This window comes from Accipiter gentilis, chromosome 8 (assembly GCF_929443795.1).
Source record: "Accipiter gentilis chromosome 8, bAccGen1.1, whole genome shotgun sequence".
Classification (NCBI taxonomy): Eukaryota; Metazoa; Chordata; class Aves; order Accipitriformes; family Accipitridae; genus Astur; species Astur gentilis.
In genome coordinates, this window is record NC_064887.1 from 21,710,631 (window position 1) to 21,782,719 (window position 72,089).

Here is a 72,089-nt window from a genome sequence, read left to right on the forward strand (position 1 = left end):
GAACTCCTAAGTACATAAAAACATATTTATATGCATATGCACATATAGGGTAGGTTCTTATGCCTCAGTTTTAATAACTAACAGTGAAAATGAGTATTTAATGGTGGGGGACAGGCGTTATCTTCAGTCCTGAGGTCACCTAATTTGTGCCCTTGACAACCAACGGCACTATGATTATCAACTTCCAAAGTAATTGATGTTCTCATAAGAAAGTTAATGTTGGACTTCAATATTGCAAAAATAAAATATTTTTGTCTCTTGTGAATTTGGAACATCTAAGAACACTCAGAAAAATACATATTTTAGTATTTTAGACATTTTTCCTGCCACATCCAATGAATAAGTCACCATCTTGTGCTTTTACCATTCACTTGCTAAATTTCCTTCTCAAAGCCATGCACGTAGTTTGTCTTGTTCACAGAATTTGAAGCATACATTTTTCATTAAAATGTATTAAATAATATTGTGTTTAGGCATATTACTTTAAGAAAAAAAATTTTGAGAAGGAGGTTATTTAAGTCAGAAAAACATGACATCAGAGTCTTGGAAATGGCAAAACTAAGCTCAGATGCAAATATGTGCAGTGGTTAGAAAGGGACAGATTAATATCAACAGGCTATTGTAGCAGTACTCCTCAAAATGTCAGATGTGTACATCAGCCCTTTTCTGACATGGTATTTCACACAGACTGCAGGGCAAACAGGATTTCTGCTGGGATGTTTTTATAAAATACAAACAGGACTGTCCTGCATTTCCATTCAGACAAATGGGTACTACTGTTAATTATATGATTGCAGTTTCTCACTTGACCTCTGCCTCAGCTCATGCACCAAATGGCTTATGTTTAATTAGCTGCTGATAACTAATTTGCCCAGATTCAAGTAAAATCTCTGTGACAGGTCACCGCATAAAAATCCAGATTTGTCCCTTACTGATATATACAGAAAGTTGCTTTAAAGAGCCATTGATATCCCAGAAACAGTCTGGGATTTTCACATTCTGACATTTTCATGCCTTCATGCCTGTAACTAAGATCTTAAATCCAGATGTATGCAGGTAACCAAGAATATGCCATTATCAGCATCAAAATAAAAGCACAGTGGGCATAAGACATAACAAACATAAACTCCTTTTCCCATATTCCACATCAGCCAGCCACAAGGCAGCTTCACTAAAAGCCACAAAACCACTCAGCCCAGTGCTATGTCTGACTTAAGGGGAAACATTCATACAAACCACAGTCCAGCACTATGCTTCTGCAGCCACATAACTTGCAACCCCAAACTCACCTAAGGCCAGGCATGTATGTCTGCAAAATACTATGTAGATGTGTTCATAGGTAGTACTTAAAGCCACAGATTCAGAAGAATGATTCAAGCATGTCTCATGCAAAACATGCAAAATTCCTTTTCTAGACCAAATGGTGCAGTGTAAAAGGCAGCAGAAAAGCCAGGAATCAGAGTCATCTGCTACTTTAAAGCTGTGACCTACATCTAGTAGCCAAGGAAAAGACATTAGAAGACAGAGCTTTACAACAACAGGAGATTATTAGGCATAGTGAAGAAACAATTGCTTCATGCAATTACAACTTTAAAGCTGAATTTAACTCTCCCATCTCCACTGTGGGTCTCTTTTGTATGTTTTGATCTTGTTCCACTATGAATCTCCCAGTGCTATCACATGCCATCTATCCAAGAGCACTATGTGCTGCTCACATGGGAGTTACAGATGGGTCAAGAGGAAAATTTTGCCCTGACATGAATAAGTAAGGAAAAAATAAACTTGCACTTGTGAAAAGCTAATGCAAGTGTTAATAATTAAGGGGATGCCCTTGATATCATTCAGCTATCCAATTTTGCTGTATCCTATCATTTTTTCCCTTTCATCACATTTACCAGGTTTATATGTAGGGCACCTTGTCAGGATGCTAGAAAAGATGTCGCCTTGTTGTCTGACATGGACTTTGTCCTGGGAGTGACCATTTTCTTTTCTCCAGTAACAGATTATATTAAAGTAGTTGCACTGAAGATTAGAAAGCCTGTTCATGAAATATTTGTAAAAATTTATCTGTGTTATGACCACAACAATCTTTTAAATGGATGACTGTAAAACAAGCAATGTTCTCTCACTTGCTCAGGGCAGATTTATTTATGGAATAACATGGGAATTCAATATACACAGCAAATACCCCCAAACAGACATTTTCCTGAGGGACTAGTGGGGGAGAAAGAAGAATATATATATATATACATATATATATATATATGCACACACACACACTGCTGCATTTCTGAATTCTGATATGGCAAGCAAAGCAGAACAAAAATCATCTGTCAGTTCCACACAGCAGAGCCCAGCTCCCATATGCCACTCTTTTTCCAGAAGAGGATTACTGTTTTAATATGCTGAGTTCACATCATCTATTCCACGCTCAGTGGGCAAATCAAAACCAAAAAATCCATCTATATAATATCAAAGAGTTAACCCTGATCCATACACACAGTCTCAGAAATGGCCTTTATGCAGGGAAATTGTGTGGTGACCAGGGGAAAGCAGGTTTTCTTAGGCTACTAAGCAACAGTAACTGCAACTGCAGCTGCTGCTGCATGCAGCCTCTGGCCAAACTTCTGCTTGCTAGGAACCCCCCAGTGCCATTGTGTGACCAGTAGATCTGCACAGCCACAGACCCACCAGCTCTCAGCCAATTCTAATTCTTTCCCAAATTATTTCATACTGCTTTTACAAGGGGTTTTATTCAGTGATATAGCACAGGTCCCTGATTACGCAGTGTGCTTTCTGTTCCCATGGAAGCAGTGAAACCACAGCCATTGCCTGTGTCCAGCACTTACCAAAGCCTGGGAATAAAGGCAGACTTTGCTGCAGAGGGAAGAGAGCTACTGGATAAAGAGATGATGACCTGCAGTCACATTTTATACAGTGCAGCTTTACCAGCACACTAGACTATGCTGGAAAATAATTTCAAATCGTGTTTCTAATAAATATGGTGGCTGCTATCTGCCTGACAAGTGCAAAGAAAGTTGTTTTCTTCACCTAAAGAAGCTCCACCAATAATAATTCCTCAGTGGGGGCAATGTTTTGTGTCAAGCTGATCTCTTAAAAATTAGCTTGCACTCATCAGGGGCACCCACTGATGGCCAAGTTTTCTTTTTGTTGAAGGAAGAATAAACATCTCTTTGTAAAATTTTATTCCAGATGAGTCAGAAGAGGCCTATACTCCAGGTCTATGAATTTTATCTTTTAGTTCCCCAAGTTCTTAAAATTTTTCCATTACCTTGATTGGTTTTGCTGAAGCAAAGCATAAACAAACAGTTTTATACTTTATGTTAATATGTTTCCATGACACTTTCCTGTTACAGAGATTGCTTGAAGGTGGGTAAAAAAAGCTGTCAGCATTAGTGCAGATCCTGTACACATGACTAGCCTGCACATAGATAATAGGCATTCATAAGTCATGCATCACCACACTTCCTTGTAAGATTATCTTGATTGAAATGGACAGGAGGTGTTTTCTGAATTTTTTACCACCAACAAATTTTCCTTTAGGAGATTGTATAGATGAGATACTCATTGTGGTGAGTTGACCCAGGCTGGATGCCAGGTGCCCACCAAAGCCATTCAATCACTCCCCTCCTCAACTGGACAGGGGAGAGAAAATACAACAAAAGGCTCATGGGTCGAGATAAGGACAGTGAGAGATCACTCAGCAAATACAGTCATGGGCAAAACAGACTCGACTTGGGAAATTAGTTTAATTTATACCAATCAAAGCAGAGTAGGATAACGAAAAATAAAACCAAATCTTAAAACACCTTCCCCCCATCCCTCCCTTCTTCCCAGGCTTAACTTTACTCCTCAATTCTCTACCTCCTCCCCCCCACAGCGGCACAGGGAGATGGGGAATGGGGGTTGCAGTCAGTATATCACACACTGTCTCTGCCACTCCTTCCTCCTCAGGGGGAGGACTACTCACACTCCTCCCCTACTCCAGTGTGGGGTCCCTCCCATGGCAGACAATTCTCCATGAACTTCTCCAACATGAGCCCTTCCCATGGGCTGCAGTTCTTCATGAACTGCTCCAGCATGGGTCCCTTCCACGGCGCGCAGTCCTTCAGGCACAGACTGCTCCAGTGCAGGTCCTCCCAGCAAACCTGCTCCAGTGTGGGCTCCTCTCTGCACAGGTTCACAGGTCCTGCCAGAAGCCTCCTCCAGCACAGGCTTCCCACAGGGTCACAGCCTCCTTCAGGCATTCACCTGCTCCAGCGTGGAGTCCTCCACAGGCTGCAGGTGGATATCTGCTCCACCATGGTCTTCCCCATGGGCTGCAGGGGGATAGCCTGACTCACCATGGTCTTCCCCATGGGCTGCAGGGGAATCTCTGCTCCAGCACCTAGAGCACCTCCTCCCCCTCCTTCTTCACTGACCTTCGTGCCTGTAGAGTTCTTTCTCTCACATATTCTCACTCCTCTCTCCAGCTGCAATTGCTGCTGTGCAGCAACTTTTTCCCCTTCTTAAGTATGTTATCCCAGAGGCACTACCACCATTGCTGATGGGCTCAGCCTCGGCCAGCCATGGGTCTGTCTTGGAGCCAGCTGGCACTGGCTCTATTGAACACAGGGGAAGCTTCTAGCAGCTTCTCACAGAAGCCACCCCTGTAGTCCCTCTGCTACCAAAACCTTGCCACGCAAACCCAATACAGTCATTTATACAAAAGACATTTCACACTGTTCTATCAATGTTTTTATGTAAATGGGAATCAATCGCATAATTTCTAAAAACTAACTGTCAAAAGAGCTGAATGCAACTGCAATGGGGGGGGAGTTCTGTGTTTCCAGACGTTAATATATAGATGAATCCCTTAGTCCAAAAGCCATACTATTACACTCAGCAAGGGATTCTTCCCTTTTTCCATCAATATTCATGTGCTTGAAAGAGGACACATAGTAACCTAAATGTCACTGTTGAGAAGTGGAGAAGAAATATTCTTACTCCATTATGTTAGTTCAGGACATAAGGTCCAAATGACTGCAGCCCCCTCTGGATACTGCAAGATGAAGAGAGATACAGAGCCTCTGCATAGAGTCGGTCAGGTGCTACCCTCTGAGGCTCGGGCAGGTAAGGCAGAAGCTAGGAATGCATTGCTGGCAGCACAGCAAGGGTGAAATGATGAAGTGGCACTTTAGCTGTACCTTGGTTACTTACTCTTAAGAAAGTGGTTGCTATAGCTGAGTCTCAACAGAGAACAAGTGAAAGCCCAGAGAGAAGGGTGGGAAATGCACCCTAGCCATGTCCATACTTGTCCATCAGTACCACCGTTAAGACTAGTGCAAGGCAGACCTGCCATACTCTGGGACCCAGGCATTGTTGATCATTTTCCTCTATTTGACTAGATTAAGGACAGGAGTTCTTGTCAAGGCCTGTCACTGACAAAAAAGTAATTGCTTCACTCCTCTCCTAACTCCCTCTATGAGTGCATTCACCAAATAGTGAGAAACAAAACCAGAGAATTAGCACACCTCTTCCTGCCCTTACAGCAGTCACACAGCTTCCATTGCATCCTTCCCACCAGACATTGTCCTGATTTCAGCTGGGTTAAACCACGACAGACATTTATAGTAAGAATTTGTAGAATAGGGACAAGTTACTACTCTGTTTTACTGTACCTAACTATCACTGCTGCACTCTTAATTGGCCTTTAGGCAGTAAAATAATAAAATATAATTAACAGTCGTGTTTTTGCCAGTTTCTGAAGTTACATCACGATGTGAGTTCCTTGGTTCATTTTACCACAGAAGCACCCTAAGCCCTCTACTCTTCCAGAATGAAGCAATCATGTGTGAAATGGAGGCAGACAAAGCACTCCTGAGTAATTTTTAATGGTGTGTGCTAATGATTTTCAAGCCAGATTCAAGATTTCAGAACAAGCGAGGCTGATAAAGTAAATGCAACTCTAAGTGGCCATCGCTCATTAACCACTCTCCCCAATAATATTTACATATTTGGCAGCAGCAAAGTCTGGCTACGGCTCCTCAACTCTTACTGTTTTGCTTAGAATAACCCTGCAGCAAGGCTAACAACAGGGGACTTTTTTTACTTATAGGCTAGACCACTGATGGGTAGGAACAACTACCAGACACTCCCACACCGCCCAAAATAATTTTCTGGAATTTGGTGCTGATAGTCAGTCACAAACCTCCTCTGCTCACAGCTCCTCTACTCCCAGAAGCCCTTCTGGCCTCCTCTGCTGCCTGGAGCCCCCCCACCTCCCTTTCACAGGGGCACCAATGAGTCCCCTGTACCCCTGAGTCAGCAGAAACCCTGGGAATCGTTCCTAACAGGGTTAGGACAAGACTATGTATTGGCATGGCAACACTTGCAACCTGTTGCAGCTCCGAAAAGTCTTTTTCAATGATTTGGAGTCCGACTACAGAGTTGCCTTCCATACCTGCCTGCAGGCATGGAGTACATTTTTGCTTTTACCCTCTTATGAAACTTTTTTGCCTGTCTGCTCAGTGCAGAGCATGGATTGGCATATCCTCTGTGGGTAAATGAAAGGAGAACAGCTAGAAAAGAAAAGGGGCTGGTAAGAATCTTCACCTCCACTGCCATAGCACACTGGCTACAGCAGCCTAAATACTAGCAAACATCTGAACAAAAGCAGCAGATTATTTCCCATGTCCCTCCCAAAAAGGAGAGACAGGAAATAAATGATGAGTGTTTGAGTCACACTTCTCTCCCTGAACATTAAAGCTACGCACCACAATGCAAGAATAAGCTTACAGGCACAAGACAACCTTTGCAGACGTTATTAATGTGGTACAAAGAATGAAAATGCTATCCCATACAGGGAACTCCTGCAGGCCTCATCCGTGGTACCTCTCACGGACATCAACAGGAGCTTGCCTGAGAAAAGGCTGCAAACTTTGATCCATAAATAGAATCTCGAAATAACACATTTCACCATGGAAACAATTGTTCAGGTTATTTCTGTTCTATTTAAGATTGTAGCAGGAACTGCACCAGATGCTTCACAGACTACAGAAACCACATGCCTCAGTATCGCACACGGGGTTGAAGTGCTCGGTTTTGCTCAGTCCCAGTCGCACCACTCCCCCCCCTGCCTGGCGCTGAGGCTGCGGTGAGCTGTCATTAGCATTTCGATCTCAAAAAGCGTACATCTGCAAGAGAACACTGGCCATGCGAGAACGGTATTCCCAGGGCTGTTCCACTACTGTTTCAGAGAAAGATTTCCCAGAAACAAGATAAAAGCCCCAAACTCCCTCTGTTGCGCCCCGTACACCCTCACGCCTGCAGGGATCCTGTTCGGGCGTCTCAGGCCTGTACGTGCACAGCCGCAAATCACTTGCTGCAGCCAAAGCTCCCCCAGCTCTGAGCGCGCCGCCCTGGTGCGTCCCCTTCGCCCCCGGTTGCTCTGACGCTCCGCGGAGCGCCGGCGCGAAGGAGTTAAAGCGGTCGAGACCCCCGCCGCCCGCCCGCCGCCGGGGCCGGGCCCCTTCCCCCCGCCGCCGAGCAGCCTCCTGACGTCAGCCCCGCGCACGGCGCAGGGGACGCGCTAGCGGGCGGCTCGGCGCGGCGGCGGCGGCGGCGGCGGGCGGAGGAGACCCGCGGCGGGCGGCTGCGAGCAGCCGGGGGAGCGTGCTGCCGCGGGGCCGCCGCCCGCAGCCGCCGCCAGCATGTCCGCGAAGGAGCGGCAAAAGGGCAAGGTGACCAAGGACAGCGTCACCCTCCTGCCCTGCTTCTACTTCGTGGAGGTGAGTGGCCGCCCCGGCCGAGCGGGCCCCTCGGGAGGAGCCGCGGGGGCGGCGGGGCCGGCGGCGGGTGCGGGGGGCTGGCGGCGGACGCGGGGAGCGGCGCGCCTCGGAGCCTTTCCGCGGGGAATGCCGCTTTCCCCGCGGCGAGGGAGCTCGCCTCGGCACTGGTTCCGCACCGTCTGATGCAAAATCCCTACGTGATGCTTCGCCTCACCGAAATCGGCATCGAAGCCCCCCCATAAGGAGCAGGCATAAATGAATCTCTTCTTTGCAGTCTTTTCAAGTGCGAATTATTTCTAGGAATTACTCAGCAAATGAAAGGGTTGCTCAACTAAATCATGCTATGTGCACAGGAACCTCTCGGGAGGAAGACATGTTTCAAGAAGGGCTGGCTTCTAGGCAAACGTCGCTCGCATTGCTTCAGTAGAATAAAAATCAATTCTGTAAGGGAATGCTTAGGGAAACAGAAATGTTCTCAAAATGATAATCAGTGGCATCAGTTTCTACCAACCTCTGGATTACGTGCTTCCTCTAACAGAGCTGAAAATGTCTGGTTTGAAGATGGGGTTCTCGGCACATCTTAAAGAGCAAAACATGCTATGGCTGCTCAGCTGGTAGCAGGTGGAGTTGCAGAGGCACTAGCTGCTTGGTGTGTCACTCTGAGGCATTTAGCCCCCCTGGAAAGTACAGTCACTTATGTACTTCTCTAAGATATGAGTAGACACAGTTTAAGCTTAAAGAAATTGGCATAATGTTAATTTGTTTAATCGCATAGCAGTAAGAAGGAGGTAAGAATGTTTTATGGATTGAGCAAAGTGTTTCAGGTGACCCCACTCACAGGGAAGTGACTGAGACACTTTGAGGCACCATGTAACTTACCTCAGAGAGAGATTGTGAAAATAATGTGAACAATTTAGTGGTAAAATATGGTGTAAGTTAACCATAACTGGTGTGCTGAATAAAAACATAAAAAATACATACAACACTTAATATACAAAACTCTAAAATATAAACATCGGCTGAAATGTAAAACAAAAATTATTTTTTTTCAGGTGCACTTGAAGGGCTTGGGAGATTCTCTAGGAGGTAGAAGGGATCAGGTTGAGAAGTTTTAGATAACAGTGGAGTGTCTCTGTCCCCTGTGCTCCCCAAGCACCTGGACATGGTCAGGAGCTAACCCAAAGTAAGCTGCACCAACTGGAAAGCTTTGCAGAAGCTGGTTATATGGAAGTATCCAACACATCCTATCAATGCAATTAGGCCTGCTCAAGAAAAGCCTTTTGATGGAAGGCACTTGCTGTGCCATGTATCTTATACTAGCTTTGCATAGGAGGGAGAGGTCAAGCTTGGAGAAGCCCCTAAAAAAATGTAGGGGCTTCCTCAATCTCTGTGTCATCTTTGTTGCTTTGGGAATCCAAACAGGACAAGAGATTGCTGGACTTCAGCTTGGGCATAACTCTAATGCAGGGGACAATGTAGAGATCCTGCAAGACACAACAGAACTGTGCTGTTTGGGGGGCTTGGCTTTGGCCTGCAGCAAGATGGGATGAAATAGAGCAGCAGCACAAAATGTGTGCCTGCTGCTCAAAAGAGTTGCCTTACATAATATTAATTGCATACTTGTAGTTCCCCTAGAAGCTCCCTGTAGCTGTTACAAGGAATAAGGCAAAGGATTCTGTGAGCAATGAAGAACTTAGACTGAGCTCTGTGTACAGTTCCCACATGAAGGAGGCGAGTTCTCCACTCTGGTGTGGACTTCTAACACCTTCAGCAAGTCATTTACAGCTAGATCTAAAGTGGTGATCTCTTCAATACCCACCTGCTCTGAGAGGGAGTCGGAGTTCTCCCTTAAAAGAATGGTGTCCTAATGAACTTCTAGGACTTACATGTTATTTAGTTGCAGAAGCAGAGTCCAGAGCCTGTGCGAGCCCTTCTCCCCCAGGAGCAAGTTCTAATTATTGAACTGATGAACATGTAGGTATTCAGTACAAGTAAAAGCAACATCAAGAGAAAAAACTGATGCAATACACCTGAGCTTAAACATCCATTAGGAAACTCTTTGGTGAGTTGTCAGCCCTCTCCCATTACACTGCAGGAGGATTTGAAACCATTTCCCACATTTTAGTTGAGTAGCCGTATCACTTGAGTGAAAAGGTGACAACAGTTTTTATGATATTTAGAAAGATATACTTGGCATGTGTTACGTACAACCACCCTGCATTTACCTGCATGTGCACTAATAAGATTAATGAGAGTGCCTTTCTAGAGCTTTGTAGCACAGGCAGATGCCAGCACTTCAACAGAATCAGAAAAAAGGACATGATGGCTTAGATTCTTCCATTGTGATTGGCTCAAGGAGAACCAAAGATTGAATTGCACCTCATAAAGAGATATTTCATCAAAGATAATTTAATTGCAATGAGAAGTTCAGAAGTGTAAGGGATAGAGGAATCACCCAGTGTGGTTGACTGGCATTACTATCTAATATGGATTTCCTTTGTAAGCAGGAGGTAAGCTCCTAATGTGATCCAACTACTTAAAACCAAAACTTACCCAATTTAATTATGGCTCTCTGAATTTTAAAGCTTTTACTTTCATGAATAGTGGTTGAATGGATGATGGGAAACAGGCTTCCAACCTCTCTCCTCTGAATGCTGTCAATTCTTTTATTTTTTTCCGTATTTTTCCATTTTTCAATTCTTTTTTTTTCTTCTGCCACTCACTAACTTTAATCTTCCATGTCCCATTCATAGCAGACAGTCCCTCCCCACCCTGAACTGCAATTTAATAAACAGAGCTCATTAAGTTTGCACCTTCAAACAAGAAAATTAGAGTTTGCTGTCATCCACTTTGTATCAAGACCTAGGATGTCTAGGCCAAAAGAAAAGCAGATTGTTTAGAAAATACATTACAAAAAAGTGCTGTTTTTTCTTTCAAACACTAGACAAAAGGAAAGACATGGGAAAAAGGATGTTGGGTCAAGGAGGAAGTCAAAATTCCAAAGCGGTAGGAAAGGGATGTGTTCATGTGTATACAAATTAAATATATAGCTAGAGAGTGGAAAAATTACCTGTAATAACTAATATAAATCAGGCATGCAGAACAAGTAAAGACAGATTCTGTGCTTCAGAAGGACGAAATACCAGCAAATACAGTTCTGACACTGAGGGTTTTCTGCTATTAAGATCCTTAAGAATGCGTTATAAATGAGACTAACTCCTGTAAACAAACGTGTTTGGTGGCAGCAACTTTCAGGATTGGATAAAATGTAATTACATAGAATGTTTGCAAGTCAATGGATGGTTACCTTCAAAAGAAATACTCTAGGCCTAATTTTGGTTTCAATCTAATTTAAGAATAATTCAAACTAGCAGATTTTATCAACAGAGTTAAAACATAAACCCAATTTGCCCCTCTTGAGATCATTATTATCACTAGAGCTAGTCTTCATTTACACAGCAAAAGCAAAAGGAGAATCAGGCTAGAGCTTTGGAAGACATAGAAATGAAAAAGAAATGAAATGAAGAGATGGAGCTTCTGAAAAATGTGGATGGGTCATTCTCTAAAAACATCAGAGGCAAACAAATGAGCATTATGAAATAAATCTTAACACATTTTCAATTACATATTTTGAAGTTTCATGATTCATAAAATAAAATAACTTGTATCGTAAGAATGTTTTAGAGGTTATTTTAAAACACTGGTAATACTTCTGCTTAGCAGAGCCTGTGATCAGCACACACTCCTGACAGCTCAATAGTTTTAGATTGCCTTGTGCATCGTGCTTACCTGAAGCACATGGTGATCAGCACTGCCAGGCAGTTTGGCCTTTTTTATTCCTAATTATGCTTGTGGCATTTTAGGGTTCTGTAGACTGTTTGGATTATCTAAGCTTCATTTGCATAGCTGAGAAAGACAAAACTTGCCATGAAAACTCACAGTCCCTCTGGTCTAGCAGGAATTCATTTTCATGGTAAAAAGTCTACATGCCTCTGGGAGATACTGCAAATGAGTATTCCTGGAATAAATTTTGCTTTTTGTTAACTGACTTTCTTTTCAGCATATTCAGAGTATATCATAAGTATATTCACTTACAGATGAAATACAGATGTCTCGCATTTTAATATGAATCTGGAAAACTTCCAGGGTTATGTAGTTTCTGTTCCTGGCAGAATGGTCATACTTTAGAGGCAGGACAGACACATACATTTCTTCTTGGTGGAGGAAAAAGACTGTCTTCACCCATGCTATTCCACATTAAAAACTGCTGGTTTAAATCCTGGCTTCACAGAAGTCACTATGAATTTTGCCTTCGACTTCTGTGGCACTATTGCTTCATCTGGTGCCCCAGATGTGGGAAGGCAAAAGGCCAAGGTGTTGTCAATCTGAGTGACTTGATGCACTTATTCTCCACCTAAATTGTGTTCCGGTGCCACAGCCTTCATCTGTTGGTTGCTTAACTTCCAGGGACTAAAATGGGAGACATTTCAATGTCCCTTGTACAGTTAAGTTTTTTCTTTACATTATCTTCTAGACTCTTGTGTATGATGCATGCGTACAGATATAGGTAGCTTCATTTTTCTAGGTTTTCCAGAGTGCAGCCAGGAGTTAATAACATCAGGATTGTTTTAAAACGCTTCTTTCAGACTGGAAGACCACTTAGTTTTCTCATTCCCCAAAGGAGCTGGATTCTCACCAGCAAAAAGCACAAAAATCAGTTATCATTGTAGGACTCCAGGCTGCAAAATGCAGGAGGTCATCAGCTTCCATTGAAATAAGTGCATGTAGAGACTGTTCACTGTGTCTCAGCACCAGATGCTTTATTTCCTTTTGTTTCTAACATACACTGACAGAGCTAGGTTTGAAATGTCAAATGTTTGTACACATCACTTGGTAGCTCAGTGCCACTTCTCAGTCACATCTGGCATTTTTTTCAGCTGTTCAGCCATGCATAACCCACCACATTTATGCACTTTGTCACCTGCAAGTCATGTATAGGTGTGACTGCAAGAGACACAAAAAGCCAAGGGAGTGCACTGATTAGAATAAGAGCAGAGGGAGAGTAGGCTATAGGGCCAAATCTTTCTTCCTAAATACAGGATGTTCGGATTCAGTGTAAGAGTTAAACTATACCGCTGTGTCTTGGAGGCATAGTATAGTCACATTTCTCTCTAGATAGGTTTTCTGTTATGCTTAAATTAGCCTGGGGGGGGGGGGGGGGGGGGAAATAACCAACAAAAAACCTGAACTGCAGAAGATGAAATTATCCCCATACTGAGGAAGTAGCATAATACTTTCCAAATACATTGCTTTTTCTCTCAAAGGAGTCAACCATGTGTGAGGGGAGGGGAAAAGGAAAAAAACACTTTCACAGTCTGCTCATTGAGCTGACATGGTCAAGTGGCTGACTTACAGAGGATACATGTGCATTAGAGACCAGCATCCCCAAAATATTAAGGGGTTATCTGAGGCCTGAGGAGGCTGCTATGCATTCAAAGCAGCTATATAGTTCATTGGCCAAGTCATCAACGTTACATCCTCCACATCACTTCCATGCTTTTACAGAAGAGCCATACAGCCTGCATCCCATCAGCTTTTAGCAGATGATGAACAGAAAAAGGGAACAAAAAGGGAGGTGTCAGGCCTGTGCCAAGGCTGTCCTGGGAGAAAAAAATGCAAATACCACATGTCAGATCTCCCTCTGTGTTTGGCTACTTGCTTGGCCAGTGTAGAGTTTGAGTTGTTCATAGTGAAAGAAGGCTCTGCTCCCTTTTCAGTCCTGCACCATCCTCCTGACCTAATACCCCAGTGGTAAAAGGAGGCCTGATTATGTTAGAAATTAAAGGATATTAAATTTGTCAAATTATTACCTCTTCCAAAAATTTATACCCCTCTCTGTGATTTTCTTCTATAATTGTTAAAAATCTATTACTCTGCAGCCAAAATTAATAAAGAACAGCCTATTGTGGAACCTTGCATACAGGGGAGCTGAGCTGTTATAAACATTGTATCTTGACTGACGATTTTGTCCCTTAAAAGTCCAGTTTGTAGGAAGGGCGTTCAGAAGTGGCAAAACATCATGGGAGTAGGCTGCTGGAGAAGGGTTGGCACCCACGGAATTTTTTTTTTTTTTAATGTATGTATGGAAACCAGTGTGTTTTAGAGAGTAGAATAAATTGTAGTGTTGTATAGGGACTGGCAGCTTTTTTCCATAGAGATGGGGTTTTTGAGGAAACTTCTAGCTGAAGTTTGGTAACACTCTGACCCGAAAACAACCACCTTTTTTTGATATGTTGCTGTTCTTGATTTACCTTGCAGCAGGAGCATAAAAGAAATTTCATAATCAACAGTATGTGCAATATCCTAAATCTCATTGTTTGTAGTTATTCATTGATTATAACTAATCATTGATTTAATTAATCAATAATCATAATTGTAATAATAATTAATGAATCATCAATTAAGTTTGAAGTCACACTGAAAAGAAATGCATTAATGGTATTTTTTGTGTTGTAAAATTTCTGCCTAAGGATCTGCTTTCTGTTTAAGTACATATACTTAATTAAAAAGAAATATTTTAGAAGTATTTTTAGATCATTCCTGCCTGAGAATATTTTTGTTCAACAATTTTTATTCTGTTGGTCTCTCCCTGTGTAATTGCTGCTTCACGTATATTTATTTAAAAAAAAAAAAAAAAAAAAAAGGAAATAAGCACTTTTAGGATTACCATGTGTTCAGCATGACTTTTGAGATTTCTGAAATAAATAGGAATTTTATCAGTGATGTATCAGTTCTGTTTCTGGTCTTACACATACTGAGAGGTTTTCTATTAAGAATACTTAAGATCAAGATCAAGAGGTTTGAGGAGCTGCACAAAGGTATCTTTGTATTTCTAAAGCTAGACTCTAATTGGCAGTCACCAAACAATTTAATTAAACTCTAAAATCAATGCTGGAAATAAGGATAACTTAATTTTCCAAAATTGTAATGATAATAGCTTTCAGTGACACCTGGGATTTGAAATTAAACTGTGAGCTGAAATTAAGTCCATTAGTGTTAAATCTAGGAGAAGGAAGACCATCATATCATGTCTCTGCAATTAGTTTCCACAAAACTTAGACAATGGTGAGGTAAAAATCCTTCAGAGAAAAGACCAGTTCCTACGGCTTTGGCCAGATGAAACCTTCATCCAAAAAAGGGACAAGAAACAGCAGAAACTCATGTTCAGAGAGAAAAGCAAAACGCCTTTATACAGATGCAAAACTTACGACTTCTGAAAAGCCTGAATGCCTTCTCTTATAAGCCTGAGGCATTTAAGAATTAAGTTTGGAACATAAAAAAATCTACAAATCTGACTTTCAGGTCAAGCAAGTTCCCTGCTCTACAGCCATCCTGTGCTTAGTACTATCTCTCAAAAGTCCTCATGACAGCCCAGTTTACAATGCATTTGAGCTTGAACTTCGTTATAATCCCCGTCCTGCACAGCAGTCTCACCGAGGGTTAAGGTACAGCACTGGTGTAGCTAAGCAGGAGCCATGTGTTCTCAAAAACAAGAGAAAATGGCAGAATTTGGGCTGATACCATTTCTTCTTCCTGACCTATTTCTGGAAGGTATTCAGTCATAGTCATGACCTCCGTATTAATTCCTGCCAGCATAAAAGAGACCTGTCCTCCTTCCAGTCTCTCCTCTTGTCTTTTGTGAATCTCACAGCAAAGTACAACAGGACACAGCCAGGGCGGTTGAAAGCTGCAATCACTGTTAGTAGTTGGCTACGGATAGGAATACCTTGTCTCCTCCAACCCACCACAGCCCTCTTTTTTCTTTCATCCATTTGTTGGGCCTTGCCATTTAGACCATGAATTATTTGGCACAAGGACTGGCATTTATGATACATTTTAATAGAATCTTCCACAATGCCACAGCCTTGCAGTGCGAACACAACATAGCTATTAAATAGGGCATCGTTCTCCCAAGTACCTGGCTGGTATTTTTATCAAAGGAGAAAGCGATAGCATTCACTAGCTATCTCTTTGAGGCAATCCTGTTTATTTACTTGATAGCTTACAAAGATTCCCTGATTCCCAGAAAACAAGAAAAATGCCAGGAGGCAGCTCCCATGCTCAGGAGCTCCTTGACTGCTGTGGAAGGGTTGCAGAATGACCTAAGGATCTAAGAATTTCCAGGCCATCCAAGTCTAAAAATTATTTACAAAATATAAAAGATCCAAATAGTGTATCAGGCATCCCTTAACCCTTTTTGACAGGTGGACTAGTCATACTATCTTTATTCTGGATGTGGCTAATCATGTCTTGATTTCCTCTGAAAGCTACATATATACTGATTCTCTCTTTTCTGCCTATCTTTTATACAGACAGGTAAAACTAATCAATTCCACAGCCTTTGTATTTGCATCCAGTCTCAAGGAAGATCACTCAAGTCATTGCAGCCAGCACATTAACCGGTGACTTCAATATTCAACTATAATTACAAGAGAGGCTTTTCATTTTTCCCCCTACTTAGCCTGACTGAAACATAGCCCAGGCTAATCAATTTGTATCCCATATTTAAAGAGTGTCTGCTGGTAGCCACCAACACAGCCCAATACAACACCACAACAGGATCTGGTTGTGAGTTCATGATAAGAGGTAACACCTGTAGTGCATTTTAGCAAAGCAAAGAGAGGTCGCATAACTGCAACCTACAGAACAGGTTCAGACATTTGAGTATGTGACACTTCATGGTTGCACTCTCACAAAGCCCATGGATTTTAAGATGTTATTTTCCTAAAGATAAATATGGACTCTTTGCTTAGTTTAGTGCTGGCAAATATGAGAGTTAGATATGTAACTACCAGTGTACAGTTTTAGAGAAAGGGAATTTATAGAAGCTACTGATTCCCAGAGAGTTCTGAATTATGTATGTATCCAGTTGCATATTCTTTCAAGGTAAGAGAGAAACTGGGGGGTGGGGTGTGTGCTTATTTGTTGCCTTTCTTTTGGTTTGAGCCTCACTGTCTCCAGTGTCATTTAAGAAACCATCAATATCTGATTGCTACTGACTTGCCTGTAATGCTTGCAGAGAGAATGTGGTTTTAGTGAAGTTCATTATTTGGAAATTCTCCAGGGACCACCATGAATTTAAGGCTCTGCAGAGAGCCTGTGGAATAGTAAAGTTAAAGGTCCTACATTTTAACTCAAGAGCAAGCAGTTCAGTGTTTCCTTCATAACAACAGGTTGTATGCCTGGTGGAAGGCCGGAGACAAAAGTCAGTGCTCGAGATGCTGAGCTATCCAAAGGACAACCTTGTGCTATTTAGGGTTTCATACACTCCAGTAAGTTTTTCCGATAAGGCTTGGCCTTCCACTGCCCCATTTGCAAGACCTCTGCTGTCATACCAGACCTGTGTTCCTGCATTACAGAGGGTGCAATGTGGAGGAGTTACAGGTGTAGGATAAGAGATAGGGCATATGCTGGTACGGGAGACTTCAAGGCTATAAACAACTCACCCAATGGTCAGAGAAGGAAATGCAGAACTGCAGCTGGCAAAACTGGTTTTGGGGTAACAAAGAGTAACAAAGAACAAGCATCCAACATACATAAACCATGCAGCATATAGTAAATTGGGGTGTAATGTGCAGACAGACCAAAAGAGAAAGAGCAAGGTATGAAAGGACATTAGCAAACATAAAAATGAACCCATGTGGTTCCTAGAGTGAGGAAGAATCGCCATCAATATCATACTGCTCCTGACAAAGGATTTGAGATGCACTACACTGGAGTCATAAATAGCTCATTTTATACAGAATAACTACTTGTTACTACTAGATATAGATACAAAAATCATGCAGAGTTGTGCCATACAAAGAAAGGTGAAAGTAAAACAAATCAGGCAGAACCTAATTTCTAAGATCATTAGAAAAACTGCTGTTGCAATTGAGCCAAACAAAAACAAAGCTCCAGGCAGGTCAAGACAAGTACAGACAAAGCATGTTTGATAAGCCCCAGTCCCAAGTCCTTGCAAACTCTGTACAAAATCTGCAGCTTGTTAGTAGCAATGACAATTCTGTATTTAGTGGGCTACAGCTCTACAGGTTCCTCTTTTTGTGCATTTGAAGCCACAGAAAACTAATCGTAGGGAAGTTTAACAGAAGCATTTCCATCTACCTGGGCATATCCTAGCAAGTTTGGGCCTGGTGGTTAAGAGGTAGCCAACTTGTGGGTTTGGGGCAGGACCAGCATGGCTTCCATGTGTAGGCTATATTTTATGACCAATAACAAATTGTGCTGGCAGTGTGGGTAATCTTAATCCTCACAAGTAAACCAGGAGCACCCCAAAATAGCCCTAGGAGCAATCACAGCATGTCCTACAGAAGAGCGATAGGCAACCTGAAGAACTGTTATCTTCCAGCTCTGAAGTCTCACAGCCATGTCTTCTTTCAGTTCTCTGCAATATGTGATATATGTCTTGTGGCTCTTGGCCAGAAGGAAGATTTGTTACATATCTCATCAGTTTAGAGAAGTTATTGTGATACTGACTGCTCTTCTGGTTTGTCCTGCACTACGTAAGACAGAGGAGCTTGTCACCTTTCATTTTTCTCCTTATAAGATCTCGGTATTTACATTCTTGTTGAGCTCTTGGGAATAGAGATCGTCTTTTCTCAGGCTTGCCAATTCCTAGCTCAATACAGCAAAATCTTTTTAAATACTAATAACATTAATTATTATTAATAGCAAAGTCCTATAGCTTAATAAAGGCTCTTAACGTACAGTTTAAGAAAATAACAGGAAAAAGAAAAAAAAAAATCTTTTTTAGAAGAATAAATAAACCCCAGATCAAACCTTTTCAGGAGCTATGCTGATTGTGGTACTGACTTTAAGACTCTAAGCCAAACAGAGTTTGACCACTTGGGTCAAACTCTACACTTACGGGTCTAAATTACAAGCTAAACAGGGCTCTTTCACCATTAGCCAACCAAGGAGGTAAGAGTGGAAGGACTTATTAGTCAAGATATGTGAACTGAGGCTGGGAGTTTTATTATTCTAATTCGGAACAGGAAAATTCCTATTCCATTTTGTAATTAAAACAATACACATTCCACCATCTAATTATATTTGACATTTTCAAGGTGTTGGGACCTGAAGTCTGTAATTACAGAACTACTGCTGCCTTAAGCAGAACACTGCATAAATATTCATATATTAAATAGCCAGTTATACCGTTCAGAAGATTTTAGAAACATTTGCTTTTTTTTTAGAAACATTAGACTTTTAGAAGACACATCTTATATTTGTGTTTTTAAAAAGATAGGAAGAAAAACGTCCTGTGGGATCTGACATACTGTATATAGCAAATTGATTATAAACACATTCATTAGTATTGTAAGCAGTTATGTTGGAGATTCATAGTCCTTTAGAATTATTTCTTTTCTTTTAGCAGAATGGGTAATTACAGTCAGAAATAATATAGGAGTCCTGTAGTGAAGTCATAAGACAGTAAAATGCAATTCTTACAATTCCTTGATTTTGTAATTAACAATAAAATTATAGCTTGCATACAGTAGTTTAAAAAAGTTATCCACATCTTTTATTTTAGTGTCTCACAATAAAATATCACTTCATACATCACCTATTTTTGGTAGTTCAATATTGCCACTTAAAACAGTTGCTTGCCTAAGAATACCATAATCCAAGTAGAGGTGGACTTGTGGGTAATGCAGAGCCTGTTGTTCAAGGACAGGCTTTCCTTTTATTGACATTAGAGAAATGGAAAAATACACAATGAAGATGAAACTCTGCGTGCAAAGTGTTCCATAAGTCTGCCTGCTCTGTGTTTCCATTCTAGGAAATGAACCTTTGGGGATATCTAGATAAAAGGGCATAATTTCTGAAAAGAAGGGCAATAGGTACTTTGCCTGGAATAGGCTTGTGTCCTCTTTTAAGATGCTTTGCCCCATGGGACCTGGACCCTGGCTAAGTCATTACGTATGACTTTTAAACAGTTAATAATAAAAGACATTGCAAATGTTTCAAGAGTTAAATGCTGTGCAGAATTTCAGTGTCCCAGCAAGAGCAGCAGAGACTCACTCAGTGCAAGCTCCCTGGACACCCGGGCAGCATGCACTGTGCCAGCCTTCTGGTCAGGAGGCCAGTTAGCCCAAACAGCTCCACAGTGCCTGTGCAGGCAGGTGTGGAGAGAAGGGCACCCAGTTCCACAACAATCTTAATTATTCCCAGAGTACGAAGACTTGAGGGAAGTCCTCTTTCATCCCTGCACATCTGTATAATGACTACAAACAGTCTAGCCCATGTTGACAAATCATGCATGCTTGCACTATAGTAAATCAAGGACTGCATCCAGCAGGAAGTGAGAATTAGTATTATCTAATGCATCCAGCTAAAGAACTGGACTTCTTCCTGTGATGGGCACGAAGCAGGACTCAATTCAGTTACATTTTATATAATTATTCCATACATAGTATATGTCAGATTATATAGTAGTTATGTATTCACATAATATGTATTACATATTGTATATGTTATATGCTATACATAATGTATGTGTATAATATAGTATGTAAGTGCAAATATACATATATGTTTCGGGTTTATATATGTGTATACACACACACTACTTACTGAAGCAAACTTACAGATGCCTGGTGTTATTTTTGTAATGCTCATAGCACTTAGGGATGCCAATACACGTTCCCTCCCTTTCTATACAATCACAGCCCCTATACCATACAACATTACAATGCAATCAACTTCAACACAGATAACAAGACAGGCAGAATTCTTCCATTCTCCACCTTCTACAGATTTTGCTTAGAATGCTTTGAAGATACAACTTACCTTCTTCAACTCTGTCCTTCAGCACATCAAAGATAAGCTGTTCTTTTCCAACAAAAATTGTCATATTAAAAAGTGTTTCAGTGAAATTTAGCTAGAACCCTCCTTCTTTAACCACCCAGAATCACATTTTATGCACAAAAAGTCTGCAATTTAAAAGCCCAGTGTTTAAAAATCTGAAAATGGCCAGTTAATGCAAGAAACCATTGTCCCTCTGCCATATATAGCACATTTTATTCATCATTTTCCCAATATACATATTTATTCAGTTTTACCTCTACTTTTTTATTCCATTGTAGAATGGGATGAATTACATTGATTTTAATCAATCAATTATTTTTGTAAATGTGTACTGAACATTGCAAGAATAATATAATCTAAGTATGCCCCAAATTATGTTAGGACAATCCCTATTTCTCATAATGTGAGGTACTTGATGTAAAGGAGGGTTTTTTTCTCAAGAGATGTGATACACCCTTATCAAATTTTTATGATTTTATCTGTCTAAGTGAATCTATTTAGTAGTTGCAAGCTTTTACTTTTCAGCTGCACCTGAAAGTGAGGAAAAGTTAATGTGATAACCATCTTAAAAAGAAAAAAAGAAAAGGAAGCAGATAAGCAGTTCACATATTATCCATAGGTACCTTCATTGCAGTAGAGACACAGAGAAAGAGTCGTTGCATGTCAGTGGAGGAGCAGGCAGTTGTTCTAATGTTGCCTTGTTTAGTGAGGACTCTGGGAAATAGCAAACACAAAACATTTCTGAGCATTTACTAAGAGGACACAGAGAATAATCATATGCTGCTGGTCACCTCTGAATGCCCCAATGCCCACCCTGGGGGAAAGGCTGCCCCCTCTGTTCACTTATAAACCAATGGCTTCAAAATGCCTTTTTGCTATTCTCTTGAACGACTTCCTTCCACAGAGGCTTACTGGTTGAATCTGTGCTTTCAGGAGCTGGTGGCAAGCTGGGGTGATTTTATCCCCAGAGGGGCCAACTTTGCTCTTAATGAATTACTGGAAGTAATTGCAAAGGGTAAAATCACTAAATAGCTAGAGGATAACAGAATTGTAAGCCATAGTCATCATGGTTCTAAACAGACTGAGTCTTGACAAAGTTAATTGTTTTTTTGATAGAATTACAAAATGAATGTGCAAAGGCAGAACACTGTATTTAGATTCTAGGGCAGCACTGGTTACTGTTTTTCATTAACTGTTACTTTTGAATCTTAATGCAAACTGGCTTTAATATAAACAGTGTCATATACATGACACAGAGTTGCTAAAGGACCAAAAAGGGTCCTAATGAACAACATAATGCTAAGGTCCCACATGGGAGACTGCAGTCCTGCTACATCCTTTAAAAAAAAAAAGTAAATCAAAGTTTGTCTACTAATGATTCATAGATGAAAAGGCTAAATTATGTGGGCTGAAGATTGGATTGAGTGTTTTGACTAGCTTGGTAGACAACAGGGTTATTTGGTATCAACTGAATAGTATCCTGTCTTTAGAGAATTAATTATTTAAAGATGCTAAATTGGATATGACAAGGAGCAGTGAGATGTAAATTGTGAACGTCACAGAGCTTTATTAACAGACTATGTTGTCTTTGCAAAAGCATTGCTATTCCATTTCCAAACAGTAATTTGTTACTTTCTTCTCTTCTAGTTGCCCATATTGGCATCTTCTGTGGTTAGCCTCTATTTTCTTGAACTTACTGATGTCTTCAAGCCAGTTCACTCTGGATTTAATTGCTATGACAAGAGTCTGAGTATGCCATACATTGAACCTACACAAGAGTCTGTTCCCTTCTTGATGTTGCTTAGTCTGGTTTTTGCTGGACCGTCAATTACGGTAAGTTTGAGGTGCCACTGTGACTTATTAAAGATTTTGAACAAAGTTTCAGTTGGCATAAAGAAAATAGCTCCTTTGGTTTCACTTAGGCTGCAGAGTGTCATCCAGGCTAATTACTTTAGGATTTTAAACTCATCTTTTATTCTTCTATAACAGAAGGAGACACACTCTTTAAAACATTCCCTGTAGCACTTCATCTACTCTCACTATGCTGATTGTGAGCATTAATGTTAAGAAACAGCATCTATTGTTGGGTAAGAATAGCCTGAATCATTCTGTTATGCTGTACAAATATTTGAACTTTTACAGACAGGACCATCTCCACACTCTGAGATACACCAAAAAGTCAAGATTTTGATGGAGATGGAAGCCTTTCATTTAGAGCACTGAACATGCAACTTTTATTAGAACTAGCTTCATTCAGTGAGAAGGTGTATCAACCATGTCAGTGAAATCAATTACACTTTCCCAAATAGCCCTGGGACTCCTCTAAATGGTGAGTTAGTCATTAAGAGCAGGCAAAAGGAAGCTGGTTTAATCATTCACCCAAAGGGAGGAGATGATTTCAGCAGAAAAGAAATGTCCTGTCAGAACATGAGCAGTTTGGCCACTATTTTGCAGAAAAAAATATATATAAATAGTCTGATACAGGTGAGTATTGTCACTGCTGGAATTGCTGTGTCCCAGTAAAATGAAACTAAAGACTTTACCTTTATATATATATACTAAAGGGAATTAATTGTGTCTGGTTTTAGGCAGCTCAGACAGGAGCCTTATTCTCATACTACTCCTCTTGGGCAAATGGAGAGAGAAATTCACCTTGAGAGGGTGATTCCATGCACCTAAAAAGCTGAATCAACCTTCTGAAAGGGTCTCTTCTCTTCCCTGACAGCAATGACTGCCCATCTCGGTTAGGCACTTCTTTAAGGCCAGCTGCAAATGTATCTCTGCTGCCAGCTCCTCTGAATTCCCTTAAACTCAACCAGTCTGTTCCTTTGTAATACTAGCCAATTTAATGAAACTTGTTTGTATTGCAGTTTGGCTGGGTTTCTTAAGTCTAGACAGTGTTTCTGATAACAACAAAGTGGACTTCCCTGAAACAACCATAGAAGGAATCTATATAGGCTCACTTGGGCCACAGTAGAGGGTAAAAGCTGATTTTTTACTTCAGAGAGTCTATGTCAAGCCTAGGTAATATCAAACACCTTCAACTGAGATGAAAGATGCCCATTTCATTACAGAGTGTTTATTAAGGGCTTTGATTACAGCTAATTTATTTCTGCATTGCATGAAATTTTGTAATAGAACTCCTACCAGCAGTACAGACAACTAGCCAAAACCATGCCATGTGAGGAACTCAAACCCACACTTGAGCATGCCTATCAAATATAAGATTGGTAAAGAAAGTAAATCCTGAAGCTTCAAACCACAACTGCTTAAAAGCTGCAAGCCTTAGGAAGGTGTTGTTCTTTTGTATTAGTGTGAGCATGAATGGGATGCTTGTATTAGCTGGATAATGGGCTCTGATAGTGTGAAATACACAACCTCCTTTAATAAAAGGCACTGAAGATGGTGTAGAGCATCAGCTGTTCATTATTCAATACCACTTCTGAAGTAAAAAAACTAGGGGGGTTTATTTGTCCAATTCTTCCCTTTTTCTTTGGAAAAATAGGCCAATGAAGCTCAATGCAAAAAGATGACAATTGTGTCATTGTCATCTTGTAGAGTTTAGCATTTTATAATTTAGTTTTCATTAACATTTCAATGAATTACACACTTTATAAAACATGTAAAATATAGAAGAGAAAGCATGAGCTATGTGAGGAACTGAAGATCTCCAGTAGCATAGCATATGCTAGCCTCTGCAGTTCACCTACTGCAGTATGAGGCAGGTCATCAAGACTCTACAGGTGTAATTAAGCCACATTTTAAATATTACCAAAGACTGTAAATAAGAAAAAATAAAAAAAGGGGGGGGGGGGGGAGGTGAAGTCAACAAGCAAATTCCAGTCTCAATCCCTCCTTAAAGACTCATTTAAATATTAGAATACGACTTAATTTTTGTTCCTGTGTTATTTTTGTTGATATACTCGATTTTTCCCAAGACCAGAGAACATATTAAATCTGTTCACTTTACAGTAAATTTTTTTACAACAAATCTAGCATTTTTTAATTTATTTTCCAAAGCCATTATTACAGAAGGATCTATGTGGATTAGGTGCTTTAATGTTTGGGGGGGTTGCTTATCATCAGTGAGCAGCAACTGCTTTAACTAGGTCTGTTCTGTAGTCTGTTTTATATGCAAAAACATTCTATAAACCACAGGAGACTTCAGTGTGGAACAACTGGACTTGTATGGATATTTTATGTCTGGAATATAAATACACCTGAATTGCAACATGATTTCTATCTGCGTCAAAGAACTCTGAATCTGATCCTCTAACATATTTTCTCTCTAGTTTTTCATTCAAAAATGTTAGGACCAGTTATTTAATCACATCAGTGTAGGTTCAAACCCTTATCAGCCACTGACTAAAAACCTACTTAAAGGTAACAATGTGCTTTCTAACACAGATCACCAGGAAATTAGATCACACTGATTTGGGAAATCAATTTGCAAAGAGAGAAATTCACTGCTGGCAGTTTCAGTCCTACTGCCTCCTCTACTGTGGGAGTTTGTTTCCTTGGAAATACCAGCCTCTGAATTTTTCTTGACATAGGCCTTGCTGTTTCCCAATTTTCTCCTCTATCACACAAGCTAATCCACCTCTCTGGTCTTTTTCCCTGTGCCAGACATTTGCTAGAGCTTGGCGAAAAACTATTAGAGTTTCTCTGGTTTTTAAGTTTGAAATACTACTGATTTCTCCAGGAAGTTGCGGCTGTAAATTGATCAAATAGAGACAGATAATAGTGACTATAGTTCTCATCTAATTAACATTCCTTAAATAACCCTTACCACTGACTTTTCCATGTAATGAGACAAGCTTCACTACTTCAATTTTTCTGGCAAAGAAAGGAAATTTCAATTTATTAAACCTTTAGCTAAAAAAGTTAGACTAAGCTTTTCCATTGTATCTCCCTTCTGCTAGAGTAAGGGGTCTTAGCATGCACAAACTTCACTGGTAATTACAGCAGATACAGCATAATTCAGATGTTTTAGCATCTCATTGCATTGTAAGCTTTGTGCATTGCATATATTAGTTTTCAATGCATCTGCAGATAGACAAAGTGACTCCCCTCTTAGTGGTGAGAATGGCCTCATTAATTTCAATATTTCAGCTCAACCCTTATTCTGAACTATGTATAAGCCCTGTACAGATTTCCAAGTTGTTGCACTATTCAACAAGGAAAACAATCAAACCTGAGACTGCAAATATATAAACGGATCTGGATTTTCCAGCAAGTAACACCATTTTTCATTTCTATTCTTCTCTTTATTTCTGTTATAAACTCTCATCTAGGGCTTCAGTCATAATCTGTTTTGCTTGGTGTGTTCAGAGGGACCATAAGGACAGAACTTTTTCTACTGCTGTGGATCTGGTTAAAACCCAAGCCAAATTAAATAAATACAGAAGGGCGGGCTGCCATGTAATTAGAAACTGCTAGGGATTGCTAGGCTTGAGGCCAAGGCTGAGTGCTAAAACCACCTCAGGAGCACTAAGATATTACAGTGGCTCTGGATTATTTTAGAGGTGAAATTTTCTGATTACTACTTTTTTATTGTAGAAGCATCAAATTTCAGCTGTGGATCAAGATCCCAATTCCACTGAGCACTGTGTACTGTATGCCACTTTGTGTTTAATTTTAATGCCACCTTCTTGCCTGCCTTCACTCAAGCTAAGGTGCATTACTGAATGTTTACATATTGATACAAATCTTCTAAAGGAGAGTACCTGTCAGCGGATGACATTGGTTGTGGTATAGTTATATTTCAGCCCTTTAAATTCAGTCAGTGTCTTCTGAGTAACTGCTACATTTAATTTAATGGCTCCTTTGTCATTGCAGATAATGATAGGAGAAGGAATTCTCTACTGTTGCCTGTCCAAAAGAAGAAATGGGATTGGAACAGAGGCCAATATTAATGCAGGAGGATGCAACTTCAATTCTTTTCTTAGAAGAGCTGTCAGATTCGTTGGTGGGTTTCAAATGTTAGTCACAAAGAAGAGCTTTCCATATACATTCAGTTTTCACCATGCAGGTTTCTTTCTCTGAAACAGCCTTTCAGAACAGTGCAGGGCTGTCACTGGCATAGATCTTCTGCCAGAAAACACAAGAAGACCAGAGCAGCCCCATACTCAGTAATACAGCATCTACACTCTCCGTTTTCCCTCTCCTCTCCTGTACTATTGTCAGTGTTTCTAAAAGAATAATTTGTTTTTCCTTCTCTGCCCACATTGAGCTAGCTTCCTTTTAATGGTTTCAGTGTATAGCTTCCCCTGCTTGTCTTCATAAGGATTCAACCCACCTGACACAGTATTCAGCACAACAGTAAAAACTTGTCAGAAACTCTCAGTAGATTTGACATTCTTTTTCTGGGATGTGTATATCTACCTCTTGAAAAAGGGATAGAATCTAGAAAGGGTCATGTTGAATTGTTTTATTTTACTTAGTTGTCATTTATGAAAAATGAACTTGAAAAGGCAACTGGACTTTGTTCCCCTTCTTGCAGTTAATTTCCTCTACCAATGAGTGGCTAAAGGGAAGGTTTTCTCTGTTCCAGAAATCTTTCATTAGAGACAGCAGCCTAGGCTAAGACAACCTGCAGGACAGCAGACTGAAAATCTGGTAATAGGACTATACACTAGCTTTCTGTATTCTGGCAAGCAGGGAGGTAATGACAGAGAGGTTATACATTCTATGACCAGTAAAGCACCCTCTTAAGAGCAGCAGTGAGGAAGTCAACAGAGGGGATGGCAGATTAAAATATCAGCAAGAAGGACTGTAAAGATAGCCCATGCTCTCCACTTCTTCTGTATGGCATCCCATTCCAACAGCAAAAAAGACAAGCTCAAAGATGCATAGATTTAATTCTTGATTCATACTCTGAATCTGCAGTTTCTTTCATATTTTAATGACCTTAGCATTCTTTCAATGTTAAGGTGAAAAATAAATTTATTTATATGAATACAAGTAAGGAATTAGAGGTAAATCTTTAGGAGAAAAGCAGTTGAAAATGCCCAGTAAAACAGTTGCATTTACTTCAACTGCCTTGTGAATTTGGCATTGTTAACCAGATGAAAACATTGATCAATTACGAAAAAGACTTAAATATTTGTGCTCATGGCAAGGACTTGGTACTCAAGAAATATCAGAGGTGTGAAGGTAGCCAAAGTCACTGCCAGCTGATGAGTCCCTGGTGGTAGAAAGAAAACAGGTCCTCAGAGCAGCGATCTAATGGGCAGCTGTCCATGTTATTAAAAGCCTGTATCCCAGTGGGCAAGTCCAAGGACTGGATAAGCACATATATGCTCTCCTCAAAGAGTTGGCTGTCCTTTAGTCAGTTCAGAAAATTCCTTTCCAAATTGAAGCAGCTCCAGCATAGTTCACTTTTATGAAAAGATGTTGGAGGACATCAAGCCACCAAAATGAAATGTTAAGTATCAACAGGAAGAAAACAAGCATAAATAATCTTAATTTTTTAAATTAAAGAATGCAACTTTGCAATAAGTTTTCTTAAAAAAAAAAAAAAAAAGCATCTTATTCTTCAGTTAAATTCTCTCAAGGCCAATGACACAAGTGACCAGAATTCCATTGAATGTGTTTTGTCACAATGAATTTATCTAACTTATGCATATAATAAAGTTAACAAGCGCTACTGATTTCTTTCCTAGGTGTTCATGTGTTTGGTCTTTGTGCTACTGCTCTCGTTACTGATATTATACAGCTATCAACAGGATATCAGGCACCATATTTCCTGACTGTTTGCAAGCCTAACTACACATCCTTAAATGTATCCTGCTCAGAGAATTCATATGTTGTGGAAGATATTTGCTCAGGAGCTGATCTCAATATTATCAATGCCGGAAGGTTGGTTCTATCCTTCATTGTGTACATTCTTAAGTATTCATTTTATATTTTCTGTCCCAGTTTCAAGATTTTTTTACCTAGATAAAAGTCTGAATGATTTTGTCAGTTTATTGTAACAAAGGTGAGAGCAAAAGTGCCTTTTTAGTGATGTTCAGTTTTCTGTAGAAAGATACTGTCGTGACCCAGACTGGATAGACCAGGGAGTTGTGTCTCCACCAAACAATCAGTTAAAGATTTTATTCATGACAACAGCTAACTGAACTGGGGAGGCATGATAGTAGGTGGCAGGGTTTCTCACAACAGGAATTGGCATAAGACTACTTCTGTAAACTGTATAACCCAGGGTAACCATATACATCAATTCAGAGAATAAGGAGATCCCTCCCATTGAGTCATGAGGTTCAGAGCAGACCCCCTTGCTTTCTAGACTCCTCACCAGAGAAGGGCCCAGGGACAGCTGGATCCACTCTTAGTCCCAGACTTGGTCAACAGTTTTATGTCTTAAAAGAATGAAGTGTAGGGACTGTGGAAATGGAAAGGCAAGAGAGAAGAAGACAGACAGAGAAAAAGGAAGAGGGAAAGATTTCACTGGTCCTGGGTCCAGCTTTGGTTCAGTCAGCCAAGGGGTCCAGTTCTAGTGGGCTTGCCCATCTGGAGCTTCAGTTTGTCTCCTTTTTTCATCCTTGCCCCTCCTTCAGGCAGGCACCAGAACTCGTCAGGCTAATGAGCAGTTTGTGAGCCTTTGGGCTTGGGGGTCATTTGGGGCGTAACTTTTCCTTCCCTGCAGATGTGGCCATTGGTTCATCTTTGTCTTAGAACAGCTTATCAGAACAGGGAGCTGCACACCCTCCAGCACGCCCTCCCCCTCCTCTTGCTGATGTCTGAGCTGATGGGCTTTTCAGCTTGGTTCCTTGCTGTGCAGGGTTTGTCTTTAAGCAGAACTTGCCCCACCACAATGTTTGAGACATTAACTCTTTCAGTCTCTCACAGATATTAAGCCAACAGTGGGCTTTGGAAGACTTTGTCAGATTCCGAAGCACAGTCGTTAGTAGCTAGTTATTTTCAATTTCCTATACAATTACTAATATGTATAGCTTCTACTTCTTTTCCCAGTAGGACCTGCGTAAGTACCCCATAACAGGCAGGGGAAGAAGTCACCCAAGTACTTTATCTGAGACCTCTGACTAACATACATTACTGTTCTGGCATTTTAGTCTTAGTTTGTGAGGCTTGGTTTGGGGATTTGTGGGAGGATTTTATTTTTCTATTTCTCTAGTTGATCAAATTTTTTACATTGACAGCATTGAAAAAATCCCTTTATTAGGGGAAAGGCCACAACAGTGCAAATCTCTGTGTTCCCTAACACATGCCTTTTCTTTCATGGTATTTCTAACTGGTGGTTTATCCTCCCTGATCATTTAGTCTTTAGCTTCCCTAATTAGATAGCCAGGAGAGAAATTAATATTGTTTGTAATAGCAGGTTTTGGACATGAATATCAGTTGAGATATAAACCAGACTATATATCTTACTTTAAACAAGCTTGATGTGATAAAATAGTGATAATTCAATTACTGATGACAGGTCTTAGATTTAAACATGGAATCTGAAGGTATAAGTCAATAAGATGTACTGTTCAAATACATCTGCTACTCGTTAGTTCAAGGACTTCATTAGTATGAAGTGACCTAAATATAAGCACTACACTACTGAGAAATGGTGAAGCTCTTCACTGACTACAATAGTAGTCTTCCATATCTTTTCCACACCAGGTTAACCTTTATTGCCTGTTAGTCATTGCATATTTGAATGTTTTGCAGTCCTTCAAAATTTTGGTGCTTTTTTAAAATCTCCTGCTCTCCAAAAAAGTTACAGCAAAATTACAGAATGCTTCAAATGACTACAATTTCTGTCTTTGACTCAGCTGCATAATTTCTCTGTGTACCTGATTAGCAGACATGAAGCTGTGTTACTTCTGTCACATCCACTTCACTAAAGCTTTGCACTCCTTTCTTGTTCTGTATACAGCCCCAGATGCTAGCTTCTGTTTTAACTTTATGCCTCATGGCATTACATTTTTGTCACATGGATATTATTAAAATGTTCTGTCTATGTATTAAGGCACTTCTCCCCCAGTTTGTTTGCTTTCCATTTATTTCAATGGTCGACACACTTGGGAATCATGAAATCACTCACTTTGTAAGTATCTTCAACAGCAAATGTCATAATCTATCCCCTTTCACTGGGACAAATCAATTTCACTGATGTTTAAAGACCCTCAATTATTTGATGTTATTTGGTCTTAAATATGTCTAGGGGGCTAAGACTCATAATTAGCATTGATTAACTTACCATATGTTTTCAATTTATATATGTGGGCATGATCCACAGCTGGAATGAAGGATTGTAGCTCGGTTTGGCCCAAATAATTTGGTGACAATAATTTTGGTGAAAGGTGTAACCGGAATTACTACATCAGCCTTCGCCTCCCTGTCTCTTTTCCCATAATCACTTGCTGTTACTGGGATACTGCCACTGAAGCCTGACATTTGCAAGCAATGTGTTGCACCTACATGGTGTCCCAGGGAAATCGGTGTAGCTTTACACATGAGCAGGCAGAAAAATATTAATGATTACATCTCATTCATTTCATTATCATCTCAAATATGATGCCTACTGCTCTGAATTGAGTGCCTGTAGCCATTCCAAAAACACTGATCACTCCTAAGTTCAAATATCATAACTTCCAAAAAACAGTGAAATTAGTTGTAACATATTAAGACTAACCAATCAGGTTTTGTGTGTTTCTGTTTCTTTAGGTCAATGATCATATATTGATATCTCAAATTGATTCCCATCATACAGGATACACTTGGTGATCTATAATGTTCTGGCACCACCCTCAGTTTCTCCTTAATTCAATTTTACTGCATTTTTCCTTTATTAAACTGTTGCTTTCTTATGCCTGTCTCAACTTCACCAAAGTGATCAGCACTTGCTACTGGTTCAATACTTCCTTCAGTCACCTACTATAGGAGTTATGGTATAACTTCTCCAGCCCAGAAGGATAATTTGACTTCAATAATTTTAGCTTGTAAAAGACTTGTTCTTCTGGGATTGCTAATGGGCTTCATTTTTTATTTGTACTTCCCAGAAACTTTGGTTCCAGAAATTTGCCTCTAGACTCCTCTATGAAAAGTACAGGAAGAACACACATAATTATCCAGCTGATCATATGAAATAATTTTGTGCAACATCCCCAAATATCCAGTGGTTTCCTTTGTCCATCTTTTCATCTATTTATCCTCAAAGAGCCTTTTCAGTAATTTCTATTCAGATCTCCAGTGAGTTCTCTATCCTCTGTAATTTCTGATGTTCTGACTCAGTATGACTCTCTCTCTCACCATGACTCTTTCTCATCGTTATTCCCCCTCTACACATCCTCACGCATGAGCATTTAGAATGATACACAGTCATCTGAGTTCAGGACATGTTTTCTTTGAGACCTTTGTTCACCTTTTCAATACAGAGCCATACAAAAAGGCTACGTATTTTTAGCTTGAATTATTTTAATTTTAGATTAAAAGATAAAACTTAGAGGAACAAAAGCAGTGTCACCATTAGAGAGTACACAGAGTGCATGTAGTCTGTAACATGCTGTGCTTGCCCTGAAAGCATATGAACAGAAAAAAGAATAAAGAGAAAATTGACTGTAGCATAGTGACACACCTTATATACTACAAAAATGCCATCAAATTAAGGTTAATTTGTGAGTTGTACTAAAGTTCATAGAATCAAATCTACATATTAGCTCCACAGAGACCGTAAGTAGATTTATGCTTCCACTAAAAGCTGCACAGGGTAAAGGAGCTGATTAGCCAATATAAACATCTACTTTTTTTTCATGTCTTCATCCTCCTGTCCTCAACCCTGAACTTGTTCCTCACAGATACTCTTTGTGAAAGGTTTGTTATTATTAATAATAATAATTTAGGTCTGTCTTTACAAATGAAAAAGGAATCATGCTGATTTCATCATGGCCAGTCATGAACCTGCTGGAGCCATGGGCTCAAATTCAGGTCAGCAGTGTGGCATTCACACTGAACTACATGACATATTTAATTGCCAATGAATTACTTAGAGCAGACAAGGCAAACTGCATAGGAAAGAAATTTAGAAATAATTTAGACTCTGCTGCTTTGCAGAAAAATGTCTTTGTCTAAAGGTAAAGGACTATGTTTCAGTCTTTGCTATTTTAAACTAGCTAACTCAGGTGCTGCTAGGAAAATGGCTATACTTGGAGCCCAGTTAGGGCAGCAAGACCCATCTGTGAAGCTGAATGATTGTTCAAGTTTTTATCCCAAGCTGAGCTTTCTCAGGTGAAAGTGGCTGCAAGATAGACATACCCTTCTTCACCAAGACAGCCAGCACATTACATGTCCATGCCATTTTAAGGAGATAAATGTTCAGATATAAACTGTTATACATCTTCACCGCATCTTACTCGCTCTTAGAGCTCAGAGGTCATCAAAGTTTTTTAGGGTTTCTACAAGCTAAAAACTAGATGTCTGCCATAGAAGAGGTGTTACTGAATCCAGCCCCAGCTAAGTTTTCCCCTCTATTGTGTAAAAATCTCTCCTTCATGTTCCCATCACTTTTGTTTGTTGTTTTAGAGGACTGAAATGGGTCTATGAGAAGAATAATATTAAAATGTTAGAGGGCCTCGTGATGGTTCTGTGTAGCTGCAACTTACACAACACCTTTTCTTGGTCAGAGAAGTAGAAGCTAAGCTGTCACTTTTAATTTTCATATATGTAGTTTCTGACTCAAGACCCAGTACACATCACTCAAGTCCCCAGGTTTTGAATAGGAGCAGAAGGCCCTCAGCAATTTCAAGAATAGACCTGATATTCCCTACTGCCTCACAGTTTGGACGTATTTTCATTTACCCTCTTATTCTGGGCTTCTGGAAGGGGCCCAGTAACTCTTAAAATGCCCTCTCCATGTTCTTGGGCTCCATTCACTCCTATCGTGTAATAAGGTGCTGAAATTTAAAAAATAAACCTGAAGACATAGCAAATAAAGATGTAGTTTGCCTCTCTGAGAAGAATGTCACCCTGTCATTCCCCCATTATTAGAACAACAATGCAGGGGTATGAACATGATTAATTCAGTTGCTGAAGTTAGGGCCTGATTATCAAAGTGTATGAGTCCTTACTTTGAAAAGAGTCCAAGTGAAGTCAGTGAGAATAATCAAAAGATCAAGGTTCATGCATTAAATAAGTTGTATAATTAGGTACTTACTGAAAAGTTATTATGGAAATTTATTTATTGAAATAAATTCATAGATATTTCTCTCAATCAAGCATTGTCTTCAGCTCATTCCTACTGTTCTCTTAGTACACAAAAATAATTTCATGCTAAATATTTACTTCAAAACAGAGAATTTCATTAAAAGTGGTCCTTTCTCCAGATTATAGAAAAGAAATTTAGAAATTAAATGTTTCTGATAGATCATATATTGCTTAGGAATTCTAAGCTGAAAATGTACCGTACCACCCAGTGTTTTTTTCAAGTGAACACTAGCACACTGTATTTGAACTGAGAAGCATAATTTGAGTGTCCTTCCTTGGCAGAAAGTCATTCCCTTCTCAACATGCCACCTTGGCAGCCTTTGCAGCAGTGTACATTTCGGTGAGTAACCAACTCTGTTCATTTTCATTTATACAAGACAAAAGTCAGAAAGTCATTTACTGTGTATTGTAAAGTGATGTCTTGCCTGGATATCCTGGATAGATAAAAGTTTTTCTCCTCCCAGTTTGAAAGCAAAATAAAACTACTAACAGCTGAAATAAAACCAGCTCTATTAAGAATACAGAAAAGATTCAACTGCTTCACATCCTTTGTTAAGAAGCAACAAAAAGTGTAATGTTAAAGTATATTTGATGCCTCATATTATTCACACAAAAAATGCAGTGCTTATCTGTCTTACAGGGTGATATTTTAACTTACCATTCCAATTAACCTTTATATGTTCTGCCTTTTCTTTATTGCCATCTTTACTTGACTCACTGATTTTAAACTTCAGGCATTAAGGAACAAACATTTATGTGATGTAGTTTCATTTGACCTCCATGGAAGTGCAGCATGGATGAACTGGCATAATCACTCCCAGAGGCCTCCAAGGCACTACTGCAATGCAAGTGAATAAAAACCATCAGTAACTAGCAGGGAATTGTAGGACATGCTGCAGTAATCACAGCTGATTTTCTACATCTGACCAATGACATTTCTTCAGTATGGGCTACACTGTTTGCATGAGTGACCACTCAAATTGAAATTTAAATAAAATTAAAAAAAAGAAAGAAAAAAAAAAGTGATTCCATCACACATGCTGTAAAAATCAGAGGAAAACAACAACAACAACAACCACTTAATCAAATTAGATAATGGAATTGTGCATGTACTGGGAGCTTGCCACTATTTATTCTGCCCAGGGAAAGGCCAAAATCTGGAATAATACTAATGAACCACCTCCACTTAATTTTTGTGACCTCCCTGACATCATGGACCCCAGTTAAGAAATGGCTCTCTAAAGCATCTGGTAGTAGCTTTTGTTAGAACAGGTTATTGCTTTCATCTGGCATGACATCTGGCTTCTGTATTTCAGAAGCGGTGGCTCCTTAGTCACATTTACAGAACATTTAGGTTCTGACTGTAAACAGTATTTAGGCATAAAATCCTTATCCTAATTGATGTCAATAAGCAACACTGCCTATTTCTGGAAATCCATTCCTTGTGATTTCAGATCTTCCTACAGTAAGTGAGCAATTTTTAACAGGGCTGTAAAATAAAATCAAAGTTATCATTTGCAATATTACTGTGTATTAGTGATCTATGTGTGAAAGAAACATTGAATGTGAGAAATTAATATCCTCTTAGGTAAATTTAAGTTTCTTCAACTGCTTCTTCATTTCTTTCTTTTTTCAAGATGTACTTCAATTCTACGTTAACAGACTCCTCAAAACTTCTGAAACCACTCTTGGTCTTTGCTTTTATCATCTGTGGAATTATATGTGGTCTGACTCGTATCACCCAGTATAAGAATCATCCTGTTGATGTTTACTGTGGCTTTCTCATAGGAGGAGGAATTGCTCTTTATTTGGTAAATATAATACTCATGTAGTTAAGTTTTAGCAAATAAAACTGAAAGGGCTGTAATAAGAGTACTGGTATTTTTTATGAAAACTTTTCATCATGGTCATATGCCATAATTAAAAATATAGTCAAAATGTGTTGAAGATGATGATGTTAGGGGTAATCACTTTAAAAATAAACAGGAACAAGCAAATATGTATTTCAATTTGAAGTGCCATAACAGTGCATAAAGTGGTATATAATGATCTAACATTGTATACAGAAACAGCTCTGACATTATGTGCTTCATTAAATACTTAAAAGACACTCATCTTTTCTTCTCCACATTTACAAGTATAACACAAGAAAAATATTGGATTAATTGGTATTTGTTGCCAGCCTGAGTTTATATTGCCAATGTTAGCTTTATGATCTCAAAAAAATGGTTGAACTAATATGCAGCAACTCAGCTGAGTAAATTGCTGAACCTACAAGAAATCAAAGGCAATATTACACCCTTATGATTTTTTGGAGCTCTTCGGGAAATTATGCAGGGGAAATAGGATGCCCAAGCCAGGTTATTCCTATGCTTTTCCTCTGTACTTGGTTGAAACAGGTGGAGCACCTCAGAATGGTCCTGTAAGGGAGTAGTAGGATAGGCCTGTTTGTGTCTGTTAGTGGGAAGCTCATCCAGCATTTGCTTTTGCTTGCTGCTCTCAGTATGCCTCCAACATGACGGCTGCTGCCCTAGCTGTTCAGCACAGTGTCAATCCAGGTGCCTGTGAACAGTCAGTAACTTCTACTGACAACATTTTTACTCCAGTATGGGCAGGTGTACAGAAGATTCTTAACAGCCAGTGGGATATTTTTGACCCCCAAGAAGTCAATGATGAATTTTAGTATAATACTAAAATAAGGTCATATCCTATCCCCCTTTTTTCTGTGATAAGATAATCTAAGGTACATGCAAAGAGTCTACAAAGGTGACTGGGGGGAAAATGGCTTTCACAGTGGCAGAAGAAAAAGCAACCAGGGTAGATAATAGAAACCCCATGAGCTACTAAAGTCAGTTTCTATGATTGCACTGTGAGAAGAAAGGCACTCTGTTGAGAATATTATTTCAAATTATTAAGTTGTTGTAGACTCTCATAAATGGAGCCGTTGTTCCCATATTTGAAATCCACAAACAAGTATGCTCTTTGTTAGGTCTTCTTCATATACTGTTGCATGACAACATACATCAGAGAATACATTGTCCTGGATATCCCGTAGTCAGTAAATCTGCCCTGAAAACTACACACCAATAAGAGGAAGGGGAGGGGAAATCATGTGAAACTACAAATAACTCTGAAAGGAGTGTAAAGAACAAGTAACCTAAGTGATTGAGTCAGGCATTTGACCCTTTCATGGAATATTCTCTCTCAGTAGAGTCTTTTTAAAATGAAAGCATTTTATAGTGAGTGCTGAATAAGAAGATGTTGTATGACTAAATCTTGTTACAGTTCTGCACAGCTTGGAAAGCAATGGATTTAAAGTTGATAAATTGTTCTATCATGTAGATACTGTATTACACGGTTATTATGCAGTAGAAAGGGCAGAATCACAGCTGTATCAAGATTCAGTAAATCAGAGCAGACAGTAGTGTAGCTGTACAATAGCTTTGCCTAGAAGACTGCAAACATTTACTTTGTTATTTACATAACAAAACGTTCTTTCTTCAGCTGTATCTGTTGCTTTATAAAATGAAGAAAACTGAAGGAGGCTAAATCTTTTCCTCAACTATCTATTGCCATGAACTATGTGCCCTAGCTGTCCTACTGAGCCTACTGCATACATATCTAGATGTACCAGAGGACAGAATTTGGAGTAAGGATATACTGGTGAGGAAAGGAAAGTGAGCATACCTTGTCAGTTAAGCTGGACTAATTCTATCACTCAATATTTATTTAAAGGCAGAAGAATATAATTAAAATACCTTAAAATGTCTCTTTTTTCCATAACTGATTGCTGATGCTTCTGTTCAAATATCAGGGCCTGTATGCTGTGGGGAATTTCTTACCAAGTGACGAGAATGTGTTTCACCCAAATTTTCACAGAGAACCTCTAAGGTCTTTGACAGACCTCAGTCAAGATGCTAACAGAATCCTGCCAGGCAAAAATGGTAGCAGCAGTGATGGCATTGTCTCTCACCGTACAGAAAGTATCCTGAATAGAAACCACAGAAATTCAGGGTCTCTAACCAATATCAAGAGAGCAAATGCTGATGTAGAAATAATAACACCACGAAGCCCAATGGGAAAGGAAAATATGGTTACTTTCAGCAACACTTTGCCAAGAGTCAACACACCATCCTTGGAAGATCCAGCAAGACGAAATGCAACAATACACGCATCAATGGATTCTGCCCGTTCCAAACAGCTGCTTTCCCAGTGGAAGAACAAGAATGAAAGTCGAAAGTTGTCACTGCAAGTAATAGAGACTGAATCTGGCCAGTCACCACCAAGGGCTATTGAAATGAGGTCAAGCTCAGAACCCTCCAGAGTGGGTGTAAATGGTGATCATCATGGCCCAACTAGCCAATACCTGAAAATTCAACCTGGCAGTGTACCAGGTTGTAACAACTCAGGTCTTTCTGGAGGGCCAAGGGTCTCTATTCAGTCACGTCCTGGCTCATCCCAGCTAGTCCATATTCCTGAAGAGACTCAGGAGAATGTGAACACATCGCCCAAAAGTAGTTCAGCTAGAGCTAAATGGCTGAAAGCTGCTGAGAAGAGTGTTGCATGTAGAAGCAATAGCCAGCCAAGAATCATGCAAGTAATAGCCATGTCTAAGCAGCAAGGAGTGCTTCAGGGCAGTCCAAAGAGTTCAGAGGGAAGCACAGTCACCTGTACAGGAGCCATCAGATATAAAACCTTGACAGACCATGAGCCAAGTAGCATTGTCAGAGTTGAGGCCCATCCAGAAAATAACAGACCTGTAATTCAGATGCCATCAGAAGGTGAAGGAAGTGGGTCATGGAAATGGAAAGGTCCTGAAAAAGTCACCCTTCGTCAGACATATGAGCTAAATGATCTTAACAGGGACTCTGAGAGCTGTGACTCCTTAAAAGACAGTTATGGTTCAGGTGACAGGAAAAGGAGCAACATAGACAACAGTGAGCATCACCATCATGGAATCACTACGATAAGAGTCACACCAGTGGAGGGAAGCGAGATTGGCTCAGAGACTCTGTCCATTTCTTCTAGCCGGGACTCAACACTTCGAAGAAAAGGCAACATCATTTTAATCCCTGAGAGAGGGAGCAGTCCAGAGAACACCAGAAACATCTTCTATAAAGGCACATCCCCCACACGAGCATACAAGGACTGAGAGGAGACATATCAGCTGGTCCATACCACCACAAAGTAAACACATCTTGACACAGGTTCTGCTCTCTTTGTTTTGAGCTTTGATGTGCCAAATTATTGACCAGCAGCCCAAATGTTGTTGAACACTGCTGGTGTGCAATGTGCATGAGCCTGTGGAAAGCATGTGGGGGGGGGGGGGGGGGGGGGGAAGCACAATGCCAGAACCTAACTAATGTGAAACATTTTCATGCAACTTGTTTCTTCAGACTCAAAACATTTATCTGAGGGTGATGATGTCAATCAAAACAATGGTCTTGAACACACTTTACTTCCTGAATGTGCCAACTTTTTTATTTATATTTGTGTCCAAAATTGACTGAATTTTTCACAGCAAAGGCTGTATCAGTGGTATATATTCACCTTTGCAGAATTTGCACCAAATCTTTACTACAGGATGGTGCTGATGGTAACTTTACACGTTTTGAAAAATTGCATACTTATTAGATTCTACAAACACATGACATATTGATGTGCAGTTACTTTAAAAGTAATATTGCTAATACTATGATGATGCTGGCTGCATTCATTTAGCGTAGAAAATATTTACAGCTTTGTTATAGTGGATCTGTCACATTCAAAGATTGCAAAGGTTTTGTGTAGTTCTTTAAGATGTCTACTGCAACAAAAAATGTGTGGGTGCCATTCCATTAGAATGGAATAACTATCTATTTTGAATAGTTTTGCTGCTACTGCTCAACTTTTGTTTAAGAACAGGTGCTACTAATGAAGAGGCTGCTTCTTAGTGGGCTAACTTGTAGAATTGTTTTAAATTATGTTTTTTAACGGGTCTTTTAAAGTACTACAAGTAATTCACATTTTACATTTTTAAACCTCTTATCCTGTCCTTCAGCAACCCTTCCATTCTTCTATTAGTTTTTAACCATATAATGCAGGACACCAATAACTGCAAGATGTGCAAATGTGAAAGATGAGCCATGAGTAAATAAAAATAAACGGCCACTTTCATGACCGGCTTCCAAGGAGACAGTAATTAATATCATAGCTCACACTTAGAAGCAGTCATTCTTCTCACTTGCTTAGTATGCCACAAGAACAATCACAAGTTTCACCCCAATAACCATCATTTAGGGGATTTATGCTTTGCTTTAAAAATGTAATGCCTGAGTATTGCAGAATCACTGAATGAGTGTTGCATTGTGCCACTACTACTGTTCACCTCCCTTGAGACACCCTCCAGGGCCTTCTTAAGCATTTTTTTTTTTCCCCCACCACTGCCACTTAAGAATATGGAGGGTCTCTACACCTGAGAGAACATGGATTATTTTAGTAAATTGAGCTTTGGATATAATGAAAGAACTTGCCTGCTAAAAATCTCCATTGCCAAAAATTGTTGAAAGGATAAGCTCTGAAAGGAATAAGCATAACATGTCCCAGGCATGCTAGAAGAAACGCCTCATTACAATTGGCTCTGACTTAAATAACTTAAACCATGAAGGAAGCCACAGGCAGTGTTCGCCCAGTGCAGCTCCTCATTCTCTCCTACATTATTTCCACCTGAAAGAGAACTACAATCAGACACCTCCCAGCTCCCCTGCTAGGAGGGGGAGGGAATGGCTTAGCAGTCCCTCACAGAATAAGTAGTAGCAGATCAGGTCTGTTCTCTGGCTTCTTGAGAGGAGTGTTTTGCTCTAAGTCCTCTTCTGATGTAGGGTACCAGAGAACCAGATACATACTAGAACCCGTCTACAGACCCTACCCCACAGAACTATGAGGAAAAGCCCACCCTACCCCAGCTAAGTAGGAGGTAGAAGAAAGAATCATCCCATCCCAAGAAGATAAATAGCACAACACACACAGACCAAAAAACACCCAAAACAAACCAAAACAAAAAACCCCAACCCCAAACCTCCACAACCCACAAAAAAAAGCCTCAAAACCAAAACAAAATCCCAAACCCACCCCCAATCCTAAGTAATTTCAGAAGTATGCAGATGGTGTTTGCTAATCTGTATAGAAGAAGGGATTCAGAGCCAATAGAAAGCTTTATATACCTTCCCAGTTATACAGGTGCTCCAGGCTTAGCTGAGTGCTGTCAGCCAACCCTGTCAAGCAATGCTTCCCTCACGTGCCCGTCACCCAGTGCTGTGGAAAGGTGTTGGTCCTTAGAGGAAATGACTGCACTTTTCCTGCTAGTAATAGAAGACAACCCCGTCATACATTTGGTGATTGGGAGAAAGTATTCTGCAGGTTACATGTAAGAAGCTAACCAGTAGGGTTGCAGCATATTGTGTATGTTAAAGGCACAGTATGTTGAAGACACAGTTTAAGGCACATTGGCTGGGAAAAATAATCACAGATGCTGGGGGTGGGGAAGAGTAATTTTTTAGAAATATGTTCTCAGACTCTAGTATTTACAAGTCAGGATTTGTTTGGGTTTTTTTTTTTCAAAGGATGAATCTTTAGTCCTTGGTATTTAATATCAAATTTTGTACAAGATTCCTAGGAATTACAAACACGTGGATTGTCACAAACAAAACCCTTTGGATTTAGTTTAGTCTAGGTACGTGATAAAGCAGGTGAGATTAGCTTTAAAGGAATGGGCAAGATACAATCACTGTTGGCCTATCAATGCAGGGAAATAAAATGCAATCATTTGTTAGTTTGTAAGTGCAGGGGAAAAGAACATAAGTAGATGAACCTGAAAATAATGGGAAATTGAAATGGAGAATAATGGCAATAAAGCAAAGATTAGAAAATGTTCCCTCTGGCAATTTAGCTGTATTGGAAACAGCAGGATTCCTGGTGGGATTGTTTGTTCTTTATTCCTTGGTTTTAGTTAGATATATATTGGCATATGTGTTGCTTTTATTACTCTAAAACGTGCTGCACTATTTCAAGTGCAGTGTGATATTTTTCCTAAGGTTTCCTATTTCTTAACAAAAGATTTTAAAGCTCTTGTGTAATCATTGAAATTGTGTTCTTTACATAAATATTGATATATTCTTTTTTACTCAAAGTGCCAAAGGCTACTCTTTTTAATAATGGGTTATCAAAATATATTACATTAGAGAGCAGAAATGTAATAATATATACATTGGAACTCAGACCTCTGCATGTATATTTGATAAGGAGCCTTTTGTAAAAATTACTCTTTGTTTACATTCCACTGATACCTTAATTTAAAATTAATCAAATAAATTGACAGGTGACATCTTCTTAGCGTTCTGATTTTCTTACTTGCTAACAGGCACGAATTTCTTTGTTAGGCTATGCTTTACTGAGAAAAGAAAATACTCAAAAATAAAATATGTTTTTAAATGAGAATTCTCTATATAAAGTATTGTGTTTAATAAAATGTTATGAAATGTTTTCAAATGGAAAAAAATTTGTAAATTGCTATAAATGTATTTTGTTAAATAAGTACAGATCAATGCTACTGTGTGAGTTTATTGTGCTAACATCATGAAAATAAAGATAAAATTCCTCATTGATGTTCAGTCATCTCTGTGGTGAAACAAAGTCTCATTCCCCACGAGATTATTTTTCAATATTATGTATCTCATGACACGTAAAAATGGTCATCAGTGGGAAACCTGAAAACCTTGCATAGTTGTAAGAAGTTATGAGGAACAGTGTCCAGACAAGCTTGTCTATCCAAAAAACACTTTACAAAAAAAGGAAGCAAGTGAATTGGGAACTTTAGGCCATGTGAGGACACGTCTGCTAGATCATTCTGCAGGACCAGCTGCATTGCTAAGACCCTAATGCCTCTAAACCACCTTGCTAGTGTTGGGTAGAGCTGCTAGACATGGTGAGGCCCACCTTGGACTTGTGAACAAGAACAGGGCAGATGTCAGGAGCAAACCTGTCTCCAGGAGAAGAAGTTAGGATGCAGGAGTCATCAGCTGACATACACCCTTTGCTGGCAACATACACGTTAGCAGCATGCTGTCAAAAACACTGTCTTATCTAGAAGCCGCACAAGGTATGTAACAGCAAATGCAGTCTCCAAGCCTGTCCTGAAACACCCTGAAACAGGACAACAGCAGGGCCCTAAGTGCCTGGGATGGAAGACACTGCTGTAGCTGAGGCATGCATGGACATTGCCAATGACATAATAAGGACCACAGGGACTAGCAGGGCCCCTGCAATACATGGCAGCAAAGCAAATGGACTCCAAGAAGCTTTCCCAGGTGTGCCTGGGCCTTTGTGCAGGCTGCCACATTGTAGCTGCGTGTCCTTCTAGCAGGTGACCTGCCTCAGCTGGGGTGGTGGAGGGACTGGGCTGCTGATGGCACTAGTTGCTCCAGCCAGGCACTGCACTGCTCGGTGGTACAACGTCATACATGTGCCACGCTCCCAGCAAAGGCATTCTGGGGTTGACTGTTGTCACCCCATGCTGTGGTGCAGATCTGGGTCACTTGGCAATCTCTGTCCCAGGACTTTCATGACAATTTAAGATGGGGGACCTTGGGCAAAAGAGAATTGGAAAACAGTATGTTGTCTCTCAGAGAAAGGGAAGTGTACATACAGTTATGATGCTGCTCCCTCTGTGGTGACTGAAGGAGCTCCCTGCTTGTGGCTGGGAGTGGAGAATGTCCTGACCCCACTACATGAGCAGGCAGTTTCAGGAGAGGCCTCTCCTTTGGCCAGGAGCAGATGCTGGTGTGACAACCTGTTACCTGCCCCAGCAGACAACTGCCTTGAATGAGGCTGTGTGAAGGGTGAGGGCTGGGGACCAAGGTTATGGTGTCCCACCCTCTAGGACATGTACTGGTAGCTTGGGAAAGCTACAGGCAGCCATGGCCGGGTATGGCTCAGAGAGACCCTGGGAAGGAGTGCAAGAGAGTGAAACAGTTGCTGCTAGGATATGACTGTGCTGAAAGTTGACATCTACTACAAATCTGATGACTTCTCCTCTGGGAATGGCCCCTTCCATGGACTACAAAGGGGCTAGACAATTCAAACATTTTAAAAGGCACATTTTAAACATTTAAACTTGGGCTAAAAATGAAGTCCCCCTGTGAAGGATACCTTTGATGTAGAGGTTATATTATAAAACTCAATCTAAGATGAGAAACTACCTCTACTGACAAACCTCATCTTATTCTCTTAGACCATTCTGGCTACAGCAACACTGTCACTAAATTAAGAGAGCTCACTGTGATCCAGATTGATGACTGTATCTAATCACACAAAGGAGTTTTCAAAGGTATGAGTGATTAAACTGAAATTTAAATCTATTCTGTGCTCGATTTTAAAAGACCTTCAGTGGTCTTGATATAAGAAGCCACATAAGACTCTACCGTAATCAGGTTGCTATAGATTTATGAAGACCTTTTGTATGACAGATCAGTGCACAGCTAATTTGGCAGGAACATTTTAAAGGCATTACAACCCTGGTTCATAAAATTGTGAATAAAATCTCTTCACAAACCTTATAGCACAGACTATATCAAACATTGGACAAAACTAACAAGTGTCTCCATACTGCACATTCAAAATGAAAGTAAGGGAACTCCAGCTGCACACATGTGCATACACACGTACACATAACACAAAGTTAATGTACTCAAGCCAGGCTTGAGAAAGAGAAAGCTAAACATAATTTAAATCAAGGAACAAATTGTGGCAAGGCTGCAAATACTCCCTCTAAAATTTTCCTGCTTTGCCTGCAGTAATCTCTTCAGGCATTCAAAATATGCATAAAGACATCATTTGGTTATACCTCCCATGGAAGAAATCTGTTCTTCCAGTGGTTTGCCATAAAGGATAATAGGAAACTTGCACATCCGTGGCTTTACCAGCATAGCCCTGCTAAAAAATAAGAGGTAAGATGAGAAATCATCCAGAACTCAAGCAAGTCTCTTCAGACCTAGAAAGCACCTCTTTATGTTTGAGAAGGAAAAAACAAAGAGAGAAAAAACTTTTTTTTCTTTTTTTTCTCCCCCGCTCCCTGCCCCCAGAAAAATCTCCCTACCTTCAAAGGCCAACTGTCATTCAGATTTTTCCAACTGTATTACTCTTCCAGTGATGCTCAGAGATAAATTAGAGTCATAGGGATTTGTGGATCTGTGAAGTCTCTGCAGCTACTAAATGATGCATAAGGAAAAGCTCTGCTCTCTCACCAAATCATTCAAAGGAGACTGGAGCATATCTGGGTGCAATGTGATCAACAGAATTTGATTCTCTCCCTATTTCTTTTCCTGCTTCAAACTGAGCTTGTTGATTACAATGTCTGTTACTACAACGTACTAGGGCCAGAAAACTAGCTCTGCTAAGAGACTAACATCACACAGTTGGGAGCAACAGCTTTACCTGTAAAGTATATGACAATATAATCAGCACTTTGTAAACAATAGTTATGTTTGAATTTTCCCTAAAACTAGCTGTAATGTTTTTACAGTTAGTACAGCCTATGTTTATCAAAGTCTTCAGTATGCATCCTCTTGGTGTTTTTTCATATACATATTCACGTGATGTTCATTGTCTGAGCTACATAATTCACACTGAGGGCTAGTCACCCTGGAACTTGTTTGCTTTAGACCAGAAGAGGTGTGGATACTTAGCAGAGTGCCAGGTGTACATTTCTTTTAGCAGAGCATCACCAGGGGCTGAAAATCTGTTCCCAGGCCCAAAAGAAGTATTAGCTAAATCCTCTGCACAGTATCAGCTGCAGTCTCCTCTGGTACTTATCTTTCTGTATAGTCTGAGACAATTATCTTCACTCTTATCAGGGAAGAGAGTTTTCACAGAAGTGTTTCCAGCACCCCCTATTTCACAACACTGAGAGTGCGCCAACCTGGCAGGGGAATAGTTGTAGGCTTTGGCCAATTCTAGGTTTTAGTTTTGCAAGAACTACCATGTGTCTGATGCCAAATTAATGCCTTGGTTTACTACCAGAGACAATGAGGTTTCTACCCTTTAATGATGAGCAGAAAAATGGAAGAGAAGCATGTGGTTTAAATGATCAGGACAGCTAAGACTTTATGTATCACGTTCTGCTTGGTAATACAAAACAAAAATGATGTGAGCTCTGTATGCCTAACAGACTGCAGACTGATCTAATCTGCTAAACCAAGGCAGACCATAGGAAAAGGTTTCTTAAAATGCTTTCATTTTAAGTAGATTTATGAAAGAGTCCTCCTTTCACTAACCTTTTTTATGATGCAAGTAGAAGAATTCAGATATAAGTTAGTAAAAAAACCCCACCCTTACACAAGAAAAGAAAACGAGCCAGGAGGAAGTTCTAACAATGAGTCAGGAGAAAGTTTAAGGTGCTTTCCAAACTGGAAGATTAAGTACAACTTAGCAAAGCACAAAATCATCATTTGTAAATTTGTACATGACGTTTATCAAGCAGAGTAGGCAGATGATTAGTACAATCAGTGCTTTCTTAATCCCTCTTCAATTATTCATCAAATAATTGAATACGGGGTCACTGTAAAACAATTAATTTCCTCCATAGTTAAGATACAAAATGTGCTTTTGTCATTGGGAGGGGGCAGGGAAGAAAGCAAAGGGACTGATGAGAGTATGTTTTAATCTGTGAAGTGATACAAAAGCTACATGAATACTTTATGAGATTCAAGATTAAAAATTTGGAAAATTACAAGGAAGACGAATAGCTAATTCAACACTGGACATGGAACTAACACAACTAAAATACTTCAAAACTTGTGAGAGATATTGCCAGGTCAAACTCACAGAGTGGATTTTTAGCAAGGATGGTGAGTTGGGCAGTAGCAGTTGTGTGCCACTAAGCAGTGTTAGACTGTATAAATGGTCTGCTGTTATAAAGAAAAAACCTGTAGAGAGACATGGCAAGAGATCTGCTGCCATAGAAACAAATGTCGCTGCTAGATACACCGATTCATTGCTACACTAAGGACAAACCGTGGATCAGCAATATACCATAAACTGCATCTAACTTGCTTTGTTCAATAAGATTTAAAATCTGAAACAGATACATGATGATCAATTATTATATATAACACAACATAGCTGCACAGACTTGGCATACTTTCTCACAGGACTTAATAACTAGTGGAAAACTGGAGATTAAAAACTCTAAAAAATTGAATATTTTTCAGAAGCTTTAATCTTTGCATCCTCAGAAAAATTAAGAAAAAAACTCTAGTGCCTGATCCTTCATTTCTTATCCAGGCAATACCCCTATAGCAGTTACAGGGTGCTTTACCTGTGCAGTTTTTGTACCTATTTCCCACAGAATGAAGTTCAAATTCCGTATTTCTAATGCAAGACCATCTCTCCTATTCCAATTGATGGTACTTTTTTGTACATAAGGAATCCAGCTGCCAGAATCATACACTACAACACTGCACATCTCATCTTCTGTTATAGCTAGTCTTTCACCAGTCCTGTACAGACTTACCAGCCTAAGGTGCAACTGCTTTATGTGGAATAAATAAATTCTTTGAACAAATAAAAATAAGCCACTCTCTAAATCACTGCAGAAACTGGACTTTAAAGTTTACTTTTAGAAAAAATAATGACAACGCTTCAAGGCTGAAATGTTATTTCTGTGTAGTCAGTATCTCATTGTTCTTAATTCTACAGTGAAATGCAAATGTATTTCTCTTTTAAAATTATGGCACCATGCAGCATTAGATTATCCAGAGAGAGTTAACCTTGATATATAGCTAATATGTTGCATTCTGAGGCCACCTGATTCTCACTTCTTTAGAAGGATTTGACTACATGAAATAAATTAGTAGTATAATAACTTACAGGGAGAGATGTAATATCTGTTATGTGTATTATATTTAGGGCACAAAGATGACATTTGGTAGATGTTATCAACTCCTGCAGCTGTATTAATCTTTACTGAGTGCTGCCAGTTCCTGGTAGAATTCTGATGATATCACTTAAATGGGAAAAAAATTATGTTTTAAAACTATTCAGTTTTGCTTTCTTCTGTGAGACCAAAATAAGGTGTTCCATTTAAATGCACTTACACAGTAATGCTGCTTTGTATTAAAAAGCATGAATTGACCTTATGTAAACTACAGTAATCGTTTCCTGCATTAATGAAAAGATCTTTCATCTTTCCAGAACAGGAAATTCAACTGAATTAAGAAGCTATTAATCAAGAAGTTCAGATATTTGCAATGTTTACACAACTCTGGTACCAATACCATAGAACAACCTTATGCAAGCAGAAGCCCCTGGATATGAATATCACACATGTATCATGTTAAACATAAAAGTGTTGAAAGTACTTTCAATCTATGTCTTTTTGAGAAGACATATACTTTCCAAATATGGAAGCAATACACATTTTTAGACATTTTGCTGAGCATCCATTTGATTCTGGTGACTCTTCACCTTGCTGACAAAAGGACTGCCTTTTGGCTCAGCAGTGTTGGTTTCTGGGAACATACTACGCCACATCTCTGTTGACTAGACTAAATTGTCTCTCCACTGAACACAAAGTTCAAATCTATGAGTCTTCTGCTCCTAACTGCCTGAAAGGAGTCTTAAGAAAGAAAACTCTTCCATTTGGGTTGGCCTTGGTTTTACTCCTTGAGAGTGCTTGGTATATATCAGAGTAATGAGTGCCAATTAAGAAGGTGAGAGAAAAGGACAGAAGGTTTGTATATTGTACTCTGTTTCTTTTCAAAATGTCATCTAAATCACCTTAAAAAAAAAAAAAAAAAGAATAAGTGGCTCTTGGAACAGTGAAGACCCAGTTATAATGAACAAGATCTTTTAACTATCATAGTGGATGTTAAAAATTTCTGCAACTCTGTATGTTAGCTAACATAATCACTCAAGTGTTTTCAGGATCTGAATTCCACTGAACTGACTGGAATGAGATAAATCTGGGGGAAACATATACTGTCAATTCAACCCAAGATTAAATAACCTCATATGCTGAAATCAAACAAGGAATCTTATAGCTGCTGTTAACACTTACAGCTCTGCCCACATAAACAACCTGACATAACATAATGTCAAAATATGGCACACACATGGACATATATACGATTGATGAGTGGATTAAATTAATTTCTAACATATTAAAAAATAAAAAGAAACATCTCCTTGAAATTACCGGAATTATTTGATAACTGCCAGTAAGAAACCAGATGCACTATCCTTAGTAGACTAGAACACGTAGATTCACACAAGCTCAGTGCAGCCCTGGCTATCCTTGTTCCAGCATAAGTAGTCTGTGTAAGGTTTTGGGCTTCGAAAATTGTCAGCAATAAGAGCCTGGGAAATTACAAACCTGGGGTAGTAGTAGCAGAGGTCAGTGATTAACCAGCAGGGAAATTGCTGACAAGCAACAGAACAAGGACAAGAGAAGACAATGAGGTCTGGAAACCTTTGCTGTCTCCAGTTTCTTCCATTCTCCTTTAACACTCTTAGAAAAATGGAAATCCAGGTATTTTTAAAATTTTTTAATATCTAGCACTCCTCACCATAGCACTGATGCCATGTCCTAGTACCCTCCCTTCTTTTCTCACAAAAACTTCAACTCCATAGAATAGGATGAGTTTACTTATTTCTTCCTTTTATCATATCATTACTTTTCTTTTTCCTTAGATTGCACGTGTTCTGGGAAGCAGAACCTCTCCCTGTGTTTGTCACACAGTGAGAAAGTAGTGATTGTAACCTATACAGATGGCCATAATATATATGTCAAAAAATGACCCTAGAAGCTAATCTCTGCCAAGCATTTATGTGCTAGCAGTCAGGACACCAGGGAAGGTACTGCATAACCCAACATACACTGCTATACTACAACCCATTGAGACACTATAGGGTCCTACTGTATTGGCAGTATGAATCACTGGCAGCATTATGCCCCTTTGCCTACAGAAATAAAAGCTGACTGACACACACTTCTGGCAGGCTGATACTGCTTCAAGGCACCTATTTTTAATGCTCTCCATTCCTTCTCTCCCTACTAAGAAAGGACAAAAACATTCTACAGAAGGGAAGTGCAAATAATGTGCAGTACCATCACGCATACCTTTCAAAACAGGAGAGTGCCTTCCAAAGCAGATCAAATAATCAGCATTAACAAAACTACCAATGTAAACAGGGGCTAATTATTAACCCACGCTAACAAATGAAAGCAGCAGCATTTCAGCTTTCCCTTTAAGTGATGAAATTCAAAACCTCAAAATGAGAAATATTCTAGCTGGAACCTAGCAAATGTCCTAACCTTCTCCCTCACCACTCTGTCTTTCCTGCCCATCGAATCTAATTGACTGACAGGCAATTTGTATGAGCCTTTGTACTACATAAGCTCCAGTAATTCCTTCTTTGAGAAAGCCTTTCATTCCTGCTCACTGTAAGAGGCAAAAAAATATGTCTGTGTGAAGAGAACAAGTAAATTTGGCAGAAAGCATCCCGTCAGCTCCCATTAGCACTACTCTTGGTATGGCAGCTGGGATGGGCCAATGGCCATAACTAGCTACTTTCTCATCATTTTACTTAACCTCTCAAGAGATGCTGATGAGATCTTATTGGACCAATTAGCATCTAAGTCTTGTCAGACTATCTTATCTCAGACTTACTTAAGATTGTTTGGACAGATGAAGCTACAGAGCTAAAAAATACTGAGAATGACACATTTTATGACATTAATTGGTCATTTCTTCAAGGAAGAGGAAGGATTATTTCTCTCTTACCATTTCCCTAGCAACAGAGAAAATGAGGTGTTCTTTTTCATTTATAGAAGAGCCTTGATTTCAGGATTGCCCGAAAATAGAAGCATCTGCTTGTAACCAAGGCATCTTCTGAATAGCACAGGACTTTCAATTAAAACCCTAAGAGCTTTTTAGACCTTATGTCTTATTATGGCAATTATGTCAGATAAAAGGAAATTACAAAGCCTGAGGTATGGGAAGGCTTTCATCACATCATGAAGTGCTCATATCTTAATCCCTCCCTACGAGAGAACTTGCTTGACAAATACTATATGTTAAGAGCCTACATAAGAGGATAAACAATTATTCATCTGCTGATAAATTCTGACAGACCGTCTTTCCTATGCAACTTGAGTGAAAGACATCATCAGAAAGTCCTTGATCTGTTAATGGGCAAATAGCACTCTAAATCCAAACTACCTTGAAAAACACCGAAAGCTTTAAGATGTAAATTTACATTTTTTTCTTTGTCAGCGAGGTAGTATCACTGAACTCTAAGCATCATATTGACACAGGACTGTGGGGGTTTTGTTTGTTTGCATGTTTTTTTTACTTTTTCACTCTATTAATGTTTAGCAGAGTTAAATTCATTCCCACTAAATTTAGCCTAAGTTCTTAAGCATTGATTTTTGTCAGGGAGGCTGGCCACTATCTCCGTTGAGAGAACAGGTTAAAATGAATCATAATTAATTAATTAAATATATGAGAAACCAAAATTTCTTACCAAATGCTACACTTGTTCTTTAGTGAGAGTCATTGTGTTGATTTCAAATGACAAGCAGATAATACTGAAGAAAAAAGCAAAAAAAATCTTCAGCCTCCAACTATAATCCCATTATGTAATGATTGCTGGAGTGTCCTAACTAAGAATTTCAGCGAGTCTTATTCCTTATAGAGACTGAAGAAATTTTTAGGGAAGGGACTCGGATGACTATACAAGTATATGTCATTAAACAGAAGCTAGAAATGGAAACAGTTGCAGTCTCCACAGCTTCTTTACTTCTGTCCTGCCAATCTGCAGGGAGAGAAGGTGACTACTGCTGAAGATGAATGAGAGAAGTATTTTTTCCTTTTCTGCCAGATCAATTATTTTTAGAATCACTGTGCAGCTGAGAGTTTGGGGCCTGCTATGATAGCAGATCTGAAAAGTCAGAATAACACACCTCTAGTGTACAAAAGGATAATGATTTTTAAGAGATTTAAAAATACATGAATGTATAAGAATCTGTCTTCCAAAAATCTTCCACTGAAGCCATGGGAGGAAAAAAATGTAATAAAGGTTTTAACCATGTGATATGGCCACATTTTTCAGATATTTATAGATATTTTGTGGAACAGCTTAGGGTGTGGGGTTTTTTCCATTTCTGCCCATGAAATTAAACATTTAAAATAAAATTATAACAGTTCTTATTCAAAATGAACCCTCTATGCCAGATCTCTGAAGAATAATGATGCTAAAAATAAAACGTTACCAGGGAAACTGAATGGAACAGAAATTAGCAATATGGCCTGATCTGAAGCCACTGAAATAAATGGGAATAGGATCAAATTACACTGAAGAAAATAAATCTGTATTCCAGAATTTCCTCCTTTCACATTTTAGTGTCTTCTGTTCCATGTTTGTGAAGAAATCAATTTCAGCTGAAATAACACATAAGCTGTCAATAGAATACAGGTTCCTAATATTCACTGGGCTGGGTAATGTGAATTCAGCAACAGGAGCTTTTGCATGGGCATTTTTAAGAGGACTCTAGCCTACTTTTGCTCCCTTGTCCTTTAAGGCTACAGACTAGAAACAGGAAACAGACTTCAATCGAGGAAATACTAGAAATGAGCAGAGAAGGAGACAATATAAGCTGACTGCACGGGAGACCTGCAAGGCACATCTTAGCCTGGACTTCACCTTGTGGAAGAAATGTGCCTACAGGTAACGTGGCATCCCAGAATGATGAAGGAGAATACACGGCTGGCTGATGGAGGAAAGTGGCCAGTTGGTTGGATAACTGGCTCAGACAGAAGGCAGAAGAGGAAGTTACTTCATGGGAAGGCGGAATGAGAGTGAAGTCCAAGTTCCAGTGCCCAGGATGAGGCAGACATTGCAAAGAAAATTCACTTGTAAAATGGTCTGTGTTTCCACATAAATATAAAGAAAGCAACAAGGATAAAAAGGACAAACTGGCTTCATTTGCCCTCAGAACTAAAAGGTATTGTCCTTAAGAACATTATTTACCAACTTTATTTTTGTGTCATTGACAGCTGCTGTTATTCATTACTTGGCTAATACTTTCTGGTCCTGGGGCCATAGGCCATAACTCTACTTCTTTGGAGAGGGAGAACATGAAAAATGGGGAAAATCCCATCAAATGAAATCCACTTCACTTTGTTCCATCAATAACAGAAAGGCACAGCTGAATGCTAATGCTCTCAGGACCCCCAAAACTGTATTCTTACAGCACTAGGCCAAACATACAGATCTCATGCAAAAGAAGTGGCTTTTGTTAAAACCCCCTTCATTGTGTTATGATGAAACCAAAAGCCCAGATGCAGTAGTCTCTGTAGAGGAACCACTCCAGTAGCAGCCCAAGAGACCAAAAATTTGTATATGCAGGTAACATTACTGCAGTCCATGGGAATTCTTATGTAATTATGCCCACACTAATGTGATCAAGATTCTGTAATTTTACTCCTGACACAGACCTGTTCTTGGATGCCACATTACTGCCCATAACTGGCTAGTTCTGTCTTTTTATTCCATACTAGTTTTCATAGCAGTATTTTCTTCCAGCAATATAGGAAATCTCAGAGTACCTTATTTTACTACAGCTGATGAGGCTACCCTTTACATTCTTTCAAGCAAATTTCTTAATTTACTAGCAGGGTAGTGGGGAAGTAGAGACAGGAAAAAAATCCTGTTAAGCGATTCAGCATTTCCTATTAAATCAAGAATGAGGTAGATTCTGCTCTTGTTTACATTGACACAATCACACTGATGTGTCTAGGGCTTTGTATAGGCAAAGGCAGAAGTATATTACTGTTAAAGTGACAAGCATTGATTTTGCAAAGTAGTCTGCCTGAGGACTTGTAGAGGAGTTAAATCACCTCTCTCTTGAGTGAAGAGAGAAGCAGGTACTCAGTTATTTCTTAAATACAGTTTCAAACTCAAAACAGGACTTACTTTATGTAGATTTGCCTTAAGGTTTATTTTAAAGTGAGGGAGAATGTTGACATCTACAAAGCTGAAATAGTTTTCCCATCCATTTCTTCATAACAAGCTCAAAGGCTGGTTTATCTCTCTGTTCCAAATTCCCTGTTCCAAAGCCAATCTCCCATTTAGGAGTTAGTCCTGGACTTCCATATAAGGTTATTGCAATTATAATCCTTCAACAGCAAAAGCTTTACTCTGTTAGTATCTCTGGTTATAAAACAAAACCAAAATACAGCTCCTGGCATGGCTTTTTTCAACTGTCTGAATGTCCTCATATGGCACAGTGAATAAGACTCTCAGTATCTACTCGGCACCAACTGGCCACAAGAGATCCCCAAGCCTGGCCTGCAGCGCACTGATTTCCCCCTTAGTGTATGAGCTAGTAACTTGAGTCAGTTTTACATAACTAAAATTTCATCTGTTCTTTCACTTACTTCAGCAACTCTTCCATCTTATGTTTCTAAATTCCTTCTGAGAAAGTCAAAAGGTGGAAAATTATTCAGGATATATTTTATTAAGAGTCTAGATACTCTAATTTCAGCATACATACACACACATTTGTAAGGAGTATAGAGTCACCTACCACAAAGTAAAAAAATTAAATTTCTCCATTTCTGAATGGGTTAGTCTGCTGCTATAAAATAGCCAATTAACTATTTTCAGACAGAAGACATTACTTCAGGATTAAATTATTTACAGAGAAGTACAACTACTCCAGACTTGACATCTCCATCCCACATTTACTAATTTTAGCACCAATCTCAAGCTTATTTCCTCACTTCACCCACGACTTCACTGTGGTATCGGAGATCTCTGCCACAATATCCATTCCTACTCAGTGGTGGCAGAAAGTCTCCCCTATTTGCGCAATTGCTCCCCAACTGAAGAAATCATAATGTCTACATCCTCCTTCAAAAGAGTGAAAGCTTAACACTTAACCAAAGTAACTATGTAAATACCTGTCTGCCCTTGAGGATCACAGTGTAAAACTCCTCTCTGCATCCCTAGACTTCTTCTAGATAAACCCTAGAAACAAAAATACCAAAGAAAATCTGTACTGTCTGTGACACTGACAGCTTCATACAAATCAAGACAGTCCAAACTCACAGAGGGCACACTGCCTGATAGGAGCACACTGCCATATATGAAAGCAGATGAATTCCACATCGCAATGTCTACAGCACATTACATCTTCAAAGCACTGGAGTAGCATAATTCTTTGATCCTTGCAGCACAGTGGTGAGCTAAAAAAGGTTCATTACACCACTATGTACATAATATATACATAATAAACAAGAATAAATAGCTATGAGGCTTGCTATGTTTACAGGGTCTTCTCAGACCTCTGATCATTTAGTTTCTCTTCTGCAGTTCAGAGGCTTACCTCTCAACACAGGTATAATGGTAGGCTGCACTTGGTATAAAAGTTTAAAAAAAAATCCTGGCATACTGGCCACACAGTGGCTTCCTGCCACTGAACCCCACATTCTAAGTTGTCTTATTTCCTCACCATTTAGGAACTTAGTGCCATGCTTTTTCAAGCCATTACTCAACTTAATGGTGGTTTTCACTCTCTCAATAAAAAAAAAATGATATGCAGAACTAATCATGGCAGATCATCAGCTAACACTGAAAAGCCTTAGGGAGTTTACCTAATTCAGAGTGCTGAATCCTGCTGAAGAAGTCACTGTAACCCGCTATACAGAAAACAGCAGCAGTTTTTAACTGGCACTGCAGAAAGATATGGCACATGACAAAAGTTTAAAGTAACAGAAACTCAGTGCAACCTTTTCTGCAAAGACATTTTCCTTTTTTATGGAAAATCTAAATGAATAGCTCCTTTCACTTAAAAAAATCATTAAAATATAAGGAGGTAAAAAACATGTGAGCGGGGCAGAAACTTCTGACTTAGCCTCTAAACCCTTCTTTTCACTACCCACTCCTCCTGTGACACTTGCAAAGAAATCTGCCAGTTTAAAACCATAGATTGGGATGGAGGAGGAAAAAAAAAAGAAAAAAAAAAACAAATAAGAAAAAAACCTGTAGGAACATAGGTTTGAGAGAAAGTTGTAGGTCTTCAAGTCTAGGTTGCCTGCAAAAGCAAACACCCATGAAATAAATGTCTAGTTCTGGCATTTATGGTATAGAAAAATTAAATAAAATACATACAACATTATGCAGTGAGACACAATAAATATGAGAGAATGAGCACTGAAGTACAGTAAGATAAGCAGCAGCAGCATCTGAAGCATTGGACAGAGACTAATTTCCCATTCACGTAGCTGTAATATACAGACACATCACACAGCCAGTATTTTGGCATTGCTTATCAGCATTGCTGAACTCTCCAGAGTTACCTGCATCTGATTTGTCTGTGTCAAGCCTTACATTTGCACTTTGGTTTGCTTGTGAGCCATGAAACTCTGACCTTGCAACTCGATTTCCACCAGAGGAACTCTGTGCGTAGGCAGGGACCCTGCAAAGGCACAGAAACTTTGGTGTAAAGATCCCTTTGCAGTTAAGTCCTTAGATTCTGAACAAGAATGAGCGGAGTCTGTCTTATATTTGCACAATGAGTCCATGAGCCTTATTGAGACTTCTAGGTGTTACTGTAGCACAGGTATCTACTAAGCCATAATAATTATTAAGCTATTAGGTTTTTATTCTATTTCTCTTGGGTTATGCTTGTTGAAGTCAGCTGCACTATTTCTATTTTCAACTTTCTTGAAGATTTTAAACATGTCACTACATTTTAAAGAAAGGAGTCTTAATTGTCTTTCATGCATAAAGTACTCAAGTTTTTAAATTAGAAACAATGAAGAAATTTTGAGCTGGAAAACAAAACTATTTGTCATTTCTATCTGATGGAAGTTAGCAATTACAAAAGCAAATGAGAAAGAAACATCTACCATTAAAATCCCGAAGTACAAAATGTTTTTTCCTCTTGTCTGAGTCACTTTACATTGGTCAAGTAGGAGGGTAGGATTTTGCTCTTGTAAAAACATGATCCCACTCTTATGCATCTGGTTTTGTCTCATGATTCATGATAATTTGGCTGTGCTAAATCAACAGCAACCATTCCAGCTGTAAGAATGAAACCATAAGGAGTACTGAGAGATCACGTGGAAATCCTCAACTCTCAGAATATAAGTAGGTAATTCAGTATCTAAGAAGGTCTGATTCAAAGTCCAATGAAGTCAAAGGAAACAGCTTTTTAAAGGAATTTTGGATAAAACTGTGTGAACTCAAGAAACTGGTTAGCTCAATGATATTTTCGTCATCATTAATTGTTTGAACAGGAACCCAAATTAATTCTATACAGTTATTCAGTGTGTGCATTTGCATTGTTGCAAACCTATACTTCTCATACTGGCTTTGCTTGTCACTCAGTCACAAAAGTCTGAGAGACCCCATCAGAACCCAGACACTGTTATGAATTAGTCATAGTGAAATGTCTACCAATGAGTATTACAAATTCCATTTTGTTCGAAAGACTAGCTTGCATTAAAGCATCTATGTCATAGTCAAAGGGTTGGTGCAGCAAAGAAGAGACAAGGCTGAGAGCATGATGACTGCTATAAAAATGAAAACCCCATCTCATAGCTTGTTTCCATAGTCATCACTGAGGAATATTTGTCCTGGTTTTCAGCTGGGATGGAGTTAATTGTCTTCCTAGTAGCTGGTACAGTGCTATGTTTTGAGTTCAGTATGCAAAGAATGTTGATAACACTGATGGTTTCAGTTTTTGCTAAGTAATGTTTAGTCTAAAGTCAAGGATGTTTCAGCTTCTCACGCCCAGCCAGCAAGAAAGCTGGAGGGGCACAAGAAGTTGGCACAGGACACAGCCAGGGCACCTGACCGAAATGGCCAACGATGTATTCCACACCATGTGATGTCACATCTAGTATAGAAACTGGGGGGAGTGGGGGCGGGGGGATCGCCGCTCAGGGACTGGGTGTCAATCAGCGGGTGGTAAGCAATTGCCCTGCGCATCATTTGTACATTCCAATCCTTTCATTATTACTGTTGTCATTTTATTAGTGTTATCATTATCATTACTAGTTTCTTCTGTTCTGTTCTATTAAACCTTTCTTATCTCAACCCACAAGTTTTACTTCTTTTCCCGATTTTCTCCCCCACCCTACTGGGTGCGGGGGGGAGGGAGTGAGCCGCTGCATGGTGCTTAGTTGCTGGCTGGGGTTAAACAACAACAATATTATTCAGAGATTAGAGTCCTCTGTTGTTCCTCCTCCCATTCTTCTCCATGTCTCCTTTTAGAAGATGTTGGGAAAAGCAGAAATGTACATTTCAGTGCAAATATTTGCTCAGGGGCACTGACCTCAACAGATTCATTCAACACATGATGAAGTCTGTACACAGGCCAGAGCTGGTTTAATGCTATGTGTACCCATACTAGTGTCAGACTTTCCAGTTGTAGTGTCAACATACTGATAGGTTTATTAAAAAATTCCTCACCCTTAGTCTGGAAATCACTACTTGTTCAAAATAAAGGTAATCAAGGAGCAGTCTATGTGGCACCAATAAATACAGTATGAGTTCAAATCAAAGAACTGTCCCCCCCTCTTTTATTTATAACCCTACTTGGATTTCTAACCTCCTCCTCCCTGCTACATAACTTGCTTTTTTCCTTCCTTACTGCAATCAGAAGCAATGCTAACCTCTCTAAATCCAAGGATTAAACCAGGGTACATTTGCCAAGAACTTTGGCAAAATGCTTAGCACATGTAGTAGCTTATGTATGCATGACACCACACTGCAGTTTTGGGGCTTTTTGGTAGTAAAAATTGTCACCAATCTCGGGAATTAAAAAGTAAAACTAGAGAAGGTCAGAATAGGTGAAGGATACAATAGAAATCCTGGTTCAAATGCGTGCCTCACCAGATGTAACTGCTTTGTCTAAGCCAAGAAAATACAAGTCTTTCATCTTGCAAACAGTATAAAATATTTGGTATTTTAAGAATCAAATCAGATTACAATGGCCAAATTAAGAATTAATTTATCCCAGTGTAATCTCAAGTAACTTCAATGCAGTCAATGGAGCCCCACAAATGACAGTGGCTGTTATACCAGATTCACGTTCAATGATTCTGCAATCACTTTTGTTTAGTCACGTAACAAGTAAAATGATGCTGGCATCTCTCTGAGCATCATTTTCTCTAAAATGTTATTTTTGTTTTCTGGAATCTGACAGAAAGGTTCACAGTATAGGTGTTAATCAGTGATTTTTAATAGCTATTCATTTTACACACATTTTTGGTTCTCGGGCCAGATTTCTATACCCAACCCAAACACAGCTCAATATCATTGTTATTATTAATCATTTGTTCGGTGTTGTCATTGTGGGCTAAACCTTTTCAAGTTGATGCCCCAGGGTTCATGCACAAATTTGCCAACACAAGGGTGGATTTTCATAATGTGTTATTGACAGCATTTGCATCTTCTGTGTAATTACTCTAGCTCAAATAAAACGTAGACATAAGGACCCCAGAGCACAGTATTTTCCTTCCTTCCCTTTTTAAAATATTTGCATTGACTTTCAGCAGAGTAGATATTTTTTAATCAATTTAAATGTAATTATTTTTGCAGAAAACCTGGTTTAGATTTACAGACATAACCATTTACTTTGGTTTACATGCCAACTCCTCTGCTTAGGAAGAGAAACAATAGTCGATTTATATCTCCTTCCACCTTTCTCTCCCACATGTCCTCAACACATCTCTCTGAATGCCAGGAATCAAAGTGTGCATGATATCAGTTCAACACCTTAAGTTAAATTAACAACAAAACAAAAATCCCAACTCTGAATTGGTCGCTTTTGAGTCATGTATGCATCAAAATGCTTAGTAGCCATGTTAATATAACTTATTTCCTAAGCATTATATATATATTGTAATATCGCTACAAAAAAATAATTATTCACTACATATGCCTCTTTGTCTTTACAGTATAGGCACTGGAGCCTGTTCAAAATTTTGAGAATACCTGGATAAGGCTGGGGGAGGGAAAGGAATCTGGAGAACTTTGTCTCAGTTTCTGTGGTCCCACTTGTAAGAGACTGAAATGGCAAGTTTGGGGTGATTCAGATATGTCCTTCTTTCAGAAAAAGTCAAACATTGAATACCAACAAGTTATATCTCCAAGATTTCTTATATAGCAGAGTTGGTTGCAGTGTCAGGAAGCAAAACATCAGATGACTACTTTCAAATGCAGATCCTTGTCTGCTCTTGAAAAGTAATTAAGGCTGAATTTACAACTTGGAGGGACGTCACCTGCTACTGTGCCTGATTCTAAAGAAATGAACTCAATGAGCCAAGTGGCACTGCTCACATTCCCCCAAACAAGTCATGACACATTTTCCCTCTCCCTGCTGGGAGCCCAGTCTGATGTGCCCTATTTCTATGACCGGTTCTTAAAGAGGAAAATAAGGCTGGATCTAGGCCAGGTCCTCAAACTTTGAAATCAGTCAACAGTAACTGAACTCAACATTTACTGAAAACCTAGTGTTCTGTAACATCAAGTAAAAATAAAAGCTCATATTGCAATTAGAAACAATAAGCTAATTAGGATGTAGGCTTACAGTATTCTTGAAAGATTTTGAGGCACTGTAGGTTTTACAGTCAAATGCGCACTGTTGTGGGCAAGATCTTGAAACTGATGAAAGTAATCAAGACCCTGTATATTTTATGTGGCTTGTATGTGTTGGTAACCTGATATACAGATGGAAGTTACCATTCAAAGGAAATGCCCTGCAGTCATCTGCAGTAACCTGGAAGTACAGGAAGGAAAATAGGCTGATGACATTTTATAACTTCATTTCATTTGATATAGATAGACAACAAATACCTGTAAAATAGCCATTTACACATATATACAACTGTTTCCCTATCTAAATGTAAACTATAGGTTATTATAATTTTCTGTAGTCAGGCTTCTGTCATCACTGGGTGCTAAGGGCATTCATTTCCTCTCCTACGTCTTTTCCATACATCCTTCCATACACCATACATCTTTTCATTTTTTTTTTCTTCATTGTCTGCAGTGTGGGTCTAATCCACCAGTTTCAGGGAATGCTGGATTGTATTTTGCACAAAGAATTTCAGCCTAGTACAGTTTAAACAAACAAAGATCTGAAAAATTTCCATGAGATGAAGCACCCACAATGCAACTGGGTACATCAGTACACTGAAGCTGATGGCATTGCATTGAAAAAAGTCCACATAAAATAAGAATTTAGAGCAAGATTCAAATGAAAGATGTCAACGGACAAAATCAGATGTGCTAGCTACAAAAAGTTAATCATGGAATGAAAACCAGACAGTTTCACAGGTAAACTACCATGCAACTTCATAGCTTCAAATAAACTGAAGTATTTTACTCTGTCTTCATCTTTCTATCCTCCATATATCCTCCTTATCTGTCAAATAATGACCAAATAATTCCCTTTCACTGTCTGTTAAGTCTTTTTCTTCACTAACATCACCTCACCTCCTTGTTGCACCAATTCTTTTCTCTCCTTTCACAGTTCATGACCAGTTACTGTTTGTTCCATTTCTTCTTCTAATTTACCTTCTCATCATAATCTTCTTTACCAGATGTATTAAACAGTAAGTATTCATTACTTCTAAATGTTTGTAACAGTGATTCTATGGAGCCTGTGGGTGTTAGCATAATGGCCTGTCAAAAAGTGCATAAAAGATTTATAACCTATATACTCTCATTTGTATTTCAGGTGGTAAATATTAGCTGCAAACTTCACTTGTGCTTGAATTAGGAAACGTTTTTTCAGGGGCTTGTGTGAATGTAGAAAGGCTGCTTTAAGTAAATAAATAAAGAGCATGTTTGGGACTAGTGTTTTGATTAACTTGATCCCAAAGAAGAGAACTGGCATGGAGACAATTCATTCCATGAAAAGGCTGAATTTTTTTTTCCCCCCTGCTTTTATGTTTTGCCATTTAGAAGGATATGCACTTGCAAACATTGTTCTGAACAGAACTATGCATATTAGACCACAGCCAGCAATGAACAATTGTGCACCAATTCTGGCTCATCAATGTCAACAGTAGGATCCAGCTAATAGGGGTAACTCCTAAATGTCAACTGAACAGCAAAATACTGTCAGCAGCTGCTCGTCTCCTTTTCCATGCTATGGATACAGCAGCACAAAATGCTTCTGCTTGCATGTTCACATACACCAAACAGAGAGAACAAGTGCTTGCTGGGTACCTAAGCTCACAGCAGCAGCCTAGTAATTTGCTGCATGTCTGTCCTGGGTTCAGCTGGGATGGAGTTAATTGTTACAGGAACCTGGGAGGTGGGGGCATAGCCGGGGCAGCTGACCTGGACTAGCCAAGGAGCTATTCCATACCATATGACATCATGCTCAGTATATAAATGGGGAGCGGGCTGGGGGGTGGTCTCTGTTTTCGGTGGGGGAAGTGGCGGAGCATCTGGTCCCGGGTGGTGAGCAGTTGCACTGTGCATCACTCTTTTTGTATACTTTTTCATTAGCGCCGTTGTTGTTGTTGTAATCTCTTTGTGTTTGTCCCAGTAAACTGCCTTTATCTCAACCCTCGAGGTTCCAGTTTCTTTTTTCTTTTCTCTCCTCCGTCTCCTCCCCATCCCACCGGAGAGGGGCGGAGGAGTGAGTGAGCGGCTGCGTGGTCCTTTGTTACCGGCTGGGCTGAAACCACAACAGTCCTTTTTGGCGCCCAAGGTGGGGCACGAAGGGTTGAGATAACGACAGATCTGGCCAGAGCGTGTTGAAACAAATTTGCCAAACGCATTTCTTAGATAAATAGATGTTAGTCACAACATTATTTCATTTGTTTACATGGTGGCGTTTTGTAAGCTCTTATGTGCTCTATGTATTGCCTGTAGTTGCGTCTCTCATGTCTGGGAGAGTGATTGGGATTATCATTTTGCTGTACTGGGCAATGTCGACTTATGAAATGATTACATCACTGGTCATGAGGTTAAGCTGGTATCTGTATGAGGCAGTGATACCATTTCCATACTTTGGGCACCTTCTGTTGGATTTTATTGGTAGTTACACCCAATCCATGGGGAAATTAGGGGGGGGGATACCTCCCCCTGTCTGTTCACCTCCCTTTTCTCCTTCCGACTAATTACAACAGCTTTTGAGAATTTTGAATATCCTTGGGATGCGCAAGCCAGTGTGCTGTTAGTGCTATGCCTCCTGAATATGTTTCAGGTCTTGTTTAGGGCTACAAAAAGGCTCTTTAAGAGTACCACTCAGAGATCTCCCCCAAAGCTGGATACTCATGGGTGGCACGGCACGTGGGAGGATGTGGGCAGGTATCTAGAGAACTTCTCACCACCAGTGACTTGGAAGTTCACTCCCAAACAACTACAGAACCCTCATGAAGTGATAGAATATTTGGAAGAAAAATGCTGTGGCTATCCCAGAGACACACAACTCACTACATTGTGCTGGGCCCTGGCCAGTATCTACCAAACACTGCTTGATACTAGGCAGCACCCTCAGGGAGAAAAGATGAAAAACAGGACAACAGGCACCGTGGCTACCGCAACCCCGACAACATACACCGTAGCTGCCCCTACCCCGACAACAAGCACCGTGGCTGCCCCTACCCCGACAACAGGTACCGTGACTACCCCTACCCCGGTGACAGACACTTCAGCTAAACCAGGAACCAACCTGTGCCAGTATCAGTCGCCCCTGTACGGAAAAAGAAACACACAAAGAAATCAGTTCGCTTAGTGAGAGATGAAGACGAATCAGGGTCATCGCGAGAACAGGAGGTACAGGCAGAACCTGAAATAATTACCCGATCTCTATCCGTGAGTGAGTTGCGTGACATGCGAAAAGATTTTAGTCGCCACCCAGGTGAGCGCATTGTTACCTGGCTGCTCCGATGCTGGGATAGCAGGGCTAGTAGTGTGTAATTAGAGGGTAAGGAAGCCAAGCAGTTGGGATCTCTGTCTAGGGAAGGGGGCATCGACAAGGCGATTGGGAGAAAAACACAAGTCCTCAGCCTCTGGAGGCGACTTCTGTTAGGTGTAAAGGAAAGATACCCCTTCAGGGATGAAGTTACATGTCACCAAGGCAAGTGGACCACCATGGAGAGAGGTATCCAGTACCTGAGCGAATTAGCCGTGCTGGAGGTGATTTATAATGATCCAGAAAATGCGCAGTCACCCACAGATCCAGATGAAGTCCAATGCACACAACCCATGTGGCGGAAGTTTCTACGAAGTGCACCACCAACCTATGCCAACTCATTGGCAGTAATGTCCTGGAGAGAAAGCTATGGACAAACGGTGGATGAATTGGCTGTCCAACTCCGGCAATATGAAGGAAGTCTCTCTTCCTCCCTGCGGGCCTGTGTCTCAGCTGTAGAGGAGTTGTCCCAAGAGTTCCAGCAATTCAAAGTGGATCTGTCCTCCTCCTCACCTGTACAGGCCCGCATCGCAGTTATTGGGAGTAAGCGTTCCTCTGCCCAAGAGAGAGGAGAGAGAAAGTACACTCGATGGGCTAACCTGTGGTTTTACCTGCATGACCATGGAGAGGACATGAGGAAGTGGGATGGAAAACCTACCTCAGTCTTGGATGCACGGGTACAGGAGTTGCGAGAAAAAGCAACCAGAAAAGAGAATTCTTCTTGGAAAACTGCTGTTCCAGTTTCCCGTGAGCAGTCCCCCAGACGCAGCAGATGGGCTGATCTCATTTCTGATCCCCTTGAAGGGACTTCTGATTCACGTGTGCAGAAAGTGAGTAACGGATATTCTAACCAGGATTAGAGGGGCCCTGCCTCCAGCCAGGTGGAGGAGAGGGACAACCGAGTCTACTGGACAGTGTGGATTCAATGGCCTGGCACATCAGACCCACAGGAATATAAGGCTCTAGTGGACACTGGTGCACAATGTACCCTAATGCCATCAAGTTATAAAGGGGCAGAACCCATCTGTATCTCTGGTGTGACAGGGGGATCCCAAGAGCTAACCGTATTGGAAGCTGAAATGAGTCTAACCGGGAATGAGTGGCATAAACACCCCATTGCGACTGGCCCAGAGGCCCCGTGCATCCTTGGTATAGATTATCTCAGGAGGGGGTATTTCAAGGACCCAAAGGGGTACCGGTGGGCCTTTGGTGTAGCTGCATTGGAGACGGAGGAGATTGAACAGCTGTCTACCCTGCCGGGTCTCTCCCAAGACCCTTCGGTTGTGGGGTTGCTGAAGGTTGAAGAACAACAGGTGCCAATTGCTACCACGACGGTGCACCGGCGACAATATCGCACCAACCGAGACTCCCTGACGCCAATCCATAAGCTGATTTGCCAATTGCAGAGCCAAGGAGTGATCAGCAAGACTCACTCACCCTTTAATAGTCCCATATGGCCCGTGCAGAAATCTAATGGGGAATGGCGGCTAACAGTAGATTATCGTGGGCTGAATGAAGTCATGCCACCGCTGAGCGCTGCTGTGCCAGATATGTTAGAACTTCAATATGAACTGGAATCAAAGGCAGCTAAGTGGTATGCCACAATTGACATTGCTAATGCATTTTTCTCCATTCCTTTGGCAGCGGAGTGCAGGCCTCAGTTTGCTTTCACTTGGAGGGGCATCCAGTACACCTGGAATCGACTGCCCCAGGGGTGGAAACACAGCCCCACCATTTGTCATGGACTGATCCAGGCTGCACTAGAAAAAGGTGAAGCTCCAGAGCACCTGCAATATATTGATGACATCATCGTATGGGGCAACACGGCAGAAGTTTTTGAGAAAGGGAAGAAAATAATCCAAATCCTTTTGAAGGCTGGTTTTGCCATAAAAGAAAGTAAGGTCAAGGGACCTGCGCAGGAGATCCAGTTCTTAGGAGTAAAATGGCAAGATGGCCATCGTCAGATCCCTGTGGACGTCATCAACAAAATAGCAGCTATGTCCTCACCGACTAATAAAAAGGAAACACAGGCTTTCTTAGGTGTTGTGGGTTTTTGGAGAATGCATATTCCAAATTACAGTCAAATTGTAAGCCCTCTCTACCAAGTTACTCGGAAGAAGAACGATTTTAAATGGGGGCCTGAGCAACGACAAGCCTTTGAACAGATTAAGCAAGAGATTGTTCACGCAGTAGCTCTTGGGCCAGTCCGGACAGGACAAGATATTAAAAATATGCTCTACACTGCAGCTGGGGAGAATGGCCCTACCTGGAGCCTTTGGCAGAAAGCACCTGGGGAGACCCGTGGCCGACCTCTGGGGTTTTGGAGTCGGGGATATCGAGGATCCGAGGCTCGCTACACTCCAACTGAAAAAGAGATCTTGGCAGCATATGAAGGAGTTCGAGCCGCCTCAGAAGTGGTTGGTACTGAAACACAGCTCTTCTTAGCACCTCGACTGCCAGTGCTGGGCTGGATGTTCAAAGGGAAAGTTTCCTCTATGCATCACGCGACTGACGCCACGTGGAGTAAGTGGATCGCACTGATCACACAGCGAGCTCGCATAGGAAACCCCAGTCGCCCAGGAATGTTAGAAGTGATCACGGACTGGCCAGAAGGCAAAGATTTTGGAATGTCGCCAGAGGAAGAGGTGACACAGGCTGAAGAGGCCCCGCTGTATAATAAACTGCCAGAAAATGAGAGGCAATATGCCCTGTTCACTGATGGGTCCTGTCGCATTGTGGGAAAACATCAAAGGTGGAAGGCTGCTGTATGGAGTCCTACACGACTAGTCACAGAAACTGCTGAAGGAGAAGGTGAATCGAGTCAGTTTGCAGAGGTGAAAGCCATCCATCTAGTGTTAGACATTGCTGAAAGAGAAAGTGGCCAGTGCTCTATCTCTATACTGACTCATGGATGGTGGCAATGGAAGAAGGGCAATTGGCAGCGCAGAGGTAAACCCATCTGGGCTGCCGCACTGTGGCAAGATATCGCTGTTCGGATAGAGAAGCTAGTGGTAAAAGTACATCACGTAGATGCTCATGTACCCAAGAGTCGAGCCACTGAAGAACATCAAAACAACCAGCAGGCGGGTCAGGCCGCCAAGATTGAAGTGTCTCAGGTGGACCTGGACTGGCAGTGTAGGGGTGAGCTATTTATGGCTCAGTGGGCCCACGATACCTCAGGCCATCAGGGAAGAGATGCAACATATAGATGGGCTTGAGATCGAGGGGTGGACTTGACCATGGACACTATCGCACAGGTCATCCATGAATGTGAAACGTGCTGCAATTAAGCAAGCCAAGCGGCAAAAACCCCTGTCGCATGGAGGGCGATGGCTGAAATATAAACAGTGGGAGGCCTGGGAGATTGACTGTATCACACTCCCACGAACACGCCAAGACAAGTGCCATGTGCTTACAATGGTGGAAGCAACCACTGGATGGCTGGAAACATACCCTGTGTCCCATGCCACTGCCCAGAACACTATCCTGGGCCTTGAAGAGAAAATTTTATGGCAACACGGCACCCCAGAAAGAATCGAGTCGGACAACAGGACTCACTTCCGAAACAACCTCGTAGACACCTGGGCCAAAGAACATGGCATTGAGTGGGTGTATCACATCCCTTATCACGCACCGGCCTCCGGAAAAATTGAACGATACAACGGACTGCTGAAAACTACATTGAGAGCGATGGGGGGTGGAACTTTCAAGCATTGGGATACACATTTAACAAAAGCCACCTGGTTAGTTAATACTAGAGGATCCGCCAATCGGGCTGGCCCCACCCAACCAAGAGTTCCACATACTGTAGAAGGGGATAAAGTCCCTGTAGTGCGCATGAGGAGTATGTTAGGAAAGACAGTCTGGGTTAGTCCTCCCTCAAGCAGAGGCAAACCCATTCAAGGGGTTGTTTTTGCTCAAGGACCTGGGTATACCTGGTGGGTGATGCAGAAGGATGGGGAAGTTCGATGTGTACCTCAGGGAGATTTGATTTTGGGAGAGAATAGCCGGTGAATTGGGCTGTATGATATTTAACTGCTAAATAACCTGCCAATGCATGTCATTGTATCTACAGTGTCTATATCCCATATCAAGGGTATTATTGTGAGAATTATCCAAATGACTACAGGATGGACTTTTGAAACTGAGCCAAGTACAACAGCAATAGAACTTGAACTGGCACCCAACAATTTCCTCAAGATCAACATCTTCAGACCAAGGGCATGAGTTGCACCAAATGTACTAGCCACAAGTTCCGGAGGCAGCGTACAACAACCCAACATCTCACACCATCTCACTCTTATCCTGAAGAACTGTTACAACAGATAGAGCCCCAAAATCGATGGACACATTAGAGGGATAGCCCATAGGCTAAAGGAACACCGTGTGTGTGTGTGCGAGGTCGGGGGGTGGAGTCCATATACTTATATATATGACAAGGAAAGTAGTAGTGGTTGATTGGAAAAAAAAAAAAAGTATGATGTAGATGGTATAGAATAAGGGGTGGATAAATGTCCTGGGTTCAGCTGGGATGGAGTTAATTTTTACAGGAACCTGGGAGGTGGGGGCATAGCCGGGGCAGCTGACCTGGACTAGCCAAGGAGCTATTCCATACCATGTGACATCATGCTCAGTATATAAATGGGGAGCGGGCTGGGGGGTGGTCTCTGTTTTCGGTGGGGGAAGTGGCGGAGCATCTGGTCCCGGGTGGTGAGCAGTTGCACTGTGCATCACTCTTTTTGTATACTTTTTCATTAGTGCCGTTGTTGTTGTTGTAATCTCTTTGTGTTTGTCCCAGTAAACTGCCTTTATCTCAGCCCTCGAGGTTCCAGTTTCTTTTTCTTTTTCTCTCCTCCATCTCCTCCCCATCCCACCGGAGCGGGGCGGAGGAGTGAGTGAGCGGCTGCATGGTCCTTTGTTACCGGCTGGGCTGAAACCACGACAATGTCCTTTCCCATTGCATGTGGTATATGAAATGTTAGGCTGGTCTGCAAAGCATTTATGAGCACTTCAGTCTCTCTGAGAAAAAGAATCTGATCTTCTGGATTGTGGGAGTAAAAGCAAATATTTCTGAAGGAGCAGGTGTCCATACTTTAAAGATTACATTATATGGTAGATTGTGAAGAAACCCTAGATAAAGCATGTTCACTGATGCAGTAAGTTAACAGAATGTTGTGTTGGGGTCCGTGTGTCATGTTGGGGTCTGTGTGTCCTGCATCATTGCCAAACATTCACAGTATCAGTTTCAATGAAATTTCCATCTGTTCAGTGTCTTTACTGCACTAGAGGAGATTCTTATTTATATCCATGTTTGAGGCATTAGTGTATAGCCTATATGTACTTGGTTAGAAGACAGGAAGTTGAATAAACTTTACCATTTTGTACAATTCAAAGCAAAAATTCAAATGTAAATTGTTCTTCTGTTCAGTAATCTTTTAATCTCATTCACACTTTTCTATTTACCTAAAATTGTCAGCAGTTATTTTTAAGTCTGTACTGCAGAAATGAGTACCTACCTAAAGCCAAAAGCACAACCTGATGTAGTTTGTTTGCCCGAGAAGCAGCTCTGTACACCTAATATTTAACACAAGATCAAATAAACTTTGCCCTCCTACCCCTGAAAAAATCACCTCAGCGGCTCCCACTTGCTTAATTTTCTCTTCTGTGCATTCTACTGGCAAACTACAAACAACCTGTTTTCTCCCAGCAACACCTTACCTTACCAGCAAGCCCATATGCTTCTGTGACATCCAATGACTCTATAGAAGAATGTCTACTGAGGGTACTTGAAAACATGATAATATTATATAACACACGCAGATAATAAAAAGGTGCAGAAGAGGATATTACTATTTTGTGATATAAAATATCAGTAGTATGCAAAATACAAAGTTATAAAACAAGGACAGACTGCAGCTTTTAGCACAAAATGATAAAATTATGACTGCCTATAATACAAATAAGATTCATAGCCAGCAAGAGTTGTGGAAGGAACCATACGTTAGCTTTTCTGAATGGCTTAACTAAAGTTCATGAGAAAATGGGAGATAACCTGCAAGAAAAGCAAGTGATAGCACGAGTCCATGTAAATTATCAGACATCACATTTAACACCTAGCTAGCACAGCCTCCATCATTCTCACATAGCTATGGAATCATAGAATCATTTAGGTTGGAAAAGACCTTTAAGATCATTGAGTCCAACCTAACACAGCAAAGTACACCACTAAACCATGTCCCTAAGCACCACATCTACATGTCTTTTAAATACCTCCAGGGAGGTATTTACCACCACTTCCCTGGGCAGCCTGTTCCAATGCTTGACAACCCTTTTGGTGAAGAAATATTTCCTAATACCCAATCTAAACCTCCCCTGGTGCAACTTGAGGCCATTTCCTCTTGTCCTATCACTTGTTACTTGGGAGAAGAGGCTGACACCCACCTCACCACAACCTCCTTTCAGGTAGTTGTAGACAGCAATAAGGTCTCCCTCCCCTCAGCCTCCTTTTCTCCAGACTGAACAACCCCAGTTCTCTCAGACGCTCTTCATGAGACTTGTGCTCTAGACCCTTAACCAGCTTTGTTACCCTTCTTTGGAAACACTCTAGCACCTCAATGGCTTTCTTGTAGTGAGGGGGGCCAAAACTGAACACAGTACTCGAGGTGTGGCCTCACCACGGCCAAGTACAGGGGAACAATCACTTTGCTAGTCCTGCTGGCCACACTATTTCTGACACAAGCCAGGATGCTGTCGGCCTTCTTGCCCTCCTGGGCACACTGCTGGCTCATATTCAGCCGGCTGTCAACCAGCACCACCAGGTCTTTTTCTGCTGGGCAACTTTCCAGTCACTCTTCCTCAAGCCTGTAGCATTGCATGGGGTTCTTGTGACCCAAGTGCAGGACCTGGCACTTAGCCTTGTTGAACCTCATACAACTAGCCTCGGCTCATCGATGCAGTCTGTCCAGATCCCTCTGTAGAGCCTTCTTACCCTCAAGCAGATCAACACTTCCACCCAACTTGGTGTCACCCACGAACATACTGAGGGTACACTCAATCGCCTTGTCCAGATCATTGATAAAGATATTAAACAGAACTGGCCCCAATACTGAGCCCTGGGGAACACCACTTGTGACCAGCCACCAACTGGATTTAACTCCATTCACCACAACTCTTTGGGCCTAGCCATCCAGCCAGTTTTTCTCCCTGTGGTACAGTTTTTTACCCCAGAAGATACAGCTCAGGCAGATGGAGGCAGAAAAAGCTTTAACTGCCCCTGGATTTGCTATGTCTGGAGGCCGAGGCAAACTTGAAAGCTAGTAAATCTACACCTCATTCATCAAGCTGGTTCCAGCAAAGCTCATTGTTACAGAGATTTCTTGCCCCAACCTGCTCCAAAATCCAGTTCTCAGACTGGACAGCTGGGCAACATAGGTCCACCACACTAGTTCTCTTCTAAGTGACTTCTGCCTTTTAAGTTACAGGCTGAACCCAAAGAAATAGTGGCCTTGATGGCAGACACCAAGGTCTGCCATTGTCACAAGGAAAGGTAGTATGTGATCTCCATGTCAAGGCAATATTAAAAACAAAAAGGCACACCTCTATTTTTGATGTTTTGTTGACATGTAACATAGCAGCGGCACTTTTATATGTTATTTATAAGACATAAAGCTGAATCAATCTTGAGAGTTCTTCTGAAGTACTCAAAGAGCATTTTATTTGAGTAGGTGGTCTACTGTCATGCTATAGAGCACAGGACAGCAACATAGTAAGCCACATTTGCTCTAAAAAGTTCACTTGGAATGGCATCGGGATTCAAAACAGCAAACCTTTGATTCAGGTGATTCCATTAACAGCCCATTTGTTACTTCAGTATGAAATGAGTTAATTTCTGCTGACAAAACTTCTTTTTAGAAAAAACAAAGAGTCTGATAAAAAAACTATTAAAAAGATATACATTCTCAATTGTTGTTTAGACTTGAATTTATATGATTGCTATTTTAGACTGTTACTCTCTCTCTCTCTCTCTCTCCATTATTTCAGGATACACTAAAATTAGTTGCAGGGTATAATCTGAAATACCTTTTCAAAATCCTGAAATCAAATGCTAAAACTGAAAAATTATTGATTTTCATTATGTAGGAAAAGTTTTTTTAAAATTGCTTTGTTCTATATTAAAATGAAATCAAATCATACTTTCCTTTATGAAATGTAAATTCAGAGCTTTAACCAATGCT

General features: G+C 40.3%; 1 protein-coding gene across 1 annotated transcript; it reads left to right on the forward strand.

Moving 5' to 3' along the window:
- Positions 1 to 7,412: 7,412 nt before the first annotated feature.
- PLPPR4 (phospholipid phosphatase related 4) lies at positions 7,413 to 41,381 on the forward strand. The gene is made up of 7 exons (XM_049809017.1): positions 7,413 to 7,790; positions 22,308 to 22,493; positions 26,499 to 26,628; positions 28,325 to 28,520; positions 34,155 to 34,212; positions 35,510 to 35,683; positions 37,687 to 41,381. Exons 1-7 carry the CDS (start codon positions 7,713 to 7,715, stop codon positions 39,022 to 39,024), a joined length of 2,160 nt encoding a protein of 719 aa, XP_049664974.1. The 5' UTR covers positions 7,413 to 7,712; the 3' UTR covers positions 39,025 to 41,381.
- The last annotated feature ends 30,708 nt before the right edge of the window (positions 41,382 to 72,089 follow it).

Bases quoted from the DNA above. Each gene is read 5' to 3' on its own strand.
- PLPPR4 (XM_049809017.1), top strand. From the start codon at position 7,713: ATGTCCGCGAAGGAGCGGCAAAAGGGCAAGGTGACCAAGGACAGCGTC. The intron at 34,213-35,509 runs GTGAGTAACCAA...TCTTTTTTCAAG, and splicing joins TTGCAGCAGTGTACATTTCG to ATGTACTTCAATTCTACGTT. The intron at 35,684-37,686 runs GTAAATATAATA...TTCAAATATCAG, and splicing joins GAGGAATTGCTCTTTATTTG to GGCCTGTATGCTGTGGGGAA.